Genomic DNA, 72089 nt, shown 5'->3' with positions numbered 1-72089 from the left:
CTGTGCTCCTACGCCTAGTGAGAATATAGTTCCCAGTATTTATACGATTAAAAATGGTCTCTGTTTCATATAGCCTTGTTATTTGTACACGCTGTGACTATACAGATCACAAAATGTAAATAGGAAAATGTTTGCATTATTTTGTCACTTATTGGGATTAGTATGCTACCTTATCTATTTACATCCAGTCTTTGTGCTAAGCTAGGCCAGCGGTGGGTGCGTCAAATAACACTTACAGAACGCACAGAAATGAAAAAGGTATGTATGGACTTATCTAACTCTGGGGGATACTGTGAATAAGTTAAAGTCCCAAAAAGTCGGAGTGTTCCTTTAAGCCTTGTCTGTGAAACTGGGGGTTAATTTAATAAATTTGTGTTCATGATGAATGAATTGTCAGTACCTGTGTGCATAGCCTTTGTCATGAATTGCTTTGAGGCCTTCACAGATGCCATGCAAGATGTGCAAGATGCGACTCTCGGTCATAGAGCTCCCCTTATCCCGCAGCTTCTCAAGAACGGACCACAGACTTCCCTTCTGCACAGGAACAATTCAGGAAGTGAAACGCTGCACACCTCAGAACTCACTGGAACGGAAAACAGAACACAGACTGGCCACTTACACTGATGTACGGGAGCAACAGCCAGGCCTCACACTTCCCACCGCGATCCATGAAGGTGTGTGAGGTCAGGCTGAGGATGTTGGGGTGGTTGAAGAGCCGGTGCATCTCCACCTCGGTCTGAGCCTCCTTACGGGCCTCGCGGTCATGGCAAAGGATCCGCTTCAGAGCATAGAAGCGTCCATCTTGTGCTCCCTCTACCAGGTCAACATAGCTGAAGCCTCTAGAAGGAGCGGAGAATTTGGTGAATGAATGAATATCATCATGCATAATCATCAAAGATAATTGGAGACATTGTTGGACTCACACAATTCAAGTACGTTTTCGAGCATTTTAGCCTTACCCTTCTTCTAGTTTCTGGATGAAGAAGTATCTCTTGTTGTCAATTGTGATGACACTGCGTGAGCAGATACACAAAGCTTGTCCCATGTTCTTTGGAGCATTGCTTAAGACCAACCATAGATGGAGGAGAGGCACTGAAAGAGATCATGACCTGATTACTTCTTACATTCATATTCTTTTCAGAGTTAACTTTATTCCATATTCATATTCTATTCAATATTCAGAATGGAGCAATGTGTAGGACTGACACTTAAGGCTATATAAAGTCAATCTAGAGTGCATTTATTCACAGTAAGATTCAGTATGTTTTGCAGCATTGTTGTTTTGGTCTACTGCTAATACATGAAACATGTGTTGATAACAAAATCTGCATGCATGTTTTACAATTAATACTGCATTATTTATATTTATATTCAACAGCTGTATGACCCTATGACAATTTTTCAATATCCACACATCTGTAACTGGGGTTATTTAAAGGGTTAGTTCAACACAAAATGAAAATGGTCAGTAAATTATAAATTATAGGAGTGTTATTATAGCATTTTTGGGCGAACTAGGCCTTTAAGAATATTGTCTTTCCTTGATTTCTGTAAAGTGACATAAGAAAAGACACTAAATCCTATAAATAAAAATATTTATTTTAAAAGCAAGACAATTTAGCCCAACTGATCAAAAGTCAATTGAATACTGCCTGTTCACATAAGCCACTGCCCAATTTTCCACTAAAATAAATTATTCACAGCTAGAACAGAGCTTTCTGATTGGCTCTTTATATCTTTTCTGTATGCCGTGCGCTGTTGACACATGCGACTTGATAGACACCAGTTGCTGGGAAAATACACGTTGAATTCGTTATTCATGACTACATTCTGATGTATAATTCTGATTCATGTTCTAAACATCGATCGAGATCCGCAGTAAACGTGGCATGACTCTTCAAGAATATCTGGTTTGTGTTTCACAGGCGGTGAATTGAGCGAGCGAGACCCATAATATTCAGATTTAGATTGTTATTAGCTATCATAGCTATATTAGAGTCATCCAGTATCTAGATCTAATCGAAGGATTAAAGTGAGACTCTGTTTACCTTACAGAGACGCTCTCCTTGTCCTCCTCCTCCGCTGAGTTCTCCGGTTTCTTTTCTTCCGTGTACAAAGAAAACGTAACCGTGACGTAAATTACGGCTGCCGGGTTAACCCATACAATGCTGGCATAAACTAGAATCCATAAAACATTTATTCTTTGAATGTGTATTTACACAATTGTTTTGGATTGATTTTGAATATGTAATATGTAAACTCACAAAATTAAAGATTCGGCTATCTGATAAAGATATATTTCTGTTGTATAAAAATAATAGTTTGGAGCAAAATTTGGTGATTGACTTATGTATATACACAAACAGAAATGGGCTAATAATAAACCTAACATTATATTATTTAACAAAACGGATGAATAGAATTGTTGTATCTTTTTTTTTGGAATTTATTGTAAGTTATCCCCTGTATTATATATATATATATATATATATATATATATATATATATATATATGAAGAGTTCAGATGCAAAAGAGTTCAGTAATTTCACTTAAATGACAATTAATAGGTAATCTTCATTGCAATTTAAGTGAAATTATTTAATTTAAATATACGAGCTTGATAAAAATGATCATTCTATAAGAAAATTTCAGATGGCATTTAGAGGCTTTTGCATCTGAACTCTTCATATATATATATATATATATATAGTTTTAATTTTTCCCTGTTGATTCCTTTGATGATATTATGAATGTAATAGATAATAGTTGAATACACCATGTCCATGATCCTCTTTATGTGTATGTTATTATACAATGCTGGAACATTCCAAAGACAGTTTAGCATGATGTACAGTCCAATACCCCATTTAAATTGGGGTAATAAATATATAAAATTAATTTAATTGTTAATATTATTATAAATGAAGATTTTGTTTATAATGCACACATTTATTATGCAAGTATAAATGTGTTGCTCTACAAAAAGTGACTAAGAGGTCTAGATATAAAAGCATTTATCTCAAAATAATTTTTAATTATTAGTATTTTACATATTAATGCTCTTTCCATAGATAAACATTTTGCATGGATTACATTTACACCATTATAATTGGGTAATTATTAAATTAATTTAAATAATTCATTATTAGCATAAAATCTTATGATTAAATAGTGTTGATAATATCCAATATCTTACAGAAGATTTAGATCATAATACTTATTAGCCTCTAAAGTATTATTAATCAAAATCTAAAATATTTTCTGTATTGGAAGGAATTGCATGTACTTTACACCGTCACAAAATTATTAAAAGAACCACCACAACAACATAAGTTGAGCTTCATTTTATTAGATTTTTCTGGTAGAAAAATAACAACAATTTTCCATTTTAATACTCTTCACCCTCCTCATCTTCCTCGAATGAATCAAGGCCCACTTCTTCGTAGTCCTTCTCCAGAGCTGCCATGTCTTCTCTGGCCTCAGAAAACTCTCCTTCTTCCATTCCCTCACCCACGTACCAGTGCACAAAGGCCCTCTTGGCATACATCAGGTCAAATTTGTGGTCGAGACGAGCCCAAGCCTCAGCAATGGCAGTGGTGTTGCTAAGCATGCACACCGCTCTTTGCACTTTGGCTAGATCTCCACCAGGAACCACAGTTGGGGGCTGGTAGTTGATGCCCACCTTGAAGCCAGTGGGACACCAGTCCACAAACTGGATGCTTCTCTTGGTCTTGATGGCAGCAATGGCCACGTTGACGTCTTTTGGAACCACGTCTCCCCTGTACAGCAAACAGCAGGCCATGTATTTTCCATGTCGTGGATCGCACTTCACCATCTGGTTGCAGGGCTCGAAACACGAGTTGGTGATCTCAGCCACAGAGAGCTGCTCGTGGTAGGCCTTCTCGGCGGAGATTACCGGAGCGTACGTGGCAAGAGGGAAGTGGATGCGAGGGTAGGGCACCAAGTTGGTCTGGAACTCTGTCAAATCGACGTTCAAGGCGCCGTCGAAGCGGAGCGAGGCGGTGATGGAGGAAACAATCTGACTGATGAGCCGGTTGAGGTTGGTGTAGGACGGACGCTCGATATCCAGGTTCCTCCTGCAGATATCATAGATGGCCTCGTTGTCCACCATGAATGCACAATCGGAGTGCTCGAGGGTGGTATGGGTGGTCAGGATGGAGTTGTATGGCTCCACCACAGCCGTAGACACCTGGGGAGCTGGGTAAATGGCAAACTCTAGCTTGGACTTCTTTCCAAAGTCAACTGAGAGACGCTCCATCAGAAGGGAGGTGAAACCTGAGCCTGTGCCTCCACCAAAACTGTGGAAGACCAGGAAACCTTGCAACCCCGTGCATTGGTCGGCCTGTGTGGAAGAGGGGACAGAACTTGCATTTTAGTCTCTGTTATTTTGATCTCGTTGGTAAGTACATGCAACACAATTTTTTCACATTACCAGTTTGCGTATGCGGTCCAGCACCGAGTCAATGATCTCCTTGCCAATGGTGTAGTGGCCACGGGCATAGTTATTCGCTGCATCCTCTTTGCCTGAGATGAGCTGCTCAGGATGAAACAGCTGGCGATAGGTGCCTGTGCGGACCTCATCTGGAAGAATAACATACCAGTGCCGTACAAAGTTAGTGCAAATCACCAAATCCTGGACAGTGTTGTTACCTAAACCTATTACAAAGTACCTTACAAGTACTAAAAGAGAATTAATATTAATTAATACTAGAATTGTCACAGTTTTGAGTGTTTTTCTGTCTTTGCTTTCTCCCTGCCTGTCAATTTGGTTATTAGTTTCTATGGTAGTTATTCTGTTCAGCTGTTGTCTAATTAGTTCCCTGTATACAAGTTCCCTTGATTAATTTGTGAGTTGTCCGGTCTCGTCAGTGTATACGTGCTGTGCTATGTTCCTGCCTTCCTCTGTATTTGTCTTATGGATTATCTAGAAAAAACTTGATTTGTGATTCACCTTCTCCGTCATGTGTTTATATACACAACCCAAAAGCGACAGAAGACCGGACCAAGACAATATTTTGTTGTGCGTGTTATTTTTCCCCATGGATCTGCCGGCAGTAAGACTGTTATGCCTGGAGCAGATGGACCGGTCGCTGGAGGATTATACCCAGGACTTTTTAGATCTGGCATGCCTTGTGCACTATTCGGACGACTCGCTCAGTGTTTTCTTCCACACCAGCCTGAGCGAGCAGACGAAGGCACGCCTGCCAGCGAACGGTCCCTGTGAGGACTTCTCCGCCTATGGGGAGTGGGTGCTGGTGAACAATGAATCGGAGTTCACGATCGGTCCCGAGGAGGACACCACCAGCCCCACTCCCAACTCAGAGCCCAGCCTGACACTACCCCGTGAGATGGACACGACGCCTGAGCCCACCGTAGACGGAGAGCCAGCGCAAGGAGCGACTGAGCCCGAGAACACGTCTGACCAGGTGTGTGAGCCGGCTTCATCGTGTGCCTCCGTGGGAGGTTCTAGTGCAGTTCGAGGGGATGAATTGGCGCCTACACAGCCACCGAGGGCGAGTCATGGGTTTCTGGACAATGGGTTTGGGAAGAGGATGATTCCATGCCCCCACTGATACTACCCGACTTTGAATGCCTACCTTCATCTGCGCTGGTCCCACCCGGCCTCCCACTCCCGCCTCTCTTCTGGAATCACCTGATTCCTCTGACCAGCGCCTTTTGTCAGCTCCTCCGCTTAAGCCTTAGGGGTGCTTGTGTCCCACTGCTCTCCGTCTGCACCTAAGGCTCTACCGCCATCTGTCGTCCCCATGGCCACGTCAAGGAAATCCCAGCCATGGCTCCTCCCTCCTTCGACACCGTCGCCACCTAGCTCCGAGCTTCTCCCTGGTTCGTCCCACCATCTGCACCACCCTGGTTTCACCTCTCCTGTCCTCGTTGGGACTGTTGGCGCGAGGTCGCGCCTTTCAGGGAGGGGCGTACTGTCACAGTTATGTTCAGTTTGACTTTGTTTTCTGGCTTTGCTTTCTCCCTACCTGTCAGTTTCTATGGCTACTCATTTGATTAGTTATTCTGTTCAGCTATTTGTTCCCTTTCTTGTTCCCTGTATATTAGTTCTGTGTTTGCCTTATGGATTATCTAGTCAAGACTTGATTTGTGATTCATCTTCGTAATGTGTTTATATACAACCTGAAAGTGACAATAATAGCATATACATACTAAAATAGCACTAATCCTGACCCCTACACCTCTGGACCCAAAATAACATTTAATTATCAGTGATGCATACCAGATTTGCTCATGGTTATATTATTATAATAATTTAGATCTAATTAAATAATTATTATAATAATATATTATGAACTATTATTTTTTAATGTTACATTTAAATGATTTAATACAAATTATCTTTTATAATAATCTATATATTTTCAATATAACAGACCGTTCTGCTCAGTTATCAAATTACTACAACTTAAACTAACATTAAAATGAAAATTGTAAGTATATTTTTTATTTCAAAATATTAATAATATAACCGTATACAAAGTATATTAAAATAAGGATCTTGAAAAAATTGGGTTTATTAATACGCAATCAGTTTGCTAAATATTTATTTGTGATAATAAATGTAATTACAGATTGAACACTGTCTTTTGTCCAGTTGCTTATAAATGCAATGTTTTTCACTGCCCGATGAAGACTAAAATGGTTGAAACACTGCATTTTAACAGTGTGCCGTCCCTTTTTCTTTCTATTATAAATGCAAAGAGCTTGGCGCTGCAATGATTTTAATGCATTTACAAATGCATGACCTCTAATGGCTTGTTGCCTTAAATGTAACACCATGATGATATTTACCAATGACCGTTGGCTCAAGGTCTACAAAGATGGCACGAGGTACGTATTTGCCAGACCCAGTATCACTGAAAAAGGTGGTGAACGAGTCATCATGGCAACCCACTGGTTTGTGGTCAGGCATCTGGCCATCGGGCTGGATACCGTGTTCCAGACAGTACAGCTCCCAGCAGGTGTTACCCATCTGGACGCCAGCCTGGCCAACGTGGACAGAGATACACTCACGCTGTGGAGAGGAAACAGATTATTAGTAACCAAGTAGTGCTGTGTGGCATTGCAAACATAACATATTTGGTGACAGTACTCTTTGTAGTGTTCCTCCTGAATTCAACTAACAACATTCATGGGACATTTGGCGGTCAATATGAAATCAATAAATTCCAAACCCAATATGAAAATTAGTCTATTTACTTGAATATACATACTCTTTTCTGACTATTCTGGTCAATGTCTATCCAATAAAGATGCATGTAAAAATATACTGATTTATACATTTAACAATAGCACAAACCATAAATAAAAAAAAATGACATGTTGCCGCCTTTATGTTTTGCCCACCAGGGGGCAGAAGCAAACAAAAAGGCTCTTAATGGTGGGAGGTAGGCTTATTACACAATGTCAGTCACAGATGACTGACATGTGCAGCTGACAGGACAGGACAGGACAAAAGTACTGTCTGGATCACTCAAAGCCCCAAAACACGTTTGTCGTCAGCCATGGGTTTGTGCTTATCTAGATGACAATCCTGAGATAAAGTCTAAGCCAGCCTTGAATTCGTATCATGGCATGTTAAACACTTCTGTTTGTTTGGAAAGGGAGTTTCCTGAAAGACTCGACCTGGGAACCAGTTACGATGTGACATTTATGGCACTAATGGCAGACAGGCCTACTAACCCTCATAGCCGTTATTTTCTCTTCGCACATACACACAAAACACCTTCCACAAACATTTCCTCGCTCCTCTCACACACCCTGGCAAGTCTGAAGAAGCATGAAAATGCTTGAGGTGTCGACATCAGCCCCAACAGGTTTATATCAGACAACAGAGCAAGCTGCACCCTAATGTGGAATTTTAGTATGTGTGCTATAAAGGGAGGTTGAAAGAAAATATAATAAAAAATAATTGACAATTGAAAATAGAAAGTTGTGTTCTGGTTTTCTGTGGCCATGTTACAATAAATGTATGAGACAGCGAAATGTGCTGAACTACTACTGTTCAAATGGGGGTCAGTATTTTTTTAGTGGCAGAAAATACATTTGTTACCTAAAAATCTATATTTAAATATAAATATTAATATAAATATAAAATATAAATAAATGTATTTTGAACTTTCTATTCATCAAGAAAAAGTGAGGTCTGCCAAAGGCATATATGTCAGTGTTGCCATTAAACATTCAAATTTTAAGACACCGGTGCAATGGGTCACATGATTGCAGTAAAAGTGCCCTGTAATGATTCAGCACCTAAATCTGTGCCTGCGCTCCAGAGAGATGGCCTACATCAGCCTGAGAAGAAATATCCAGACTCTGATTCTCCTCTATCGGCATGACTCTTCCTCTGAATTCATTCTCCTGGGGTTGGGGCACTATTTTTACCCCTCTGCCCCTGTCTGCCTATTGGTGAGTCAGTGGGGAGTGGGATGGTACATTACACAGGCACATGGGACTGCCTAGTTTGGGCATGGCAGCCAGGTTAGAAGTTATTTATGGGTTGTTACAGGTCATCTTTCTCCACTAACTCTTTTTCCCCAACCAAACCCTCCACCACCAACCCCACATTGAGTTGTCTTCCTGATTTTTTTTTTTTTTTTACAAATTCTGTTGCCTCATACATTTCTTGTTCTCTTAGTATATACTTTTGTTTAACCCCTTTCAAAATAGTTGCAAGACAAAAATATGTCATAAATGTGTTTGGCTGTTTCTCCAGTTTGGAGAAATCATTATTTTTCCAATTCCTTGACTTTCACTATTGGAGATTATGATTATATTGACCATTACAAAGCCATATATTAATATGAGTTTTCTAAACAACGCCCTAATAGCTGTTTGGCTATTTGTTAACATAATGGCCGACATGACCAAGGGGTTGTCAGCAGAAAAAGGGTGGAGCAGGTCATTTCATTTTTGACGAAAGATTACATAGAAAAAAATAAATTTTCTGTAGAATAATGATCAAAATTCACCCGATTTAGTTTTAATACTAACTTTCTAAATACTTTGTCAATTGCATGTTGACGATAAGAAATTGATTACCCTAAAGTATATATAATAAGCACAAATTTGATATTTGTCTTTACCTTCAACCTTATTCTGTGTAATGATTGCAAAAAGAGCAAATAATTGATTTATGGTTTCAAAGTGTAAGGTGAGATATGACAGAGACTAAAGTTAGTTAATTTTTAACTTCACTGGGTGGCAAACGTCCTCATCTCATGATTTGTAAAGGAAAGAATATAAATGCTTTTTTTATTAGAAATAAATGAGCAATTTTACATTGCAAACCTCATGTCCATGCTTTTAGGGAGCCAGCTTGCAAAATATTAAGGTTTCAGAGAACGATCACTAATAACTCTTGTGACATGTTTCTAAAGGTTCAGCTGGCATCCAAAAGACAAACAGAATGTCCTCATGAGTGTGACTGGGACTTTTAGAATGCGAGAACCATTTGTCCTTGGAATTCAGCATAAACAAACTCCTACACACTTGGTTCTAATATATTTTCCATGTAAAAACAGGCTTGGAGACTTACAACACTTATTTAGTTCTTAACAGGGGGCTTTGTTGGCACTAGTCCATTTTGCAATGCGTGTGGGTTTATTTCAAACAACGATTGGCACACAATATTTCACACAATTACCCAAAGCTTGAGATTCTAGAAGATTCACAAACTATGAATCACCTTACTGAATGATGCCGTCTTAGTCATATCAAAAAAATAATAAAAAATTATTATTATTTCACCATCAACTATTATTACGCAGTTTTCTTTCTGATTAAGATGTTCTTTTTTTCTGGATCATGGGACATACTGAGGCAGGGAGCCACAACAGTGTTCAGTAAAATCACAAACACACCCACAACCACACCCATAAGAGCTTAAGGCATAATAGTTTCCAAAGTACTGATCATATGAAGTGCTGGTAAAATATGGTCAAATCTAGCTATAAACATAATATGGCATATAAAACAGTCAAATTAACCATTAAGCATATATTTTAGGCTAGTCACTTTTAAAGAGACGGTTAGAGTCATATATAGTGCATTAGACTTATTTTTTATAGTCTTTTATTGTTATTTTTTTGCTAATGTGTTATTAAAATTCAAAATACGCATTAAAATGCATATCCTTAGCGCGCTAGGTTTCCATCCACCTGTTTTCATGCGCATTTTGGAATATCATAAAAAAACGCTGAATGGGAACGCCCAGATTCTCATAAATTCAAAAAATGCGCATTAAAAAAAAAAAAAAAAAAAAAAAAAAAAAGTGTGGCCTAAACTGACTCGGATGAATATTTTATGCGACAAGAGACCGTGCGCATTAACTACGATGGGAACAATTCCTCTACGCATCAAAAAAAGTCACGTGACTGTGCGTGTGTGTGCGATGAGACGGCATTAACAGGACCGACCTCGTTGCACAGCATCTAAAATGCAGCTTAGGTTGTTCTGAAATGTCTGGGCATAGTCTGTCGTCAAAGTGTTTCTGTATAATTCCCTCTTAAAACTGTGTTACTGCTTTCCCAAACAGCAGCATCCGCATCAGAAACATATATAACATGGCCGCGTTTCGTTTGCGCGCTCAATATTATAGGCCTATCCTATACACACAGTGGCTTATCCAACTGCGTCAGCTTGCATTTCTCAAAGTAATATTTATCGCCAGTGTAACGATTTAATTATCTTCGACTCGCTGGATGAAAACAGTGCTTTATTCGCACGTGTTAAAAGCGATATTCCGATTTTGAGCATATAAGTTAAATGCAATATGTGTTTACAGGCAAAGAGACTTTCACAGTAGATCTAACAATTAAAAATAATGTTGTACTCACCATTTTGCTTTAGATTAGGGTTTTATTTTTCGCCGGGAAAATAGTTGATGAACACTTGTCCTCTCACTGCGTACCTGCAATGTGGTATGAGTGAGTCAGTCTCAGTGGCGCACTGACAGCAGTTTGATTTTATACTACAGCAACTCAGAGGAGGGGCAACCTGACACTCATGTGAAGCTGTGCCTGTGATGCAGTATATTTAGACACTTTAAATACAGAAAATAACATGCAAACCAACGACACTATTTCATAAAAAAATCAGGGACAATAATTCAGCTCAATGTGATGTATTATGTCTATTAAGCTACAGGTATTTTTTTATATACATATTAATTAATAAATCAAACGACATCAAGGTATATACACTGTAATGTCTTAAGACAAACAAATGAGCTCTTTGTTGAAGCGTTAATGCCGAACGCACAATATCAACAAGCACGACAGCCTACGCAGCATATATATTTTCTCATACGACACTTCCTGTTCTCCCCGTATTAACCCCGTAAGTGCTGGTGCAATGTGGAGTCACATCCCTGCCACACATATTTGCAACACAGTAAAAGTATTACAAAAGAAAATAAAGTTTTGCAAAAGAAAAATAAGGTATTGAGCAAAAATAAATAAATTGAATTGCAAACTAAAAATAAAGGATCGAGAAAAAAATAATAATAAATTACTGCAAAAGAGAATAAAAAGTATAGAGTGAGAAAAAAATCATTTTTGCAAACAAAACTAAAAAATAGCTAAATAAAAAATAAAATAGAGCAAAAACAAAGATATGATTAATTGCAAAAATCATTGGCAGCTGATAAAGAAAAACATTGATCTTATCTCTGCAACAGATTTTTAGCAGCAATAATTTTGCAACATATTTTCCATGGCCATAACTACTAATTCATTTGCAGTGCACCTTTTATTCTGCGTTTCAGTCAAGTGTGAGCTCGCAATACCGTTTTCCCTTTCTGCTTCACTATTCTGAGCGGCTGCATCCGAAATAGCATACTTCCCTTTAGTAGGCTAAAAACAGTATGTGACAAAATAAGTAAGTCAGAACTCACAGTACTCATAAGAGTGTAGGCAAAAAGGACCCGGATGGCCTACTACTTCCAGCTAGATTCTGAAGTGTGTATGAAGTACACTAGTATGCCATTAAGAACACAGTGGCTGCGTCTGAAATCGCATACTTCCCTACTAAATAGTAGGTGAAAAACAGTATGTGACAAAAGAAGCCGAATTCACAGTACTCATAAAAGAGTAGGCAAAAAGTACCCGGATGGCCACGGGAGAGGATTTATGAATGACTGTGAAGTGACGTAACTGTCGCTGGCAGGTCACATGATAATGACAACATGGCGAATGTATTACATTCATACTAAACAGACTTATATATGGAACATTTTTTAGCAGTCGTGAAGTAATTACTTATTCAAAATAACTCAAGAGAGTATGTGATTTTGGACGCAGCCTGCGTTTCACTTTATGGCACTGTTTTGAAGTGGGGGTGGAGTCAAGGGAATGGGGCGTGTACAATGGGCCTGGCCACACCCCTCTCAAATATATGTCATCAGTGCGAGACGCAGACCACAACACATGGCTGAGCAGTGGCATGTGGTGGATCATTTATTCACTGGCATTAAAACGTGCATGGTTTCGTTTTGCTAACTAAATGTGTATTAACAGCATTTGCTCAAGTTAAAGAAGTAAATAACACAGTTAAAGTGGTGTTTATTATTAGCCGTAGGCTACTTGCTAACGTGAAGTGTCTGAAAAAAGCAGCATCTGCTGTTTATTTCTCTCAATGTGCACACTTTTATAATGTTGATAGATTATTTTGTTTAATTTGATGAATAATAGCCTACTTATTATTGTCCACACTTCCCCATTCACATCTCTCCGGATATGGCTCTAATTGTTCTTATCTTGTCTTTATTATATTTGCCTTTTCATTCACTGTTTTAATATCTAATTTATTTGGTCAGATTTCTCACTTCATTTTGACTTTGTATCAAATGCCCTTTCTTTTAAAAAAAAACAATCATTCCAATGTTCTTTACTTTTCAAAATTAGTCATAAAACATGATCACTCCTAGCAGGAACATAAGGGCTAGCTAGCATGTTAGCTTAGCACAGCAACAAGTACAGTATAAAACCATGTTTTTGCTCCAAACTCACTTTATAACACCAGTTGAGCGTTGGAAATAACCTTCTGTGATCCGATGTGGCTTCTTATCATAGTATGAGGCAAAAATATATATTTTATCGTGTTCTAACCAGTGATAAAGGATATTAAAAGAGATAGTTCACCAAAAAAGGAAAATGTTAATCACCCTCATGTCATTCCAAACCCGTAAGACTTTCGTTTATCTTTGGAGCAAAAATGAAAATCTTTTTGATGAAATCTGAGAGCTTTGTGTCCCTCCATAGACAGCTAACGTTACGCAACTACCACTTTGATGCTTCAAAAAGTTCATAAAGAGATCGTAAAACTAATCCATGTGAATTAAGTCGTTTAGTCCAAATTTTCTTAAGAGATTGGATTGCTTTAAACGATGAACAGAATTATTTTAGGCTTTTATTCACATTTAAACATTCATCAACTCACACATCAGTTGCTGCAAGCTCAAGCATGTTCACTTGAGGTGCGAGAACCAATGAGGTTCTGTTTATATTCACTGATTAATGTTTATATGTGAATAAAAGACTAAATTGAATCTGTTCATCATATAAAGAGATCGAGTCTCTTAAGAAAATTTGGACTGCATCGATCAAATCATATGGATTAGTTTTACGATCTCTTTATAAACATTTTGATGCTCAAAGTGGTAGTTGCGTAGCTGTCAACAGAGGGACAGAAAGCTCTTATTTGTTTTTCGAAGATGAACGAAAGTCTTACGGGTTTGGAACAATATACCCAGCAAACACAATTACGTTGTGGTAACGTCTGTTGCACGTTGCATTTCTGCACTTGCGAACTTCCCTAAGCACTTCCCCTCGGGGGAATCCCCGCCGCCATTTTGAAGTGCGTTCCACTTCATGAAGTGGACGAGGGAAGTTTATATGGACAGACCCTCGCTCCCTCGATTTTGACCGAGGGAGCGAGTCTACTTCATATGTACACTTCAGGCACCTATATGTCCCACAATGCAGTACGATTGTGACGTCACCACATATCTCGTCTAATCACCACCACAACAAACAACTCTATGATATATTAATTCAAATTTTTTTAATTGAAAACAACCCAAACACCATACATACATTTGGATGCTGCATTAAACAAATTCTTAAAGGGAAAGCAAATGTAAATAATAAATCAACTACACAGCTGATTCCAAGTGATCAAGGGCTTAGGACGTTCCAATTCAGCCCATTGCATTTTCCGCCAGTAGTGGGCACTCGCAATGACGTACATCCGAGTGAACGAGACGGAGGGAAGTTAGCAAGTGAAGGGCATGACATTTTTGGACTGGAACGCAGCAATTGTAACAACCACTGATCTATATAGAATGACATTATGTATAGTCATTATATAGATCAGTGGTAACAACGTAGAATTGTACGCGATAGGGCTGTAGCAACGTTGTTGTGCGACATTCAGCAACTAAGAGACGACGTTCTGACATTTTTTTATTTATTTGTATGCTAGATAGACCTATAGATATCCCCCATTTAGTATTTTATATTTTGAGGTTAATTTTTAATTAGTCAGATGTTAGATAATAATATATTGTTTATCCTTATTATTATTTAATGGGGCTATCAGTAAATTAGCCCAATTACATCAACACCTGCAAGTGTAAACTTTGAAGAGTAAAAATGACAGAAGGTTACGTTAATTCAACTTTACTAAAACTGCATTATGGTAATCAAATTGCACTTCCAAAAGTCATACATTTGTGGAAAAAAAAAAGAAAAAAACTAAAATGCTTTTAATGTTTTAGTAAAATGTTTTTTTTTAACATGACAAACAGTCTTCAATGAATTATGTAATATTTTAAAATATGTGATAGCCTATGTGGATTTTTAACTGAATCAACACACTAACTTTTATTATTGAAAAAAAAAAAAAAAACCTTTAAAATTGTTTGGTTTATTCCTTCCTGCCGTGTTATACACTCACTGAAATAACTATATTTGGCTCGAGAGCATCGGTTCCTGAGCAGACTGTGGAATACCTAGACTAAATAGCAGACAACAAATCAAATGAAAAACTAATCAGTGCGAGCGAAGCGACATTAGAGTAATTTGAATAATTACGTATCTTATTTAGCTGAGGTAGCCTAATTCTCACGTATCCTTGCTCTATGTAGAATGAGACAATACACAATGAGCCCAACGGTTACGGGCGGTTGAAATTTAAAAGGCTGTTTTTCGAGCTTCAGGGCAATTCGGAAGTGTGAAAAAGGCTTATATGGCCCTGAATGGTGGTTTAATGTCAACATCGTGTCAACGCCCTGAATGGTGGTTTAATCTCAACATTGTGTCAACGCTGTAAAAACCGTCACCACACAATGTAGTTCTAGCAACCTTTTGGCCATGTTGTTAAAAAAAACGTTGTGTAGCCTACATTGTGCCAACGTTCAGTGTTTGACAGAATTGACATTTTTGGATGAACTAACGCATTATTCTTATGAAAATATCCAAGATGCCTTGAAGAAAATAGATAAACCATATCATTGCAAACGTGTTCATCTGTAAAAACTTTCATGAGTCATGTTATTCAGCTACAGCGATCTCTGGATGCCTTTGCCCATATAAGAGATTTCCTGGAACGTCATAAGATATGTGACTCTATCCCCTGGGCAGGGCCGGATCTAGACATTTGGAGGCCCTAGGCAAAATTCATGTTGGAGGCCCCCCACCCCCAATAAAACACACTTGAAACAAATATGATTCCTAACCTTTTTATTTATACAACATTTAATTTTAAATTTAGTATATTTTTACTTACACAGTACATAAGTTTGGACAAATTACTATTTGTAATGTTTTTGAAAGAAGTCTCTTATGCTCATCAAGCCTGGATTTATTTGATCAAAAATACAGAAAAATAATATAGTGAAATATTATTACAATTTAAAATAATGGTTTTCTATTTTACTAGGCTATACTTTAAAATATATTTCTGTGATGCAAAGCTGAATTTAGTGTCACGTGATCCTTCAGAAAACTTTATAATATTCTGATTTATTATCAAATGTTAGAAATGGTGCTTAATATTTATTTTATAACATGTGATACTTTTTTCATGATTCTTTGATTATTAAAAAGTTGTTTTAAAAAAGTCTTCAATATCACTTTTATAAATTTAACACATCCTTGCTGAATATTCCTGTTTTTTTTCTGTATTTTTGATCAAATAAATGCAGGCTTGTAGCATAATAATAAACTTCTTTCAAAAACATTAAAAATAGTAATGGGTCCAGACTTTTTACTGGTAGCCTATCAAACTTTATCTAAGCTAATCTCTTTTTTTGTTTAATGAAGATGTTATTGTTATTGTTGTTATTTTGCTGTTTTATTCAGTTTATTCACAGTTCCAGAATACCACTTCAGTAGATGAACATCATGAACGTGCTTTTATCATTTTTCTGCGTTATGGGCAGGATTTTTCCCTCCCATTTAATCAATATTGACTGCAGATATTGTCATATTATTAATATCAGTAATATGTTATTATGTATTGCATTGCTACCTTAAATATGCTATACACAAATCAAGTGGAAGAGAAAGACACGATCGCTACTGAGCAGGAAAAAAAATCTAAACTAATATTCCTATAGGCTATGATGTCAGGGTATTATCTAATCATCAGCATCAGAATATAGAAGATAGACCCATAGATATGAGATCCTTTATTTGAAACATTTAAAAATGTTGCAGTGTGTTGGTTTTTTAACTTTGAATACAAACGTCTTGTCTTTTACTTTTGTAGCTTTTTTACTAGTCAGCTCTGGACGCGATGTTATTCATTGATTGTACGCGCAAATTCAAAGCGTCGCGTCTGGGCACGTTAATGACGCTCGCGCGCTCTTTTAAACTCATAAAGCGGTGAATGGTTTTTCCAGAAATGACGCTGATCTACAGTAGCCCACAAGTTTATATTTAAAATACATTGCAATCACACCAAAATCGATGACCTGCATTACGAGCTGTGCTTCTTTGCGTGCCTATTTCTGCTTTTGCTTCGCACTCAGCACCTGATGGATGCGTTCGTTGACCGCCTCTGATCGCCTCTGACGTCCCCTCGGACTAAACTGGCTGGCGCCTCTACAGTCATGGGCTGGCGTTAATGTGACGTAATGTAACAGTCTATGGTTAAGATAAACATCGTCACTATTTTTAGTTGATTAATAGGCGACATTTTGAAATAAATTGTAGATAGGACATTTAATTTTTTTTTTTTTTTTTTTTTTTTTTTTTTGTCCCTCTGTCTGGGCCCCATCCCGCCAATCGGGCCCTAGGCACGTGCCTAGTTTGCCTTTGCGTTAATCCGGCTCTGCCCCTGGGCCCAGTTTTTCAAAAGTAATCCAGTGGGATTTTGGATCACAGATTGGATCAAATCTTGGAAATGGGTTTTTCAAAAGCAAAAGAGGGATTCTGAACTAAGATCAGATCATGTAATCCGATCTTAAATTTGATCTGGATCAAACCTGCCCTTTGGGTTTTTCAGAACTTTGAACTCGGTTTGGGATCTATTTGATCCAAAAAAACAGGATTATCCTGATCCCATCAGAAGGGTGGATTCAGTTGTGATTTTTCGAACCAAATAAAACCAGAGAGGTTTTTTTTTAAGTGAATGATCACAAAATCTATGTTTACTGATGATATATACATTTCTTCATATTTGAAGCATATATGAAGCATGTCACATCTAATGAGATATGGTAAAACAACAAAATCTGCAATTTAACATTATAACAAAATAACGAAAGTAAAATGTTTCTGTTTATTACAGTGTTTCTGTTTCTTAAAATTAAAATAAACAATGGTTATTTGTGGCCACCGGTATTTTGCCAACTGTTGTCTTTGCTAAGCCAGTAGGCTACACTGTTGGTTCCATTTAAGGCTCTAGTAAACAGGATTTGGTGATCCTGAAAAGTTCCTATCCGGATCAGATTGATCCAATCCGATGTTGCTTTGAAAAACTGGCTCAAAAGTAAGCTGGATTACGTGATCATGGATCGCAAAAAAAAGGATTACTAAATCCGGATCAATTTTATCCGGATTAAACCTTTTGAAAAACCGGGCCCTGGGTCCAGTTTAAAAAAAAAAAAATTTAATCTGGATCAAATTGATCCAGATTTGTAAATACCATGTTTTGCTATCCAGGATCACCTGATCCATATTATGCCAGTTTTTTTAAAGGAACATTGGATTGGATCACTGTGATCCAAATACCAAATTTCAAGGATTACCAAATCCTGTTTACCAGAGCTTTAAATGGAACCAACAGTGTAGCCTACTGGCTTAGCAAAGAACAACAGGTAGGCAAAATACAGATGGCCACAAATAGCCATTGTTTCTTTTAATTTTAAGAAACAGAAACACTGTAATAAACAGAAACATTTTACATTCCTTATTTTGTTATAATGTTAAAAAACAAAACAAAAACAATACTACCCAATAGTCAAAAATCAATTACAGGACAGATACCATCTCTGCCTTTAGGAGATGTATCTCCATCTGCACCTTTGTCAGCAAGATTTGTTCTTTACCTAATTCAATTTGTGTTTCTGCTCTTTCGGTTTCCCATTTGAGAAGCAACTCATAGCTGTCACCATCCTGGTTTGTAGCTGAGGAACGTTTGCGCTTTCTTGTAGGAACGTCTTGGAGTGTCTTCATTACATCCACTGGGGATCTATCTTCCTCCTTAATCACTGTGGTCAAGTCCAGGACAAACATTTCCTCTGCAGGAGAAGTTTGCTTGCATTCTTCTGAAGTCCTCTGTAATTTTGCCCTCTCCATCTGCTTATATTCCTTCAATGCCATGCAGAGCCTCTGATTTTTCTCCTCCTATGATTTTAAGGACCATATCAGTGTAATCACCCCTCTTATATGGCTTGTTACCTGTTTGGGGGCTTTTGGCTTCAGTAAGGTCTTTCGTTGCCTTGGCCCTAAGGTTCTTCCATCGCAGCATTGTTTTATGATCCTCTTTTGGCCAGACCACATGGCATTGACATGATTGGTTATGTCCTCCCAAATGTTGTGTTTTCCTTTTTTGGTAATTTCTCCACCATTTGCAGAGCTGAAACCTCCTACTATCGAGGCAAAATTGGCCGAACACCCTCCATAAATGCACAGGTTTCTGCCACAGTCAAATTAGGCCCTTTTGGTTCCAACTCTTTGGTATAGCCAACACTGATCTTAAAAGCCTTGAGCATGATTGCTTTGGCTTGTGCTCAATTAGGCTTATACCAATCAGCTCATTGCTGGTTAATGGGTGACACCATTTAAGCACATCATGTCTTTGCACCCATTTCTCTTAGCCTACAGAGGCATCCACATGGCGGGTATTGTTCATCATTACCGTAGGAGAAGGTACCGTCAAAGGGTGCATGCTGAGCATGCCAAACCACTCGAGCAATACAGATAAGAAGAACTGTATGCACGTTTCTGCTTTGGTAGAGATGACATTGAGTATATTGCAGATCTTGTCAGGCCAACACTCCAACACCAAACCCAAAGGAGTCATGCTTTATCCGTGGAGGAACAGTGCTTAATCGCTCTGCGCTTTTACGCATGTGGGACTTTCTACCAAGTAATGGGTGACAATATGGGAGTAATGTGGTGAAGGCTATGTCAGTAGTACTGATCTGATCAATTGGTTTCCTTTCCCAAGGATGACCAGACAGCTCAGGCTAAGCATAAGTTTTTTTCAAATTTACATGCCTAGCACTATTGGTGTTGTTGATTGTACTCATGTGCATATCCAAGCACCTTGTGAAAGGGAGTGGGAGTATGTCAGTCGAAAGGGGAGGCACAGCATCAGCATCCAACTTGTGGGCAACGCCAACTTCATAATAACCAACTGTGTTGTGAAATGGCCAGGGTCTGTTCATGATGCACGTATTCTAGTGCACTATACAGAGAGCTTCAATCCCACCGACCAAATGGCATAGTATTGGGAGACAGCGTGTATACACTCCTACCATGGCTAATGACCCCTTTTCCAGTTGCAAACACACGCTTCAACTCCTCACACTGCAAAACAAGATGTGCCATTGAACGCTTAAATGGAGCTCTGAAGGGACGGTTGTCTTAACTACTTGCGAGTACAACCCAAGGTGGCATGGAACATAATCCTTGCCTGTGTTGTTTTGCATAACATCGCCACCAGGCGTCATGTCCCTCTTGATGACAATTTTGATGGACATGAGCCTGATGTAGAACCAGAACAGCCGCCAATGCTCTTACCTAATGAAGGACACACTGGACATGCAATTAGAGATGCAATTGTGAGAAATTTCTAGGCTACTGAATGACTGAGTATATTTGTTGTTGTCATTGCCATTAATATACTGTGGAATTATAGAGCTGTGAGCAACAGTGACATTTATTTGACAGCTGATAGCTTTGAGATTTTGTTTGTTTGTTTTGTTTACCATATATCATTAGATGTGACATGCTTCATATATGCTTCAAATATGAAGAAGTGTATATATCATCAGTAAACATGATTTTGTGATCATTCACTTAAAAAAAAAAAAAAAAAAACTCTCTGATTTGATTTAATCACAACTGAATCCACCCTTGTGATGGGATCAGGATAATCCTGTTTTTTTGTTTGTTTTGTTTTTATCAAATCGATCCCAAACCGAGTTCAAAGTTTTGAAAAACCCAAAGGGCAGGTTTGATCCAGATCAAATGTAAGATCGGATTACATGCTCTGATCTTAGTTCGGAATCCCTCTTTTGCTTTTGAAAAACCCATTTCCAAGATTTGATCCAATCCGTGATCCGAAATCCCACTGGATTACTTTTTAAAAACTGGGCCCTGGTTTCACAAGAACAGGCTTAAGACTAGTCCCAGTCTAAAATGCATGTTTGAGGTGTTTTTAGATACACACCAGTAATGTTTATGAAAGCTGCTCCTGGATTAATCTAAACCCTGTGAAACCGGACCTAAGAGTCTCACTTGTGGACTTTCTGTGCTAGGGCTCCCTCTGGCTTCCAGTGTGAATGAAACAGACATTATATGAGAGTGTTTAGGGCTTCATAAATCTCACATAGCCTCAATTAGGGTAAAATTGTTATAAATATTACTCCTCTTTAAAGACGATGAAGTAGCCTAAACCTATAAGAATTAATCAATATTTCTCCAAATCTGCATGCTTTTGAACTAAAAGCCCAGATGGACGTAGTCAATCGCTTTCATGATGACTGTACAGCCTGTAAGGCACAGGATTTTTTTTCTCCCAATGGATGCGGTTGATGCACATATTTCATAAAAGGTATCGACTCCTCACACAATTTAAGCAATTACTGTCATTATAAGATATTAAGAGTAAAACAGAATTCAAAGCTTGAGTCTTAGACCTTTTTAATGATGTATAGTTTGTCAAGTCGTTTACATTGAAACTAGCAGTAATTTGGATCTTAAAAATATATAAAAAATGCAATATATGCTCTCAATGACACATGCAGAAAAGTTAATGATCTCAAGGCTAGATTATTGAAATGCTTTGGGTGGTTGCCTTGAATGCTTAATAAACAAACTCCAGCAGGTCCAAAAAAACAACAACATCTCTTTAACCTGGCATGACACATTATCAATTAATAAGAAGAGTGGCATCTACACTAATATTACTCTCTCTGTTTATCTCAAGGTTACCGTAGTCCGCCGGATCCGGTCCAGATCAGATGGTAGACCTTCACCTAGACACGACCAAAACGCAGCTCTGAATGTCAGCAGAGACTGTGTCTACTAGGCCTCGTCTACCTGACATCCATCAGCACAGATCCTCAGCAGAGATCACAGGAATCAGACAGGTCCTCTGCACAGACCCATATGGACAGCTGACTGTACAGACACTGTTGTATGAGAACTGAACTGACCTGGACGATGACATTTTTTGCAGAACTTCCTTATAGATGAAATGAACTCATTTAATAATTGATGATCTTTACAGAACAGAACTGAATCAACACTAGGGGTGTAACAATATATATTCACAATATATCGCAATACAAAAATGCATCAATATGTATCGTGGATAGTGACAATATGTATTGTGGATGTAGTTCACCTAAAATGAAAATTACTGTGTGAGAAAATATTCAAGTTTTCAGAGTTTTAGTGTCATTACATTACTATATATAATGTTGAATATAATGTATAATAATGCAATATTTGGGGAATATTTGTGGGCCCTGCCCCTGATAATGCCAAATGTCTCACAAATGTCTTAAAAAGTGGCCTACATTATTTTAAATATATATAGTCAGTGACATTCATCTAAAATAATTCTGTATTTTCAGCTTCAGAATCATGAATATGTTTATTCTGGTGACACCATTGTCCTGTGCATTGGGTTACCAACACTAAGTCCAGGCCTACTCATTTACACCCACAATGTAATATCAAATTTAGCATTTTAATTAACAGTAAATGTTTGTTAACCTTTTACCATATGTCTTGGAGTATCGCAATAATATCGTATCGTGAGTTCAGTATCGTGATATGTATCGAATCGTGACACAAGGGTATCGTTACACCCCTAATCAACACTGAACTGACTTCAGCTGAACAATAGCCGAAATGCATCATTTTCCTGTTATCACTGTTAAAACATTTTAATGCTTTGAGAGAAATAACAGCAGATTCTGGTTATTTCAGACAGTTCATATTAGCAAGTAGCCTATGCTTAATAATAAATAGGGCTTGGTATCGATACAGATGTCATGATTCGATTCCGATTCACAAGATATCAATTCGATTCAATTCAATGAATTCAATGATTACATTTTCATTGGCCACACCACAAAAAAGTATTCAATTAATAAAATAGTTATTGTTTTTAACCCATGTATCCTTGTATTGTAATATGACACCAACATTTTAGATACCACATCTAAAACTATCAATTTCAAATACAAGTAAACAGTCATTAATAAAAAAGGACATAATCAAACTACAAGTACTAGCACAAATAAATAAATACAATAAAACAAAGATACACATGAAATAATCAGTGCTTTTAATGTTTTTCAGGTTGGTCTAACAGTTTTCAGGTTCAGAAATTGAATAAAATAATTAAATGTAAAATAGCACTGCATAGCTCCAGTGAGTGAGACAAATGAAAAGGAAAATGCTGGTGAGAATAAAAAACATTTCCCCTTTGTTATTAATGAGTTTTATTAATGAAACAAATAAACAATATATGTAACTTCTCAACTATCACAAATGGACTTGTTTGCCCAATTTGTAGCAACTTTATCTGGAGCAGCCTATAGGCCCCTGAAGCTGGTATGGAGAACTTGCAGAGTTTTGAATGTCCTAATCTGTTGTTTTTGTGAAAATGCAATGCAGTAATGTTGCCTGTTAAGAAATGTTGCTGATGCTACTATGTGTGTATGTGTGTGTGTTTTTGTGCATGTGTGTGCGTATGTGCTTGTGTCTGTTGTTCTTTTAAAGGACCCAGTCATCATCTTTTGACCTCACCACAACACACCCACCATCACACATGGGACAAGTTGCCAGCAGCTCGCTGAACCAGTAAGAGTTCTATGTAGTAAAAACCTATTTAGGTAATCAAAAATCATATCATATCCATTTCCTTATAGCCATGCAGTCAGTAGTCCTCAAGTTGTAGCTGTCCCCCCAGGCCAAGGCCAAGTTAGCCTGGCCAACGGATTTCCTCACTTCCTCACCGTACAAAAGGCTGCAAAAAAAGGAACAAGTATTTCTCGACAGAAATACAAGCAGAAAACAGATGACGATGCTGAATGCATCTATTGTGAATTACATGTGAAGGCTGCCGGGAATGGGCTCATGTTGAATGTTCAAATGAAAATCAAGGGGAGTTCATCTGTGAGATAGGCATGGATAAGAAAAACAATTCAAATAAATTAAATGTCCTATTTGAAATACATGTATTTAATGCTAAGTATACTACAAATACGTTTACATTTATGTACTTAATATAAATACCCTGCTATTGTACTTGTGGTATCCTAAATTGATATATGGCTACTGCTAAATTGGAACTACTAATTTTATACTTAATGCACTTTAGTTATCCGTAAATAGTGCTGAGGTCCAACTAAAGGTCTCTTAAGTTTATTTGATTGTGCTAAAGTTAAACTATTGCAAGTATACTTCTGGTACACTTTAAATATCTTGCATTTAAAGACTGATATTATACAGTGATCATACTATCCTTAAAAATTGTGATATTAAGACACATTTTAGGCTTAATATCAGGAAATGTGCATTGTGCAATAAAGTACTCCAAACAAAGTTAAATTATAATATTTATATCAGTAGGTCTCAAGAGATATGTCAGTAAATATGTTAATAGATTTGTAGTATATTTAGTATGAAATAAATGTACTCTAAATACATTTTGTTATAGTACTTTCCCCCACTAGGGTCTATTTAGCCTATATATATATATACTGTATATATATTTGTTTGATTGATTGTCTGACTGACTTTCAGCAGGTTCATTAATAAATATTCCTATTTATCTACTGTTATTTTGGCTTGTCTTTTTTATTTTAAGCTAAAATGGTTTGTAGCCTACTCTGATTTTGCTGTAAATGTATAAAGCAAATTGCTTTGTTGACCTATTGTCCTATTGTCACTGAAAACTAGGATAATGATTCTAGACACATTTAACTTTTGTTTCACTTAAGAAATTACAGTAATTTCCCCCCACTGTACACAAATCTTCACTGTGTAAATTAAAAAGGTTAATCCTTATTAAAGTTACAAAAGTTATTTAGTGAGTGATTTCTTTGTCTTTTTGTAGTTCGATCACCACAAATTGATCTCAGGCTTTTGTCACTTCAAGACATAACACACTGATCCATTATCGCCTACTGATTCACATGCCTTGTCTTTGTTTACGTTCACTTAAGCCATAACTGACTGTGTTTACTAGGATACACGGTAAGGCGGGCATTTTGAGATAAATTTGTGTGAATTTTTTGTAAATATTTTTTCTCACTTTATTGCATGACAACAAACAGTCATGTTTATGGCCCTGCCTAAGGTGGCCCTCTAGTGCCTGTTAAAGCAATCACATCAACAATGTGCTAAATGCAATGAGCTAAGCGGCTTATAAATCTTCAGACTATAGATGTCACTTTTCATTTTAGAACATATCCATTTTTTTTAATTACTTGTGTCATATACTACTACATCACTGAATATTGTCTGATCTTATTGTTTTTAGACTTGATGCGATGATGGTACATTATATATTATTATAATTATTATCATTTTTTTTGTAAAGTAGCCTATGTAAGTATTTGGCTGCTTTTGAAAAATATTAAGATAAATTACATATTTATATTCATCTATGGCTCTTGTAATATTGTAATTGCGTTATATTATTATGTTCTGTTGTTCATTAGACCTTGCTTTTTTATATAAAACACAGATTTGAGATTTCAGATGATTTGAGCCCAAAGTCAATAATCACACTTCATACTCAAACCAATTTAAAGAACTTAAAGAGATTTACTATTATTATTATTTTTGTTTATTGTGTCTTTACGTTTTGTTCAGCTTTTCCCAAATAAACTCCAAACATTTTTGTATGACAGCTGATTTTTAAAGATTTTGTTTGAACTTTAAATAATAAATAAATAATTATATTGCATATATTTAGCCTATACCTGTCATATTTAACTTAGTAAGCTACATAATCTTCGCATTATCTGTCCAGTAGATGGAGATATGCATGCTTGATTTCAGAACTGCAATCTGGTATAGTTGTTGACACCACAGGATCACTGTCTGCACTGCTCTTTGACCTTTCAAATATAATTTCACTGATAAGAAATAAATACACAGAGATTGGTCATTGCAACGGTGTCGTCAACATTATGGAATTAATTTAGGACAGTGTTTACATAACGTTTTAGGCAGGTCACCTTGAAGGACACGCACATTACAAGGACAGATATTAGAGAGGAAAAAGGTGTAAACATCTGCCAGCTTTTCCAAAAACACACAGAGCTCGAATTACATAAACATCTAGCTAGCCTATACCCTACAACAGAGTTCCAAAGTTCATTTTTCCTAAACTCCCTTTATTAACTGGTGAGAAAATAGGCTATAGCACTAGTAATTATTTTGCAAATATCTCTGTATATCAATAAATAAAACAGTTAGACGTTCACAGAGCGGCGTCACGGTTGCGTCATGGGCATCTCCTCCCACTCGCTTTGTTTCTTCACTGTAGGACTCGACCGCATCTCATGACCGACCGCGTTAAATCATGTCTATCGAGTAAATGGGGAGAAAAAACTACGGTCTCCGTGTATGACTGATCCGTGCCATATGATCACAAGTAAGATCGGGAACTGCCTTTAATTTGAATTAATCAAGGATTTACTGGTTCTATTCGCCGCTGGCTGGGCTGGTCGTATATGAAAATGGACCAGGCGGCGAGCCGCTACCAAGTGGTAAGTCTAAATCACGCATCGTTATATAAGTCGATCAAATATGCCATGTTATACAATAGACGGACATGTCCGAGCTGCTGATGATTACTGTCATTTTATCCGTGTACCTTTATTCGTAGCCTACGTGACTTCCGCATCATCACATCTTCACCGCGACAAAGTGCTCGGCAGTTCACAGAGGACCGGACGCGTTTTTAAGTTGAACTACTTTAATAATCTCGCCCGAAATTAACGCTGGCTCAAGAACGCGTCCTGTTTGAACGGCTCCTAACACAGCTGGATATATGATACAGTGGCTAGTAACCGTAGTTACTAGTAGAAAAAACACAAAATAGGCTATACCATTGTTTCACTTTGTAATTAAACCATGGAAATAAAAATGAAAAATCATTTTAAAAGGCATTTTGAAACGAGTCCACTGGTTTGTTGCGTTTATGCTGTTGTTTATGTTTACGAATGTTCGGACATCATCTATATTCATACCTGTCAACATTTGGGTACCAAAAATACTGGAGACCTGTGTGTGTGTGTGTGTGTGTGTCAAGTCAAGTCAAGTCAAGTCAAGTTTATTTATATAGCGCTTTTCACAACACAGGTTGTATCAAAGCAGCTTCACAGTAATAAATTAGAACAATACATCAATGTTTGTTTCTAGTGGAACGTCTACGTTCGGTAATGCTGATCAATAGTATCGTTGATTGATTAATTCAATTAAATATCCCCAAATATCCCCAACTGAGCAAGCCAAAGGCAACAGTGGCAAGGAACCGAAACCGTGGGGGGGGGGGGGCAGGCTAAGTTTATTTTACTGGTGATTAATCATGATTAATCAGAAAAAATTGTGATTAATCTAGTTAATTTTTGCTATTGATAAAAATAAATAAAAAAGAAACATGAATAGGCCTAAGTCTTATTCATGTTTATTTTTATTACATATTATGTATTAATAAATATATAATATTCAATAAAAATAAACATGAATTAGACAATCCTGTTCATGTTTCTTTTTTATTTATTTTTATCGATTGCATAAATTAACTAGATTAATCACACTTTTTTTCTGATTAATCACGATTAATCGGCATTAAAAAACTTACGTTTTTAATAATAGTTTATAATGTAATAATTTCACAGTTAATCTCCAAATTAATGTAGAAACAACATAAAGATTGTATATTTTAAATATATATATTTTTTAAATAATTGGCTGCTGTCCCTTTAAAACCAGCCGCTGCTGACAGAGACGTGATCTCACGCGCATCTCATTCTCTCACAACTCTTTGCCTTAATTTAAGACTTTATTTAACTAATTTAAGACTGCTCAGGCTGCTCTTATAAGGATACTCGACTAAACGGTCATTTTGGCATTTGTGTGTGTTAGTGTTCGTTCAACTTCAAGCCAAAAGAGAACGCGATCAATTTGTCTTGAAGGGTTTAAAATCATTTGTATGAATAAAAGCGCATCATATAATGTAACGCCAGCCAAAGGATGACAGAAAAAAACGGATGGATTTGCAACATTTTTTTTATGTGATATCCCAAAATTTGAAGAAGAGGCTATAGGTCTCTGCAGGACAGTAATAGGAGTTACCAGATCAGTGGACGAGGCCATAAACAGAGGGACGTTTTTGACCGCATTACCTGATTTGCACACGTCAAAGTAAGGTTTAGGGGTGGGGTCGGGGGAAGGGCATCATTTTCATTGGATGATTTATAAACACCCACAAATTTAGAAACGCCCACTTTTGTTCCGCAGAGAACCCATACTCCAAAATTCGCATAAGAGTAGGTAGATTTAAAGAAACACAACTAGTGTGTTCCAAGTGAGTCGTCACAGGTGCTCTTGGAGCTGTTAAGTCGACATAAGCGCATTTGGAATGTTCAAATACATTCTTACTTAGCTGTTGTATGTTTTTGAAGTGGCACTTTTAATCATTCAAACACATTTTGAGGTGTTACAGGTGCATTCAAAATGCAATTTGAGTTGTCACAGGTTAACTTGCAACATTTAAAGCCACGTAGGCACATTTTTGTCATTATAGGCATGTTTTGGGGCCCTCAAATGCATGTTGAGTCATCTTTTGCACGTTTAAATTGTACGCATTTTGAGGCGTCACAGGTAAGACATTTCAGAACATAGTGAGACAGCTTGATTTGTCCCTCTAAAAAGGTTAAAAGTAATTATATGGCATCATAGGTGCGTTGGGGAATGTTCAAGTACACACTGAGCCATAATAGATGATTTTTGGGCATTCATTCAAATGCAGTTTGAAGCTCACAGACATGTTGAGCGCATTTGACATTCAATTTTGAAGCATCACGGCTGCGTTCCAACTCAATGTGAGTTGTCACGGGTACACTCTGAACCTTTTAAGCTTTTGGGGCGTTCAAACGCATTTTGAAACGCCACAGACATGCATGGGTGCATTTTGACATTAGTTTTCATGCTTTGCATTCCAATGCAATTCCAATTCCAATGTGTTCCAATGCAGTTTGAGTTGTCACAGTTGCACTTTAAGGTGATATAAGTGCATTTGGAACGTTAAAATGTGTTAAAATAATTGAAGAGAAAAAATAGTCACTTTCATTGAATTTGGCGCAAAATATTTGTAATGAAAATGGGCATTGCTGCAATTGGCGAGGCCACTCTTATTTCATACATCATAACTGATGGACCGCAATAAATGTTGTCATGTTATCTTGCGTTTGGAGGCGGATGCCTGGTGTTCGCGAACGCAATCATGTGAGACCATTCTGGGAGGTCATTATACCCAACCATTTTGATGACTTTGGCTCATTCATCTCACTCAGAATAACTATACCAACATTTGAGATGCTGTTCAATGAAATTAATCCACTGGTTAGTCCAGTAATGCTGCTGTTTATGGTTAAGAATGTTTGGACCTAAATTATTCAATCATACAGTTTGAGTTGTCACAGGTTAACTTGCAATTTAAAGCCACATAAGCACTTTTTAGTCTATATTGGTAATTAGGTTTTGTTTTGGGGCCCTCAAATTCATGCTGAGGCATCGTAGGCAAATTTAAATTGTTCTTACAAATTGAGGCATCACAGGCCCACTTGGAAAATTTAAATGACTCAGAATGTTTTATATGCACTTTGAGCCGTAAGATTATTCTAATGCCCTTTGAGGCGTTTGAACTTTGAACGCATCATAGGTGTGTTTGGGGTGTTCAACAAAGTTTTAAAGCATTTTAATCATGTTTATGTGTTGTCATAGGTGTGCTTGGGTGTGTTCAAAGGCATTTTGACACATCATACAATCTCAGAAAAAAAGGTACAAAAGCTGTCACTGTACAAAAACACCCTTCAAAAGGGTTCTAATATGTACCATTTAGGTACTAATATGTACACTTTTGGTACCAATATGTACCTTTGAGGGACTCTTTAGGTACAAAGGTGTACCTTTTGAAAAGGTACCGCCACAGTGACAGCTTTTGTACCGTTTTTTCTGAGAGTTGTAGGTGTGTTTGGGATATCTAAACGCATTTTGGTGCATTCCAATGCATTTTGAAGGGGTCATGGCTGTGTTTGGGACGTTGAAATGCATTTTGAGGCATTGGGTGCAAACGTAATGTCCTTTTGGTTGACAGTTTACTTGGTTTTCAAAGAATTACAACCTTCTACTCTATCATAAAGAGCACCAAGTGCATTATAATCACAAGTTTGTGTGTGTTTTCCACTCTGAACAATAGAGAACTGACCCTGTAATCTGGATCCAGAGCCTATTGTTTATTATGGAAATCTGGTGACTCACTGCTCAGCTGGAAAGGGTTATGAGAAGTGTCCCAGAAAATAATATCTTTTATAAACCTACAATACAAACATTTGGAAGATATGCACCTTGCAAAAAAATTACCTTGGTAATAATAAAATGTTTTTTTGGATTATAGTACTTTGTGTATCACAAAAAAACAAGGACAGCTTCTAGTTAAACATGTACAGAGTTGTGTGTACAGACCACACAGATTGTAGACTTTGGATTTGATAATTGAGAGTAAAAATCTGGTTGTTGGTTTACGCTTATTTAACAGGGACTAAGGCTAAAATATTGTAGTCTTCACTTAATGTTATTTTATGCTTCATTAAAAACCCTGTTATTTTCTGTTCTCAGAGTCTTGGTTTATAACAAGGAGAGCTTTCTGATATATTTTCATTTTCAGAGAAGAGAAGAGCACACCACAGCAAATGAAACTCAATTCCTGGAGTCTTGAGCAATTCATCCAGCAGGCCTCTGTATGTTTTCAAAGTCTTTTCATCATTTCTAGGAAAGGGAAAAAAGCACACAAACTTTTTTTTGATCTTGCTGCATGTTAGAATGTTGCTATAGCAACCAAATGTTGTAATATCACTTCTTAGATGTGTCAAGAAATAGGCGTTGCTGGTCTTTCCATTTTAAGGTACATCGATATTTAGGTGGTTGTGGTTGGTTGTACCACACGAACCATTCTCAGAAGTCGCTTCCTGCAATGTTTCATAGCTGAGCCTTTGCTGCATTAATTCTTCTTAATTCTTATCCGTTTTATTATACTTGTACTATGATATCACTTTCTCCCACTTTATCTTTGATCTCGTCATTAGTCCGACTCAGCATACTGCAGAATTGTAATTATGCAACTGTGCAATTTTTAATTAGGCTTAATCTTTGTTCAACAGTTATGCAAAATGCTTATGCATATTGCTAATGAAAAATGCTTAATGCATCAGTTATGTTTTTTTGCATTTTTGCTGCACCTCTCTTCCCAGTCTGTCTGTCAGTAACATTCTCTTTAGTTCCTGTCTCTATGAACCCCCTCTTTCCGAAACGTGCAAAGCGCTCTGATTGGTCGGCTTGATCAGTGTGTTATGATTGGTCAACCGCTTCATGCGTGTGTCAGAAATGTTTGCCCCCTTGTCATAACCACACGTTTCTACACACTAGCCTATAAGGGTGTCACGATTCTCCAAATCCTCGATTCGATTACATTTTCGATTCTAAAGTCACGGTTCGATTCGATTCTCGATTTAAAAAAAAAAAAAAAAAAAAAAAAATGAAAGCACAAGCTATGCCATTTTTATACTTTTATGCAAGATAATAATATCTGACCTTTGTTCGCAATGTACCACACACTACATTGTCAAATTTAAAACGTTTATTAACAACATAATGTAACAATAACTCATATCTTCAGTCAATTGGAAACTTAAACAATATAACCTATTACCTATTATAGTCACGGGGCTCCCTGGACTCCTCAGAGCAGTCACAGGCGAATAGCACGGCGTTTTAAATTGGGTTCCCACAGCGTTTGCAACGCAGTACGAGAGAACGTTCTCGTAAGGGAACGTACTTGGTTACTTGCGTAACCTCGGTTCCCTTGGAGATAAGGGAACGAGTACTGCGTTGCCTTGCCGTGCTATTTCGCTCGTATCTGGTACTTCGCTTCAGTCGATTTAAACCTAAAGTCCTTTGGCGAGTTTTCTCTGAATTTATACACTTCAGCCGCGTCCAAATTGGCGCGCTCGAGGTTAGCAGGGCGCCAAGCGCTCTCATTGAACCGCACGCCACAGCTAACTCGCCATAGGTTCGTGCAGTTGCCGCAGCACAGACAATCAGCTCGCTCAGACGAGCTATGATGCTCTCGCTGTGCAGCTGCAATGCGTTTTAGAATAAAGGCTTCAATATTCTCGAGAAAAGGAGTTTTACCTATTACAGGCAAGCCGAGGTGACGTGACATATGGGGCGTGGCAGCATCGACGATTCCATTTTTTTATTCGATAATCGAGATTGAGCATTAAGGTGACACCCTTAGCCTACTAAAACAACTCAACCAGGCATCACCCCTTTTTTTGCATATGCCTTGGGTGGGAATTATTTAAATGAGGAATAGCGTGCTGCGTGACGTGTTCCTAGAAGAAAACTCGAGACTACAATGGAGGCGTTTCAGGAGTTCAGAAACAGTGACACTGATATAGAGAATAACTCCCTTTAGAGGGACTTTGTGTTTGCAACTTTGCAGACTTTTTTCACGCTCAAACAGCAACATTACACGCTAAAGAAAGCATGAGTCATCTTTAAATTATTGCCATTTATTGCACAAGGATAGGCCCTTTAATTTTTGTATGTTACTTGCTTCTTTATTCCATGTAAAGAAAAGTGACAAAGTGATCAACGCTTTTAAGAGTTTTTCGCGAATTGTGAATTCACATAGATAATTCACTGATTCTGTGCAGTCTTAGTCATAACACAGATAAGATGTAGGCTACTATTTATCTCCAGTCTGATAGTTCTTTACAGCCCATTGCAAACCACTTGAGATGCTTTCTTTTGTCCCTGGCCAGTTGTTGTGTTTATGTAATGGCAGTTCAGTTTGTCTTTTGGTTGTCCTCATTGTAGAGTGAGGAAGCCTGATTCCCCATTGGTCCGCTCTGTCCTTGATGTGGCTTCATGGTGTAATCATTCTCATGTGAACTTGGTGCACAACAGATCCTGAGCGTCATTGACAGTATATCTTATCTTGTAAAATGTGTGGTCAGTACCGCCTCTCCCTATACTCGCAAATTTTAAAATCTAAAACAATTGTGCATTCAAAAGCGATTTCAATACCCTGCATATGAATAGCGGCTCCCTGAAAATGTGTACAATTTAACAGTTTAGCCACATTGAGATCCCAATATCTCTGGGATTGAACCATATTGGGCCTTAAAAACAAGGTACCTAAATAAAAGATTGTTAAAAACATGAGGGGGAGGGGGGGAACTGTCACCATTGGTATATTTTTGCAACAAGGATTGCTAAAGAGAACATAATTTACTAAAGAGACCTACCAATCTGTGAGTAAAAATAAAATAATGATGCTGCCATCTTTCTAAAGTAATTTTCACTCTGTAATTTGGTTTTACATTTTATGTGAAACTGTCATTTTGACCCCCCACTTCTACAAAATAGTGGATTACTCCGTAAATATTTACCCATGGCATTTCATATTTTGGCTTTCATTTCCTATTCATGTTTGTCTTTCTTCAGAAAAAAATCTTATCAAAATTAAACATTTGAGCCGATGCCTCCGGTTGAGTTGACAGGGAGTTACCCTATTGTGACAACCCTACTAAGAGGATTGTCAATGTAAGTCACTGAATAACTGCCACGTATGCGAAACAGACTAATTTCACCAGGTCGAATCCCCTCGTGTCTGTTTGGACGGTTACTTCTCAACGACGCTTCAAACAGGTGCAGTTGAAGGAACAACCTTGTGCCTCAGTCTCGTGGTTTGCATTACCGTCGCTCTCCTGTTACTGTGTGAATCTCGCTGTTTGCTAACTTTGTTGGCAGGCAACTGTGCATCCTGCTGCACTCTGATGTGCCAAATACGTCCCCTGCAATCTTGAACTGTCGAATTACCATTAGTCCTCAATACCTGGAAGACATTTTCAGGTTACTTCATGCATATTAAGAAGTAAGGCTCCTTTTGGACACTAAATGTTTAATTTGTTTCAACACCTTTTTCTTGGAGTTTAGCTTTACAGATTGTTTTGTTGATTGTAGGGCGAGGGCAGGAAGGTTATGCGTCCCTAGAGTCCAAGTTGTTGACGTGATCCTTGCAGTGTTAGATGATATACTCCCTTGGTTGAGTACATCATGGTGTCAATTCACCTAACGCACCTAACAAGACCTTGTCAGATCTGTCTTAAAGTCGGTATGAAACAGAAGTTGCGATAGTCTTTTCTTGTGACTTATATCTGAGTGAAACGGCTTCTCGAACGAGAAAAATGTATGGTGGGGATTGATTGGATGGTTGTGGTTTGCTATTGGTCGAGCTCATGTGAGTGACAGGATGTCCCGCCGTCACGCTAGTAAACAGGTAATTTTTTTCAAAGAAAGGCACATGAATACAATTTTTTTATTGAGTTGAACCTTATTGTCCATTCTGTTTGTCACAGAGTGAAAATTTGTCTTTGACAACACATTAACAACACAAACACAGAAATAACAAAATTATACAATTAAACACTGTTCCAGTCATTCCAATAATTAAAAAAATAAAAAAACACGCTATAATGCCAGCCAATCTGTTGTATCACTTTAGAAAATTGTACGATTTAAGATAATCACTGCCATTGGGACAAACGATTTTTTATACACGTTTCTTCTGGCCAAAGGAATTTTGTAATAATGATGTACAATGATGTATAAATCATTTAAAATAAACACTGCAAAGTTCTATTAAACAAATAGAATTGTCAATTTTGATTTCATGGTGTGAGGGCGGGACAACCTGTCAGTCACATGAGCTCGACCAATAGCAAACCACAACCATCCAACCAATTCCAATCAATAAATTTTGAACTTAACACTTAAGTGACGTTTCTTCAGTCTGAACATTTGTTTCTGTCCTTCCCCAGTTGCACAATGAGGACGACTCCTCTGAAGGGGCTGCCGGGGGCGAGCCGTCCACATCGTCCCAGGCCGCTGCCGCTGAGTTAGGCATCAGCAACCCCGCGGTGGATACGGATGCTCCGCCCCCTCCGTATACTAGTGTGGCGCTCGGAGCAACGGCTGCACCAGGTACAGACACATTATCATTTCCAGAGCGAGGAAGAGAAGCAGGAATCTACTTGTTTAGCAATTCTAGACAAGATTCATAGTGTATGCATGACGACAATAGAATAGAAATGTTTTCAATATGCATTAATGAAATGATACATCAATTGCCATTGTTATGACACTGCGAATGAAAACTAAACACATTGTGGATTCTGGGCACCTTTGCAGTGTAAACATTGAAATAGAAGACCAATCACAGTGTCATTGTTGTTGGTTACAGTTTAGACACATTTTAAGGTATACTAATGTTCAAAAAATTTGGGGTCAGTAAGATATTTTTTTTTTTTATGAATACTTTTTTGGATGCGTTCAAGTAAAGACATTTATAATGTTTCAAAAGATTTCCATTTTAAACAAATGCTGTTCTCTTGAACTTTCTATTGTTAGGGGGTAACAGTTTAGGACCCAAGGACCAGATGTTTGAAAGAAGACCCGGAGTCAGAATTATAATAAATTGAAGAAAAGTTTTACTGAAGATAGTTTGCAGTTTCATCAGCAGAATTTTGTAGGCCGCCCCACTTACAGTTACAAAGATCACAGCAGTTATACCCTACACCAAGGTCTAAGCTACGTCCTTGCTTCAGGTTGAATGATTCTCATTGGCTAAGAAATACATAAACATAGTAATTTTCCACACATATACAGATAGACTGAAGCATATCTCCAACGATTATGCAGCTGACACTCGGACCCTGAAGTCAGGCACGTCGTGACCTTCCAGGTCGCAGATTTGGGTTGCTGCAGCCTGTCCCGAACAACAACTCAGTCAATCTCCAATAATGCCAGTGGTTCCAAAACCTGTAACCAAAAAGACTAACACACACACCGACACACATCTTCCTCAAGGTTGGATTTGTCCAGGCTCTTACTATAAACAGGAGAGTCGTCTCAAAACATCAAGATAATGCATTCTCTCACTTAGCCCCTTTCACACAGATATTCCGGAAAATACACGGATAAAGTGACCCGGGATTTGACCCGGGTTCGTTTGATTTTGGTTCATTCACACTGCCAGTGATTTTCCGGAATCAGAGAGTGCGTTCACACACAACCCGTAAAAATCCCGTAAAGACACGTGACATCGATGTGACTTGTAATGTCTCCGCAGCGTCTTAAGTTTGCTTATGAGCTGCAATTTCTCTCTCTAGAAACCACGCTTGTGCATTTTTTCTCTGATTCGATCATAAACTTGCGCATTACATAGGCCTACCGTTTCACAGCTGGCGAACGATCGCGGCTTCAGCGTCATCACTACGACACGGCATTGTTATGGCTTTTGTTCACACAGTGCTCGTTCCGGGACTGAACACGGCAATGGTTCTAGGTCCCCAACCCGGCATCGATCCCGGCATCAATCCCGGGTCGTGTTTGCGTTCATACAGAAGGTGTTCTGGCAATTTGCCGGGTTCAAAGCGCTGTGTGAAAGGGGCTCTTAGGAGAGCTACACTAAGTCTAACTGGAAAGTAAGGCTTTAACAAAGAAATGGTGTGACCATTGCTGTCAGAGTACCCCAGAGAAACAGATGTATGTATTGACACATGTTGAAGACCTTTCTCAAACAAAACATCTTTCCATATTTCATTTCTGGAAGCCGGGCTAAATGAGCAAGCACTGTTACTGCATTCAGATATCAAATACTGACATTAGAGAATACATGAAGAGAACATTTCAGTGATCACACTGGTAACTTCTATAACAAAGTAAAATCTCACAAGCTTAGACAAGTCATTCAACTTTTGATATTTAGAAGGAAAAATACTGATTAATACCTTGATTATAATCACTCATTACATATGCATTGAAGCAGCAGTGGATTCCAGTCCTCCCCCTTCACTATTGATCAAATAGTCCTGAAAATGTAGTCTAAATCCAAATCTAATAAATGTATCTAAGTTTACACAAAAATCAGCGTATTAGAATGATTTCTGAAGGATCATGTGACACTGAAAAACTAAACTAACTCAACTTTGCATCACAGGAATAAATTACATTTGACATATTCAAATAATAAAAAAATGGTTATTTTAAATTGTAATAATACTTCTCAGGATTGCTGTTTTTACTGTGTTTTTGAGCAAATAAATGCAGCCTTGGTGAGATTAAGACACTTCTTTCAAAAACATTTAAAAAAAAACTCTCCCAGTGGGAGATTTTTAAACGTTACCACACTGTGCGGTTGCTAAGGTTTCCTTGATGGTTGCTAGGTGACTACTGATTTTCCTAAGTATAAAGAGCCTCCAGGTTTTTAAGATATTCTGATGAAATTCTCAGCAGAAGCCTCTTTTGCTTGTTTTATCATCCACAAGGAGAAACTTCTAAGTCTGATCACTGCAGAGCTCGTTATGCATCTCTGTGCGCTATGGGTTTCTAAGTATGAGCAATAGTAATAGTGATTTTTGACTAAGCAATATCAAGACAGTGCTCCCTTGAAATACTGCTCCCTCGGAATACTCATACCTAGAAATGTGTGACGGATGACCTGACCTGTGTTTTTTTCTTGTTTTCCAGAGAGCACATATCCAGGGGAATTTCCCGTTCCTCCACCATACAGCATTGCCACGTCTCTGCCCACTTACGATGAGGCAGAGAAGGCTAAAGCAGCAGCCATGGCTGCCTCGGCGGTGGAGGTCATTCCACGAGTGAGTATCTCATCCGTCGCGCCCACATGTTCTGCAGAAAGAAACTCCCAAGTCCTCGACTCGCACTTTCCACTGCGTCTTCGGTAAAGTCCAAAACAGCCCCTCAAAGGAAGGATGATTGCTGTAGTAAATGCGGGTATGATTTGATGATGACCAAAATGAAATGGGGCATCTCTTGATTTTTATTTTAAAATGGTGTCTGATTTGCTTTTAGCTGTAACATAAGGAGAACCTTTTTGAGGATGTGGTGTGCCATATTTTAAACCATGACCTAAATAGAGAATCCCTCAGATACTCTGATTTCTCTGAGCTCAGATCAAGAAGTGTTATGTAATGTGGCCCCAAAAAGTATTATTTGGGCAGTCTTAAGAATGTCTGAATGTCATTGCATTAGATAACTGAGCGTCAAACCAACTGACATCTGCAAATAAATTATGCTTTTCTCAGAACCAACTTCCTTTTTTTTTTTTTTTTTTAGTGACCTCCACACAGCGTTTGTTTAAATGAAGTGCTAATTTACTACTTGCTATATAAAATAATAAAACAGTTATGCAGCACTAAACATTTAAAATGTATACATGCACTACCATTCAAAAGTTTGGACTCACAGTAAGATCTTTTTTGAAAGAAAGTAATACTTTTATTTGGCAAAGATGCATCGAATTGATCAAAATTGACAGTATAAAGACATTTGTAATGTTATGATTCTCAAGAAATCATTCTAATATCCTGACTTGGTGCTCAAGGAACATTCATTATTATTATTTTGTAATTGCAAAATGAGGACATGAGAGAGAAAGCGCGCACCCATGAAATCACTAGAGAAACAAAGAATGAATTAGAGCATTATTCAAGACTTTCTGCTTGTTGCACAACCGCTACAGTTTTGAGCTGCGGTCGCAATGTGGAGCTGGGCTGGCCGCTACCAGAGGCGTAGGCTGGATCATAAAGGAGTAATTCACACAAAAATTAACATTTTGCCAATTTACTCACCCTAATTTCATTCCAAACCCCTGTGGAACACAAATAGAAACGTTGTGAAGAATGTCAATGCTGTACAAGAGTGATTCATACAATGAAAGTCCAGTTCCAAAAAAGTATCATAAAAACACCAAGTAGTCCTGCAGTCAGATACGTCTTTAGTGCTGTGTTTCGAAGCAATGCAATGGCGAATGACTGTCATTTGCTGAAATTTTTTTTTTTAGATGCCTCACTTATTTTGACGTCAGCCTCAAATGATGTTATCGATGTTGAACCTGCTGCAACGCGTCTAAAGGCACCATAAGTGTGGCACCATTCATGATGTTTATGGTTCTTGAGAGCTGAGACATTATACAAAACAACAACCTCTTTTTGTGGTCATATGGGTTTGGAACAACATGAAGTTGAGTAGAAGACATATTTTTTTATTTTCTGTTGAACTACTTCTCTAAAAAGCAAAAAAAAAAAAAAAAGATTTCCCAGAAAATGCGTAACCTTAAAGTTGCACTGAAGGGCCTGTCCCTGCTGCTAGTGCACTTGAAGCGTTTTTGGATGAAAGTGTTTGCTGAAAGGAAAGTAATCAAGCTTTGAAAAAGCTACGGAATTAGGGATTATGTCACCATGTTGTTGTCCATGTTGTTTATTAAAATGAGTTATTTAGTTATTTAGTCCTTCATAAGTATTTTCCACTTTCTCCCTGACCCTTACTTAAACACTGTATTTGCTTCTATATGTAAATGTACTCTGATGTGATTGGCTAACATCTACATTTAATGTTTTGTTCATCAAGGTTGGTCCAGTTATGTAAACATTGTTGTCACATTTCATCCATGGTGATTTCTGAACCAGTTTTGCCTTCTAATATGCTTCTAAAACACTCGTGAATGTTTCTCTTTATCCATCTACTTAAAAAAGGATGAGGATTTTCCGGTTCGGGATGACTTCAGTGACGCTGATCAGCTGAGGGTGGGAAATGATGGAATCTTTATGCTGGCCTTCTTTAGTAAGTCAAGTCATGCAGACTGTTTACGGTACACACACGGCACACGTTCATGTTTGAATAGCATTAATCATTCGTGCAGAAAAAACGTATTTATTTGCAACATGAGGACTGGACTGAATCAAACATGCAATTTAGTAAGGTTTTGTCAACCTTTTAGCATATGACAGGTTTAAAGCGTTTACCATTTTATAATGCATACTGTTTCACATACTTTTTTTTGTTGTTAAAAATATACAGATATGATATATTAGATAAGCATAATTAAGAACACAGTGGCTGCATCCAAAATTACACAGGTCACTACTATACAGTATGTAAAATAAAAAGCCGAATTCACAGTAGGCTACTCAGTAAAAAGTAGGCAAAAAGCACCGGGATGACCTACTACTTCCGGTGAGATTCTGAAGTGTGCATATGATGGACACTTTACTATCCCATGAGGCCACGGGAGAGGATTTGTGAATGACAGTGAAGTGACTTAACTGATGCTGGTAGGTCACATGACAGTGACAACATGGTGGATTTAGTACATCCAGATTACATTAACACTACATACTATACAGAACATACTTTGTTAGAGCTCGCAAAGTAATAACTTCAAAACAATGACTTTCTCAGGAGATTTCAGACGTGTTTGCGTGTTGACCTCCTCCATTAGTGCTCTCTGTGCGCCACCTGGTGGAGTTGTGATGTATTGCACGTCACGTTATTCCAACCGCAGTAAAGCATGATGATCAGCAGTGCAGTGGAGCACAGTCCAGTCATGTTTAATGAATGATTAGTCACTCTTTCATTAGTGGTAGTAGTAGTAGTAGTAGTACTTTATTGATCCCAGCTGGGAAATTAAAGTGCATTAGCAGCAATACATGAAGTAAAGTACTCACAGTACACACAAAACATACTACACACATATAATATATAGACAAACTGGCATCATCTTGTTTGAAGTTTAAGAAGGGCAAAATGGAGTAAAATTTAAATAAAAACCGGTCAAGCAATAAAAGCAGTAATGAATATTTTATGTCTGATAATGACCTGCATTAAGCTATACGATGGGTGTAGTGACCTAATTCCTAGATTGAACGGTTAATGAGACCTCGGCAAGGGATAGATGAGTTGTAAAGTCTCACAGGCATAAATGACCTCTTGTTTCACCGTGGCTGGATCAATCGGTTGCTGAATGTACTTCTCATTCCAGTAGGCATGTCATGGAGGGGGTGTGAGCTATTGTTTGTGACGGTCAACAGCTTGGACATTATTCTCCTCTCTGTAACAACCTCAAACATGTCCAGATCCACTCCAATGACAAAGCCCGCCGCCTTAATAAGCTTATTCAGCCTTTTGGTATCCAGCTTTAATGGCGTAAAACAGGGCACTAGCGACGACAGACTGATAGAACATGTGAAGCATCTTCTTGGGTAACACTTTATTTTACAGTGTCCTTGTTACATATGTTACATGTACTTAAATTATGCATAATTACATGCAACTAACCCTTAACCAAATCCTAACCTAACCCTATAGTAAGTACATGTAGTTAATTATTATTACTCAGTACTTAAATATATAATTACACTGTAACAATGACACCTTAAAATAAAGTGTAACCACATCTTGCTACACATGTTGAGACCTTTTTATAGATCGTTTCGGGGTTTTTTTTTTTTTTTTTTTTTTTCTTTTATCCAGTCAAGTCTGTCATATGTGGATCCTCAAATACCGATAGGAGTCCACTATCGCAACGTCTCTGCCGTGAATAATTAGAAATAGGTGAGGGATGGTCTTCAAAATTCAATTACCAATGATTTTGTTTTAGTTATATTTATTTGTAGATGGTTCATTCCACACCACTTCACAAAAGTTGTTGACCAGAGCTCTATATCCCGTCTCTTGCCCGCCCTCAATGCAACCAACCACAGCTGAATCACCTGTAAACTTCTGGAGGTCGCATGACTTCGAGTTGTAATTGAAGTCTGAGGTATAGAGGGTGAATAGAAACGGAGACAGAACCGTTCCCTGAGGAGCACACATGCTGCTCAACACCCGCTCAGACACACAGTTCTGCAGTCTCACACACTGAGGTCTGCCTGTAAGATAGTCCGTGACCCAGGAGATTATGGAGGAGTCCGCCTGCATTACAATGCATCAGCATCTTTGTAATGTATGTAAGCAGTTTTCAAGTTGTAATTGTCAGCACATCAAAACAGAATAATCACTGTATTTGTGCACAAAGGGTTTTTCAAGGTACTTTAGGATATTTGTGTGTGTGTGTGTGTGTGTGTGTGTGTGTGTGTGTGTGTGTGTGTATATATATATATATATGTATATGTATATTAGGGCTGTGAAACGATTAATCGCGATTAATCGCATCCAAAATAAAAGTTTGTGTTTACATAATATGTGTGTGTGTACTGTGCAAAATTATTTTTTATATATAAATATACACACATGCATATATATATATATATATTTAAGAAAAATGTATATACAAATTTACATATATATATATTTATATATATATATATACACACACAGTATATATAAGCAACTATTTCTTAAATATATATGCATGTGTGTATATTTATATATACAAAATAATTATGCACAGTACACACATATATTATGTAAACACAAACTTTTATTTTGGATGCGATTAATCGCGATTAATTGTTTCACAGCCCTATATATATATATATATATATATATATTTATATATTTGATGTCATTCTTCATTAATGCAACACTCTCTCTCCGTTTCTGTATCTAGTGGCTTTTCTATTCAACTGGATTGGGTTTTGCTTGTCTTTCTGTTTGACCAACACCATTGCTGGCCGATATGGTGCCATCTGCGGCTTTGGACTCTCTCTTATCAAATGGATCCTCATTGTGAGAGTGAGTCTCTTAATTATTCCTCTAAATTAGTTTAGTGGGAAACTTGAAGTGAAAATGACTGTGAATCAAAGATGTCGTATTATGAGTGTGAATTCAATCAGCGTGAAACTCAATGGTATTCTTCTTCTTTTCAGTTTTCAGATTACTTCACTGGATACTTCAATGGGCAGTACTGGCTCTGGTGGATTTTCCTCGTTCTTGGTAAGACCTTAAACAGTAACTTATAAACACTGATATAAAAGTCCTGAGGAGTTTTGTTTGGATTCATTCGTCAGCCATGTTTCCTATGATACTCTAGCGCCATCTGCTGGTTCACTGACTACAAGACAACATGACTTTAAATTCAAAGTGGAACTCAAAATACATCGTTTTTTAGTTTTAAATGCATTATGACTTCAATGCATTTTGTTTGTCAGAGTAATAATAATATTAACAAACAATAATCTTTGCATTAGTGAACTTGCTGCTGTGATTAGGCTTTAATTGATTCCTGTATTGTGTGAATTAAGATGCTTGCAGTGCCCTCGTATATTATTTTTGTGGATATGTAAGTAGTGGTGTTTGCCAAGACCAGATAGGCATGCCATTTCGAACATCTAGTTATTGACCTGTCTTGCATCCACTCCAGGACTCCTGCTGTTCTTCAGAGGGTTCGTGAACTACCTGAAAGTGCGTAACATGTCAGAAAGCATGGTGTCTTCACTCCGAACCCGCTTCTTCCTCTTGTACTAGAGGTGAGGATGTCATTAAACGAACACACGCACACGTTGGGTTTCCATGTTTTCTGGGGACTTTCCATAGATTTAATGATTTTTATACTGTACAAACTGTATATTCTATCCCCTTACACTAACCCTACCCCTAAACCTACTCATCATAGCAAACTTTCTGCAGTTTTACATTTTCAAAAATATGTAACATTACTTGGTTTGATTTTAAGCCATTTTCCTCATGGGAACCTACATTTTTTCTTCCACAAGGACAAATCACAGAAAATTGGATAAGAAATGACAGTGTAATTGATTAGGTTTTATTATAATCATTTTAATCAATTAAAGCAAAAATAACTACTTTCTAATAAAGACAGTTTCTCAAACTCTTATAAATGACTTGCAGATTCTATCACTTCAATGCAAGAGTTTTCTACTACTTGATATCAATCTAAAGATTGGTTTAGTTGTGGTGTAAAGGGATGAACCATCATGCAATCCTGTGTTTCTACTGTTGAAGTGGTATCTGACTTTTTTTTTAATGTGGTTAAATATTTGGCTGCTGTTACTCAAGACTTTAATTCGACACTTGAAACTGATGCTGACTGCATTTTTTTTTTTTTTTGTGGTGAGCCTAATTACTGTGGCTGTCATGTTATTTGTTGAATGTTGCCTTGAAGGAACACTTCCCATTTGGTCAGGTATTGCCTAATATGCATAATAACCGAGCATGGAAATGGCAGCCAGAATTTGTATTTAAAACATCCTGGGACATTGCATGTGAACAGAACTGGACGATACAGACAAAAAATAATATCATTTGATGTTTGAGAAATCTCACATACATCTGTGTATGTATGTATATGTACTTGGTCTCGACTAACTTTATAAAAATAAAAACAACATATATTTCCCTTCTTATTTAGTCTGTCTTTGTGAAATGTGCCTTTACTGAGGCTGATTTATGCATTAACAAATTGGCTTGGCTTCATTGAATTTGACACAACACAAGAACTGATTAAGTGACAGGCCTAAAATTACACTAGTCGTGTAATTATTCCTGAATTTATATTTCTCATAAGTGTAACAAAAATTATTTGTTTGATCATTTTTATAATAACTAGCTTGGCGTATACAGTCAAAACTACAATTTATGTCAAATTTGATAAGATTTATTATGGTAAATTATGATTACCATAAATGTTGGCACAATGTTGCAGATTTACGAAATGTTTCATTTTGTTCAACGGGGCAAAATTGTTCAGGAGTTGACATGTTTTTTAATTATTTAAAATGAGTTAATAGTTACAAAATATTTCAAAAATATGTAATAATGTCATGGTTGTATGGTGTTAAGTCGAGAATGTGAAAGTGATCATTTTTACGAGAGGATACATTTGTTTAAAATGCTAGAGAAAGAATTTGATCTAATATGTCTTATAGGTCTCACAGCAAAATAACATGATTTGTATCTTTTCATAAAAGTGTAAATACACTTCTTACCCTACTGTGGAAGTGCCTTTTATTAACACGATTTCCTGGCTTGAATTTGTGCCAAAACAACACAAGAACTGATTATGCCTTTGTTAACTTGGACATGCAAGCCGGATGTAATTTGCTTCATTGATAATGGCTCTCATAACCTTGCTTATATGCAGTTTGCACAATGAAGGCCATCATGGCAAACCTCCAAAAAACAAGCTTCACTCTCATTCACTCTGTCTCTTTCAAGGTCGCCTCACCAAAACATTCCTCCCTAATGTGAAATTCCTTGATGATTTGCAACCCGTCAAATGAACTGGACTGGATCCCACTGAGGGGAAGAGGAAGAAGAGAAAAAAAAAATAAAGCGAGTATCTCTGCCAAACGCTCTGAACTGAACTCGGTAAAAATGGAAGGTTTTTCTGAACTTTGAATGAGTGCAAATCGACTCTTAATATTCAGTTTCACATCATTACTTCCCAGTTGGCCTCAGTCCATAAACCTCTGGTTTATTACTAGATTACATCGAGAAGACGAAAAAAAAAAAAAAGTTCTTTAATGGTTAATATTCCCACACATTGCATGCAGAGTATTGGATTTTGTGTGGGTCGAACAAACTGCAAAAGATCCCTAGAAATATGCAGCCAAGACATCGTATGCAATGTCTTCTACCAAAATGGGTTAGCAGTCTTAGATGATGATGATGATGATGATGATGGAATGATGACTAGTTTAATTCTCTTTACTTTGTTGCATCCAAGGCCTTGGCAAATTTAATTGCATTGCAGTATTACTATATACCAAGTTTAGATAGGATTTGCTAGTAATAGCTTAATGGTCAAGCTGGTAATGTAAAGTACAACTGCACCTTTTCTCTCCTTCTTAAGTTTTGTCTCGCTTAACTTTATAGTAAATGATTAAGTAACTTCATTGATGTGTTTCAGACTGGAAATGGAATTTGTACTTATCCTAAAATATATATTTGCCTTTTGCACCTTCATTTTCCCTCTCCACTTTTTTTTTATTGTTATTGTTTGTTTTAAGTTGTGACTTTGCTCAAGCTGTGACCTGCCTAGATGACTTTAGTTACTTGAATGCCTGAATGCTCCTGTCATTTGTTTCTATTAATCACAAGCCTCTTCAGCAATATCGGATATTAAAAGAAATGCATGGTTAACTCGGTTACAAAAGACTAATCCAGTAAACAAAAAACCTGAAAAAAAAAAAAAAACTCTACTTACATTTATTAAATGTATGTAAAACAACCAAACTATTTTTGTTGGAATAATGATTTTGGATATTCTCTGATTGGCAGAGATGATTGTGTGCTATGTTTATTCTCTTGTCTTGCATAATGCCAATAAAATTCAAAAATCCCGGGTACATGTATTTGGGCCTGTTGTTTAAAGTCAACATGAAATCTTAGCCCGCATCTACACTGAAGGTCTTGCAAATTTTGATTTGTTGACTATATCCGATTTTTTTGATGACCAAGAGAAGCTTAGGCTGAAAAGGAAGTAAAAACGGCACAATTTGCATTGGATGAAATGATAATAAAAACGTTTGCGATCTGCACCAACTTTAAAGGTCAGCAAACATTATGTGGAGCCTTCGTCCTACATTGAGTCATGTGATCATGGTTGGTGTCCACCTGAATTGACGTCATTCGCCACTGCCGCTTTTTCAATTACGTACGACTCGCATTGACGGGAATATCCGATCTGTCCGCTTACATGGCATACGCAAATGCATATCCAAATGATAATGCTTATCCGATTCATATCAGATTTATTTCCACGTGTGAATTAGGCCTGAAACCGATCTGAAAATTCGCTTTTTTCCTGCTTACACGTTCATAGGTTATATCCGATCTGTGCCACATGGGAGAAAAATAATCAGAATTGGGTCACTTGTACCATGTAATGTAAATGCGTCCAAAATGGACCCTGTTTGCTTTGTTTTTAATCTCAAAATCATTAAAACGCACTTGCTCTGCCTCTGAAACGATCTTTCTTTTCAGCTGATGTCATCTAGGTCATGTGGGTGGGGAAAACATGGTTAACTCGTAGCCAAGTTGTGCTTCACATCCGGCTCCAAAAGCCTATAGTCATCTTTTTTTCCCCCACATTAAAAGTTCCATTTCACTCCAAAATGTCATGTTACAGAAGTAACATGGGCTGCAAATGCCATTTCATGTTAACTGTACCAGTTATTACACCAGTTATTACACTTCAGCAATGATAATGGCTGTTAAAATCACTGTCCGATATCCTTCTGAAATGCAGCATTTACAGAGAAGATGAGTAAATGGTTTAATTGCTCGTATTGTGATTGCACATTACTTTATTTTTAAGACAAATGAAACTGCAAACTGCACCCTCACAATGTTTTACCATGCTTGGCGTAGCTTCTGCTAAAATGATTTTGTTAATACTGTAAAACAATAATAGTTTATTGTCCTTCAAATCATGTAAGAAGCTTAAGAAACATTTTATTCGATTTTTAGAATAAAAATCCCCCTGCACACCCCCCCCCCCCCCCCACACACACACACAAACTCTTAATAAACTTTTAATGAGTGACCCATTTGCATAAAGCCTTTCCGGTCGGCACATGGTACTACTGTTGAAGACTGCCTTTTCCGGTCCTTTCTTCTGGATGGATGGCTTACTGCTCACAATCATTCACACACACACACACACACACACACACACACACACACACACACACGGTACCGAAAAATTGCTATATTCATATGCCATTGGTATATTTGCAATACTCCAAGGCAGAGTCAGAAATATATTTTTATTTATTTAAATTTTTTTTTATTTGATTCATTATTTAGTTGTTCTTGCATAAAATATGCAAAATATTACCTATTGCATAAAATAAGTTGATTTTATAGGCAACAAACTATATAATTATGCAGATTGAGACTTCATTTCAATTAAATAAAAGCAAAACGTACAGAGTTTATTTGGAAATATTGCCCCTTAATGAAATGTTTCTTTCTTTCTTTCTTTCTTTCTTTCTTTCTTTCTTTCTTTCTTTCTTTCTTTCTTTCTTTCTTTCTTTCTTTCTTTCTTTCTTTCTTTCTTTCTTTCTTTCTTTCTTTCTTTCTTTCTTTCTTTCTTTTTTTTTTTAAACTGATATCTTTGTTTATTTCTAGCAGGAGCAATACAAAGCAAATCCTGTCACATGTATCCATTAAAAAGAGAGAATGAATGCATGTGTGAACTTCAGTGTGTGTTTGTGTCAGAGCTTTCGTGAGGCCTACGCTGACAATTGCTGTCGGCAGCATTTTCAGAGCCTTTTTTTTGTTCCTGGCCACGTCTAAACCGAGTAATGCACCCACTGGCCTCTCCTCTCCTCCTCCTTCCTCCTCCTTCCTCCTCCTCCTCCTCCTCCTCCTCCTCCTCCTCCTCCTCCTCCTCCTCCTCCTCCTCCTCCTCCTCGAGGCTTTCCGGCCCAGCGGGTAAATAGTGGCTCTCTTAAGCTCCGGCACACCTCCAGTCACTCCGCAGCATGCACAGGTACAGATAGGAATGTCAGGGGCTGGGTCTCAACCTGCACTCACAGCCTGCCTGTTTTTTTTTTTCTCCCATTCACTCTGAATTGCTGGGCTTTCACACTGTTGCACGATGCAACTGAATGAAATCAACAAATCAAGTTGGGTCATATCGCACTCTTCATTTGCAGTTTAGATGCATTATAAGGAATGAAACCCAGTCTATATTGCAAACTAGCATTGCAACTAAAATAGGTCGCTGCATCGATCCAGTTTTGTCGCACTGAATGTAAAGGAACGGTCTCTCCTGCTATTGCAATGCAGACTGATGCATTGATTATTAAGGACTGATCTCATTGCATCGAATAAAAAAAAGGAAAAACAAAACAAAAACTAAAACTAAACTATAGCACATCTTTTTTTTTTTGGTCTGGTTCTTTTTTTCTCAGAATTGCAAGATAAAAACTCGCAATTGCGAGTTATTAAGTCAGATTTGCGAGATACAAATTTGCACATGACTTTTTTTAAGAACTGTGAGTACCTCGCAATTGCGAGTTATGAAGTCCAGTTCTGAGGAAAAAATACTTTTTTTCACGCAATTCTGAGAAAAAAGTCGCAATTACCTTTTTTATTTTTTATTCTGTAGCGGAAACAAGCTTTCATATTATACTGTTGGTTGCCAGTAGGTGTAACCACTAACTGGTAGTTGCTGCATCTTGTGCTGCTCATTTGTTGTATTGCTAACATGTCACCTCAAACTCTCTTTGAAAAGCAAAAGGCTTTTGGTTTCACAGACATCTTTACACGACGAGCAGCACAACAGTGACTCTAATCTGACTCTTCAGATTATAATCGACGATTATTAGCGATATAGCTTTGCGTTGTTGCCCTGTTCTTACTGTGATGCAATGCAACAAATCTAGATTATTACCTTTGTTGCAGTATAAATAACAGCAATTGATTATAAGTGGTGCGTTCAGGTTTTGTCGCATCATGTCACTCATCATGTCATGTCACGTTTTGTACTTCCTTTTCATATGTGAATTGTAAAATTATAATTTTATTTTAAATCGTGTTTACTATGGAAGCTTGTTTCCGCCACGGAATAAAACAATTTAAAAGATGATTGCGACTTTTTATCTCACAACTCGAGAAAAATTCTGACTTTATAACACAATTGTGAGTTTATATCTCGCAGTTCTGACTATATAACAATTGCGTTTTTATATCTCGCAATTCTGACTATAACTTGCAATTGCAAGTTTATATCTCACAATTCTGACTTCATAACACGCAATTGCGACTTTATATCACGCAATTCTGACTTTAAAACACACAATTGCGAATTGTATATCTCACAATTCTGACTTTTTAACATGCAAATGTGAGTTTATATCATGCAATTCTGACTTTATTTCAAGCAATTGCGAATTTATATCACGAAATTCTGACTTTTTAACGCGCAAGTGTGAGTTTATATCAAGCAGTTGCGAATTTATATCAAGCAATTCTGACTTTATAACACGCAATTGCAATTTTATATCTCACAATACTGACTTTTTAACACGCAAATGTGAGTTTATATCTTGCAATTCTGACTTCATAACACACAATTGCGACTTTATATCATGCAATTCTGAATTTATATCAAGTAATCCAGACTAACTTGCAATTGCGACTTTATAACACACAATTCTGACTTTAATTGGCAATTGCGACTTTATATCACGCAATTCTGACTTTAAAACACGCAATTGCGATTTTTATATCTCACAATTCTGACTTTTTAACATGCAAATGTGAGTTTATATCATGCAATTCTGACTTTATTTCAAGCAATTGCGAATTTATATCAAGAAATTGACTTTTTAACACGCAAATGTGAGTTTATATCTCGCAATTCTGATTTCATAACACGCAATTGCGACTTTATATCATGCAATTCTGACTTTATATCATGCAATTCTGACTTTATATCAAGCAATTCTGACTAACTTGCAATTGCGACTTTATAACACACAATTCTGACTTTAATTGGCAATTGCGACTTTATATCACGCAATTCTGACTTTAAAACACGCAATTGCGACTTTATATCATGCAGTTCTGACTTTATAACACGCAATTCTGACTTTATAACACGCAACTGCAATTTTATTTCTTACAATTCTAACTTTATAACACGCAAATGTGACTTTAACACGCAATTGCGAGTGTATATCACTCAATTCTGAGAAAAAAAGTCAGAATTGTGAGATAAAAAGTTGCAATTACCTTTTTTTTTTTATTCTTTGGCGGAAACAAGCTTCCATAGATAACTGTAATTTTCACAAAGACATTTTTTTCTTTAAAGGGATAGTTCACCCAAAAACTTGCAAAGCATTTACATTTGTGAGTGAACTATCCCTTTAACACAAGACACTCTCTCTCTCTCTCTCTCTCTCTCTCTCTCTCTCTCTCTCTCTCTCTCTCTCTCTCTGTGTTGATTAGAGCGTGAGGCGTTTACCCACAGTTGATGGGTTGAGGGTAAGTGCCGCCCGAGGCCAGCCTGGCACGGTCCCACACCTCTCTTGTACGTTGTCAACGGCCTGTCAGACGCTTCGAAAAACTTCCACCTGTGTTTTTCAACACTATTCTCGCAAGAGGCTTTCGTTGAGTCTCATTCACCAGCACGTTCGATGAAAAACAGACTGAAAACAAAACCTATCATCTTGACGAATAACACAACGTATAGGCTTAAGAACAAATGTAATAGTGAAGCTTCTTGCAACTAAACCCTGACACCTTCATGCCTTTTTGGACCTTCAGGAAACACCGGGGTGGGAACGAAGAGCACATCCACTGCCTTTAAAGTGGGCAAGAAAAGCACCACAGTGGCTTGGCTTTCACTTGTTTTTCTGGCAAGGACGACCGTGCCTTTTCTAGATCATTGACACAAAACCGCAAACTGTTTGGCTGTATTCCTGCTTTCAGTACGGAGAGGAGATCAGCAAAGTTCAATTTTACTCCAAGGATCTCCTGAGATCTGTGAAGGGAGGTTTTTTTTTTAACTCTGAAAACCCAAATTTCCATTTTTACAAGTGTACAAGGAGTTTTGGACCCAGCCGCTTATTATGAATCATATTTCCCACCAAATTTGTTATACTTGTGCCTCAAAGTCCATGTTTACAATAGTGTCATAATGTGCTCTGTCCGACATATGTCTAAAAAAAAAAATACGCTGGCCATATGTTTTACCAGTGCTATTTTCAAAGCTATCGAGAAACTTGCTATATCGCAAACAAATAAAAAATTATTGTTTTACGATTTTTGGACACATCTGACGAGGCCGACATCACAGGCAATGCAGCTGTTGGATTTAATAAATCACCTCAGCTTTGCTAACGATAAAGATTTGTCTTGTTGCTATGCAAAGCTGTGCTTATGTGCGTTTCTAAGCTTTGAATGCTTGACAAGGGACTGTAGAGGTCACTTCGCAGCGCCAAAGCTTTTACAACTCTGACCTGAGGGTCGTCCTGTCACTTCAGTAAGATTTCTGCAGTTCGCTGTGAAATGTCATCAAAGATGAAAGGGTTTCTGGTAGTTTGTCTGTTTATGATAGCATATTAGGATAGTACACTCTATAACGTTCAAGAGATTGGGGACAGATTTGTATATATATATATATATATATATATATATATATATATATAGAAGGATGTATTAAATTGAACAAAGTGACGTTTTCTAGTTCAAATATATGGTGTTTAAAAAAAAAAAAAAACATTTCTATCCTGAAAAAAAGTATTCTTTGCTACAAAAATATTAAGCATCACAACTGTTTACAGCTTTAATAATAAGAAGAAATTGGTTTTGTCGATGCATTGCTGGCTGTGCTATAGGCACTGTGCTCCAAAAACATCAACAACTTCGGAAATATGGGCCCCAGAATCTTTATATTGTACTCTAAAATCTGTATATACAGACAAAACTAAATTAAACTGAGCAATACTGAGCTGTTGATGCATGACTTGCAACTTTAGGAAATTTACTCGATAACATCAGAGCAACAAAAACGGAACAAAATATTACGTTACGAGAGCAGTGTGAAAATAAAGACGGGCAGAATGAGAGACGGATGTAATGCTCGCATGTTTTTCTGGGAGGATATGCGTGTGTAATGGCACAGGAGAGAGGCTGTAAAAGGAGACGCGTGTTTGCACTCCCTCAGGAGTGAGGAAAGGCCTCAGTGGTGTTGAGTTAGCAGTGGAGCCAGCTTGCCTGCCTGCCAGCCATTCTCTCTCTCTCTCTCTCTCTCTCTCTCTCTCTCTCTCTCTCTCTCTCTCTCCTTCGCTTCCTGGTACACCCCCGCTTGACAAGGTTAATCTGTCCTGATGATGAGCAGTTGCGCTTGGCTCCGCTTTTTTCGTAGATTCCTTCCGATAACCGTAACCTGACCCCTGCGCGCGAGATTGGAGCAGACGGATCTGCGGTGAGGAACTCGCGCACCTCCTCAAATGTATTTATTACTTGGACTCTTTTCAGCTAGGGAATGAAGCTAGGAGTATCTGGTGAAGGTGTATGTGGTTAGTTCCGATGTAACAGTTCAGTGTTGAATGGATGAAAGTTGTGCATTTGCAACTATTGTGTCTATTTGCAACTTTAGGCTGATTTTTTATTTTATTTTTTATTTTTGTGTGTCTAAGATCTTGTAAATCAGAGCTAGTTGTCAGTTGACCCTTTTTACAGTAAAAAAAAAAAAAAAATGTAAATCAATGAATTATTCAAATGAAAATAAATGAATAATCCCTCTGTTACAAATGGATAGGCTATTCATTGTACACTTGTAGTAGAGGGGCATGTTGTCTCAAATGCCTGCAATTAAACAAACTATTATTGGCTTTTCAGCTAAATGTGAGCATTAAAAATGTGGATCATGTATATAGACGTAGTTCAATAAGTATTATGTGTATATTTTATTATACACCCACACACACGTGTATATGTGTGTGTGTGTGTGTATGTATATATATATATATATAGCCTATATATATATATATATATATATATAAAACATACATAGGCTACATACATACATACATACATACATATACACATATGTCTGTATATTATGTATGTACAGTACACTCTCAGAAAATAAAGTACATAATTGTACCTTTAGGGGTACAATGGCTTGTCACTGGGGCTGTACCCTCAAGGGTACAATATTGTATCTTAACCTTTAAAAGAAACGGTACATATATGTACCTTTTAATGCTTTTTGTCCAATAATAAGCCCTATGAGGTACGTTAGTGTAGATTGTACCTTGGGGGACAGAAATGAACTCCTACTGTTTTTCTACCCTATTTCTGACAGTGTACAGTGATTATAATATAGTTTATTAACTAATATATGCATTTTATTTCATGCGCACACACACACACACACACACACACACACACACACACACACACACACACACACACACACACACACACACACACGTCTATATATATATATATATATATACAGTATATATACATAATATGCATTTATATATATATATATATATGAGAGAGAAAGAGAGAGAGAGATTAGCAGGAGGCATCTAGAGACAGTGTACGAGAAAAACATGGGGGAAAAAATGGAAAGGCAGAACAAATATTCCGTGGAATCTCCTATTCAGTGGTAAGAAGCTCCAGCTCGGAGCGCCTGGAGTCACGCCAACAGGAACAGGTTCTAGGTGAACTGAATCCCGCCAGCTGTTGCCTGGTCGTGACCATGGCAACTGCTGCACAATATTTGTATTAGGATGTGTGGGGGGACATCTGATACAGACAGTGCAGACCAGCTCGCTGCAGCTGTCCCAAGAAAAACAACTTTCCCTGTCTCTCTTCAATTACTTCTTTCTTACTTCTAGGGATACAAACGCGCTTGGGTCGAGCTGGGTCATCTTTAGGACGAAATAGTAACATAAAATTGTGAAATAATCCGATAATGGAATAATATTTCAGCCGTGTGTTGTTAAGCGTACATGCCCTAATAATGCCAAGCGAACAGACCGTAACGTCTGTAAACATTTACACGGTTTAGAAGACGCCACCTGGTTAACCTTTGCCACAAACCTCCCACTCGCCAGGCATTGTGGTATTGACAAAGAGGACAAATGAATATTGTTTGACCTCATTGTGTGATGTGTCTAGGGCTGTATAACAACTTAGCGGTGTGGTATATGTTAGCAGAAACAATGAATCATCGGTGGAGGCCAAATCCACAGTAGAAACCACAATCCTGTAGCTCATTCAACATGGTTTCTTTGTTTGTAAGCAGTGTAATGGCTACAGTTTGGTTGGTTCAGCAGATGCGGTATATGCAAAAAGAGTTAATATACGTTTATGCTCTTTTGGTTTTTACCCATTGCACTTTATACGTAAAGTTTACTGTTATTCATCAAAGGAAAAGGTCCCAAATTGAATGGGAATAGTACCGACTGCACTTTTTGGGGGGAATACAATGAGACCTAACACACTTTCAGGGCATGCCCCTTCATATACTTAAATTAATTGAGTAGTTCACTTTGGAGTAAAAACACTAGTCTGTAACAATGCATTAAATGGCTTCATTAATAATTCTACACACAATTATTATACATTATAATATTTAACACATGAAACCTGTTACTATTTAAATGTAAGGCATAATCATGTAATTATTGTAATGCATTAGATAACATACGCATTAAAAATGTCAAATGTATTAGAAGTCATGATGAATTTGTTATAAGCTTTTATATATAATAATAATACACTTATGAGTCATTATAAATATGTAAGCCATTATATGAGTCACATGAAATATGAATTACAAAGAATGCAAGTATTAATTCTTGATGATTTTCAATGCAGATATCTATAGAGAACATGGTAGCTTATAGTCAGTGATGTGAATGATGAATCAGAAACATTCATTATTTCTTTATTTAATAGCTGCTATGTTGTGTTTCAGTGTATGGACCCCTCTTTCTGAGACAGTGCTCCAGTGGTCAACTTTGTAATGGCCAACATCCACTTTCATTTCCCAGAAAGTTTATGAATTGCTTTTTTATCGGGTGTGATATTTCACAAACACACATGAAAACCCTTCCGTTTACCCCATTTATTGACTCACACTTCACCACAACTCAGTTTGGGACTTTATAGAGAGACAAAAAAGACTGTGTGAGTAGTGTGAAAGTAAATACTGACCAATGGCGGCTTTTTGTGTAGTTATTCTCTTATACTGTCTCAGAAAACCAGGAAATGTTTTCATGTTCATTCGGTGTTACAGCACTTGCATCAGTTTTCTTATTTTTAATACTCGCTCTATCTTAGATTGCATGGTGATAATGATCATGCAACTTTAGATGTATAGCGTTATTTCAAATGAAGACTTGATATATGTGTTAAAAAATGTCCAGTTTTAATAAAAGTCTTGAACATAAAGTGCCAACATAAAGTAGCAGTGTTGGGGGTAACGCATTACAAGTAACACAAGTAACTTAATCAGATCACTTTTTCAAGTAACTAGTGAAGTAAGCGTTATTTCAAATGAAGACTTGATATCTGTTTAAAAACGTCCAGAGTTTTAATAATAGTCTTGGGGTAAAAACGTTACAAGTTACGTAATCAGATAACTTTTTCAAGTAACTAGTGAAGTAACTCATTCCTTTTAAATTTACAACAAAATATCTGAGTTACCTTTTCATATAAGTAACGCAAGGGCCTTTATATTTGCCAAAAATAGATCTATCTATCTATCTATCTATCTATCTATCTATCTATCTATCTATCTATCTATCTATCTATCTATCTATCTATCTATCTATCTATCTATCTATCTATCTATCTATCTATCTATCTATCTATCTATCTATCTATCTATCTATCTATCTATCTATCTATGTTATAATAATTAAAATATTGTCTATAGCCCTAGTGGTTTTTTTTTTTTTATCACATCACATCAATCAGTTTTACACTCTCCTGAATTTAACTTATTTTTTAAGGTTTGAAATAACACAGGAAACTTAAAAGTTGAATGCTGATCATTGGCTTGTAACAATATTTATGAGGCAGAACATAACACGAGGCAAAGACTCGCTTGTACCGCCGGTGGTGTTGGTGGCTAGACCCTTCACAACCCACCTCTGTGTTTTCTTAATAAACACGGTCTGAACAGGGGAACTTTTATCTTCACACTTATAGGACCATTAATAATTTGACAAGTAAGGCTATTTTTGTCCTTTCCTGAGCATAATTATGGTACCAAATGAACACCAATTATACAGTGGTGCTAAACTACCCAAAATCAACTTGGGCTTCATTTCCTCAACTCAATTTTCCACTTATCAGAGGGTTAAGGTGAAAGAGTGAGACACATTTGGACCAACATTAGAGTCTCCAATCCATACAGTGTGATGTTTAACAGAAGTGTGGCGATGATATGATATGAAGAATGCATAATACTTCCAGGAGAAAACAAGCTGCTTAACATCTCAACACTTTGAGATGCTAGAGATTAGTTAGCATATCTGAGTGGGAAGTATCTACAAAGGCAGATAGACAGATATAGTAAATATATATTATATATATATATATATAATAAAGTTGACTGTGATTCAAGAAGAATCAAGAGAACCGAATTACAAAGGTGAAGACACCCTAGAGCTCTGCTGACAACCTTATGGGACCATAAGGAATGGTCCTAAAATATAAGTTTTTATTTGTGCTAAAATTCGCTTTTGACATTTAATGGAAACAGAAATATATTAAGGTAAGATATCCTTGCAGGTTAACTAATATCATGGCGAAACAACAGTTTGAAGATAATCTTGCAAGCAAGTTAAAGTCGACATGCTTCTAATTAGCTATATGAAGACATCCTTTTTAATAGCACACACATTTGAAGTAAAATGATGCATAAATCACCGATATTTGCAGATAATGAAATGTGATGTGACCAGTATTTCTTTCATATGTTTCGCCTGCAGATATACTGGATGTTATACTCCATTGAATCTGTGAGTGACAGTTTATATTTACATGTGCTAATAACAGTTATACCACAAATCTGTTCCGTGTCGTAATAAAATAGCTGCCCTGTGCTGGTAATACAAAGAACATGTAGTATCATAGAGGAATTATATGCAAATTATGTAATTATGCAAAGGTGTGCAAACACAGTTGATGATGCTTCCAAACCTGTGAACCATGTGTGCGAGACACGAATGCAAAAGACAGTTACTTGGGGCCAAGTAATCAAATTTAGTAAAATAAATTAAACATAAATAAATTAATTTATAAATGTAAATGCAACATGTAAGTAAATAAATACATACATAAAAAAAAAAAAAAATAAATAAAATAAAATAATAAGACTGGGCTGATTCCAATCAATGATACATGACTTTTGTTATTGTTCATTTTGTCCAGTTACAGTTCAGCTGAAACACAACTGCATGCTCCAAAACATTTTTGTGCAACTTCCCCTTAGGTCTACTCCACCGCCACATGTTTGAGCCGGGGGGCCAGCGATCCCACAGGTGCTGCTTAAAAACTTGGCGGAGCACAATGTGGCGAGTGTCCCAGTCAAACTGGAAAGACGATGATAAGAACCACCTGCTCTCCAGGCTGACTGGTCATAGAGGGGTCTCTGTGACCCTTCGTACACTGAGACACGCACAGCCTGTTGTCATTGAGCTATATACACCCCAGCTTCCTCAAAAAAAAAAAAAAAAAATGCATTGTTTGGTAAGAGAGTTGAGCTGGGGCCTGTACCATGATGGTGGTTGAACAAACTCAGGGTTACAGGATTAGTTTTGAGTTGACAAAACCAAACCTATCTAACCAGGCTTTGCTGGTACCATGATGCTGATAATCAACTTTCTCTGTCAACTCAGGCTTTGATCCTGAGTTTAGGAGTTTAGGTGTGACATCAGTAGCGAAGAGCCAATCACATGCTGAGAAAGAGTGACACTGCGATTCATGTGATTTACTTCTCTCTTCTGCAGAATATTACGAGACTGAAGGACAACTAAAAGTTCGGCTCGCGTTATTCGCCAGCGTTTTTCAACGGGTTTTTTGTGTTCACACCCAAGCGATTTTCGCTGACGATGAGCCGAGTGAACATGCAAATTCATTCCCTGACATTAGATGGCGCTTAATGTAAAACAGAAATACCCCGGTACACAAAGTGCAATACCAATCCATAACGGTTCTCTTTTATCAAGATTTTTGTTGTTGCTGTCGCGTTTGTCATATAGTTCTTTATGTTCCGACACCAACGATACCAGCAGCTCTACATTCATATTGCCTTGCATCTTCCTCGTCTTATTTCTTCCCGGCAATGTAGATGCTACATGGCGCATATCTTCTTCGCCGTTACGTATGTGTGCTCGGCAAGACCGTTTTGTGTTTGAGCGCCCTCAAGTTGTGTTTTACTGTAACTTCAGAAGCTCCAGACACGTGAGCAAAAGCGCCAATCTCATTGGTTGGATAGTTTTTGACGTGGCGCGTCAAACCAAAAAAACGAAGCCGAGGCGTTTTTACCGTGGCGTTTTTCGCGTCGGTGTGCACACTCACATTGGCGCCCTTTGTTTAGTCACGAGACGAGACGTTAAACGTCGCCTCCCGGTGTGAACAGGCCTTAAAGCATATTTATATGACCTTTATATATGTATTCATTTAAACTGTGCGTAATAATAATTGATAAACTAAAATTGTACATGTGTGATCGATTAAAGGTGTAATAATAACATAAATAATATCTATACCAAACAAAATTATTATTCTAAAGAAGCATTACTATAAGCCAGATGATTTTGTCTTTAAAAATCAATTGCTATGTAGTGACCTTTAATTTGGAGTAGAAACAGCTGGAGTGACTTTATCGCATCAGACATGTGTCACTTTGCTCACAGCTGATTGGTCCAAGTTCGGTTTGCAACCTCTAACCTGGAACATAACCTATATATATATATATATATATATATATATATATATATATATATACACAGTATATGTCCTTTTTCTTTCACTGTATAAATTGCATGTTTGTTGAAGCTCCAGGTTCAACCCTACACCCGAGGAATTCCATTCTCAACTTCCTCCCTCTGCCTTCCCGCGGTTGCTGGCCCGTCTTCCTCCCCCATCTACAGCTGCTGTCTGTACTTAAGGCGCATTTGAGATTTTTAAACCTTTTTGATAAAAAAAAATAATAAAAAAGTAATTTTGTGAAATATTATTACAATTTAAAATAACTGTTTCTATTTTAATATATTTTAAAATATAATTTATTCCAGTGATGCAAAGCTGAATTTTCAGTATCATTACTCCAGTCTACAGTGTCACATGATCTTTCAGAAATCATTCTAATATGCTGATTATTATCAATGTTGAAAACAGTTGTGCCGCTTGTTATTTTTGTGGAAACAATAATAGATTTTCTTTCTTTCAGGATTATTTGATGAATAGAAAGTTCAAAAGAACAGAATTTATTTGGAATCTATGTTTTGTAACATTATAATTAATTTAATACCAAATAATGCTGAATAAAAGTATTAATTTCTTAAAAAACAAACAAACCTTTAAATGTTACCATGTACCTTATTTATTCAATAAAAAACCCATATAGATCAACTATTCTTGCCTATATTAGTGATTCCCACATTCAGTCACTTGTAAGTCTTTGTGGACCACGAGTTTACAAACCCTCTAGTTTTGTTGTTTCTTGAGAAACCCAAAGCATTTTAACAATGAGCTCTGGTACAACATATGCTTTTGGTGAGAAAGGCTTCAGCATATGTAGTGCCGAGGTCAAAAGGTCAACGGCCCTTAATGAAGAAAAGCTTGTAGTGTCTAATTTGAAAACACAACCACATACTTATCAGATGATCAATGGAAGTTATTTCACCACGTCAAAGACTTGGGTCAAGCAAGACATCGGTCACAAGTTGTTTCTGATCAAATCTGCCTGTTTAGCTCAAAGGTTAGTTACACACCAGCGATGACCTTAGAGTGCTCATCACACTGGGGTTGGAATAAGGTTAACAGCAGGATTTTTCTTTGTTGTATTCACCTGAACAATGGCATTCCCTTGGGCTACACAAGCCTAGGACAATAGACAAGGGAAATGCCCTAAAAAAAGGGCTAAAGGGTTATCAGTTTTATAACAGCATCTCCACCAAAGTCAAGATAAAAGAAGCATATTGTTCAGATTAATTACTTCCAAAGAGATTGATGGCAGGGAAATAGGCTATAAAGTTGAAATAACTTTAAGAGTCTGTAATAACCATTAGATTTAGCAGTTTATTGCATTTATTTATTTTGCTTTTTTGATTCATCACAGTTATTTTCTTTTTTTTTTCTTTTTCCTTAAAAAAAAAACCAAACTCCTTTTAGAAACACAGAATTCCCACTATAATGCTTATTAAAGTGTGATTTTCTCATTCGGAAGTTTCAATTGTAGATTTTCTATAATAATAGCGGTAACTGCATGTGCCGTATATTCACGCATGTTAAGCACATGTGAATGAGTTCAGTGCAAAAATATGCCAACGGCTGGTTGCAATAAATAATGTGTGAACTGTGATTTGCGTTCAGACTTGCATCTGTCACGTGCTACGCAGAGGGCCTCATCTGTGCAGCAAATGAACATGGAACATATGTGCTAACCAGATGTGCATTTCAGAAAAAAAAAAAAAAGTTGTTTGGAATATTACTTGTCAAGACTCCATTTGTACATTGTTCAATTTTACGAAATTTGGAGTTCATAATCCTGCAGATATACAACAAAATAAATGATTTGCACTAATTTGTAACGTAAGAACTGCGTGCATAATAATCTCCCAAACTTTTGTTTGCTTTATCTCCATGATTACTGCATCTCTGAACAGGGAAAGCCATGGAACAATATTTCATAAAAGTTGGCCATCTTTGGTGCACATTTGGATAGAAATATCATTCCAGCTTTTAAACTCTCTAATTTGGATCTCCACTCCCTGAATAACAATCCCAAGTAAATGATATTGACTCCACGTGGTGAAGCCATTTGCCCCGAACCTAGACACAGCATGTCTTCCGTGTCCAAGGACACAATGTGTTTATACAGAAGGGGTAGCGTAATGTACACACACATACTACAGCCTTGAAGTGACATTTGTTTTTTAGAGCCTGACTCCGCCGAGTTATTTTCCATAATGCAAATGAATTGGTGTGATAAAGGTACTCTTCTTAGGTTGAGAAAGCAACGTGCAAACATGCGTGCCGCAACAGTTGGTGTGCATTTTGCATAGGATATGCAAAAACAGCTGGGGTGGTGATAATAATCAACCTGGAAAGATGGAAAAGATGACAGCATACAATAACGGGTTGTAGTTTGCTATCATTTTCAGTCGTCAGAAACCAAAACTGCCGTCTCCATGCATATACCATGCAAATCAAATTATATATAAACAAGACACATCACTGCATAGTATTTATAGACATAGCACTTGCTTTTTATATATATTTTATGTATTTCCAAGTGCAAAACTCACAAAAATGCAATTCTGGGTAGTTGCCAGGGTGTTGCTCAGTGGTTTCTGGGTGTTCAGAGTGATTGCAATAGCATTATTCTAAGTAGTTGTGATATTGTTCTAATTAGTTGTCAGGGTGTTGCAATGTCATTTCTAAGGTGTACTAAGTTGTTTTTAGAGTGTTTTGTTATTATAGCTTTAAAAATATTGTCATGAATTGGTAACTGTGATACTGCCTTAAATGCCACTAACCAGAAATGTACTTTTGATGATACCAAACCATTGCATGTTTTTTTTTTCCCCTATTTGACTTCTCTCTCTTCTCTGTTAAGCTGGTTCTATAATGCTGCAATGCAGCAACAGACAGCGGGATCCCAAAGTGGATTCATCCAGAGAGAAATCAGGGGGAAAAGAGAGAGGTTGCCTTCTGCCAGTACCGGACACAAAGCTAGGATTGTTTGTCCGCTGTCTGTCTGTTGGAGCTAACAATGTACCATTCTGTACCATGGTAGAACTTAATGTATTCCAACTCTTTGCCCTGACCTGTAATCTCCCCTCCTTCTCGTCAAACCCGGTTCCTCTCTCAACCCATCTGACCCATCCATGCCTCATTTGCTCACTCTTCAGCATCCTCGAAAAGGTCCCCCAACACACCCTCCCCTGATTGAGGCCCCTGGCTCGATCCCTGGCGGACAGACCCTGGCTCTATTCCCTCTCCGTGCACCGCATCCATTCCCTCCTGAAAAAAACATTGAGAGAAAACAACCATCAAGTGTGTGTGTGTGTGTGTGTGTATGTGCATTCAGGGGGAGGGGGTTGCAGTGCAGAGGGAGGAAACAGAGCCGGCTTTGTCAACGCCAACGGCAAAAGTTCTGGAAGCACTTTCAATCATTTACACCATACCCAGCACTCCAATGCATTAATGCGATCAACATCAAGTCTGTTGTGGGCATTTTGTCCTCCCTCGCTCTGTCTTTCTCCCACTCTCTCTTGCTTTTTTCCATTCGTTTTCTTTTTTGCTCTACAACACTCCCCTAGAGTGAATAGGACGCTTGCTAACATTCCAAGCATGCACTCCCCCCCTCAACCGCCCCTCCTAACCCAAAAAAACACAAGGCAACGACAGTGGGTATTGAAACGGGAAAAGAAGCCAAAGCAGCAGAGGAGAAAAAAGGAGCTTGGCACTGCATGCTGACGCTGGTTCTTAATAAGTAACTTCCTAAGCATGGAGAGGTTTGAACGGCTGCTGGGGAGGGGGGTAGGGCAGGGTGGAAGAGAACAGGGCCTCCGTTTGCATAAGTCCCACTGTACCGCAGGTCTGGGCTTACGCCTTTCAGAACCACTCAGAGGATTTAGATGAGGAATTAGCCTTCGTGTTATGCACCATCGCTGTAATGTACTGTATGAAGGCAGAGTTCTTTAACGTTTGAACCTGATGTTTCTGTTCGGCTTGTTATCTTGCAACTATTTTTTTGCAGCCATATGTATATCTTTAAATCAAAAGTGGTTCTTACAAAAATGTATTATAGTATGCATAGTTGCCGTAGTTAATGCAATTATATTTATTACAAATGAACAACCAAAAAACGCAACAAAAAACAGTAGATTTAAATTAAGCTGACCCCCCCCCCCCCCCAAAAAAAAAAAAAACAAACAAACATTATATGGCAAACCATTTAGAAAGTTTCATTCATTTGTCAAGGCATTTAATTTTTAAGTCAATTTAAAACTTGCAGCTATGATGCTAAGGTGGTTGCTGACATGCAGCTAATTAGTTGCTATAGGGTGCTGGATGCTAGGGTGTTCTGGAATATTGCTAAGAAGTTGCTTATTGACAGTCAAAAGAGCTCACCCTTAAGTTCAATACTTAGGGTTAGGAGTTTATTGAAATCCCAGATTCTAATGAATGAGCAATAGAGTGCAACAGTGTCCACCCACTTTTTTATTGGTGTTGCTTCCAGAAGCATTTTTTTTCCATTCATTTCTCTCATAGGGATTTAAAAAAAAAGTCTTCGTCAAAGCGCTGTAAGTCATTAACCAAACCAACCAGCTACGACATGAATCATGACATTACAAACTTTGAAAAGTATTTGAAAATCGGACAAAAATACAAAGGTACAAGACTGTGTACTCAACGGCTTTAGTGAGGGAAGGAACTACAATCCCATGAAGCACTGCAAACAGCATAATCGAGTTAAAAATGATGGAGAAATATAAAACTATGCATTTAAAAATGTTGAGATATAATACATATAAACAATGTATTTCAAGTTTATTGCAAAATGTTTATGTATTGAAATATTTTGAGAGCGTAGGGAGACCAACTCAATTATGTCATTCGCAGTGCTTCATGGGAGTGGGAGGGTGAGATCTTTTGGCTTGTTGTGTCTCTCTGATATTTGGAATGTTCTGTACTGAATCATGGGTAATGTAGTTTTTCACCATAAATTACGCTGTTATACAATTATTTTCAAACGAATTTGAAATGACGTGGGCTGACGGCTTACTATCGGGGTTGACGGCTAACAGAAGCAAATCCTATCAATTGGCAACCTCATAGCTCACAGTAATATTATCTTTAAAGGTTTATAATTCATCATTAAAAATCAATTTTAGTTTTTATTTAGTTTTTACTTCCGGAACCTGACTGTTGCACTATTACTATAGTAATAGGGGATGCTTGCATTAGCAAACACCACTAATTATTTCTATTAGTAACAAATTTCTAATAGCAATGTTGTGGACATTATTATAAGATGCTCCCAAATGCCACCAATGAACTCTACAGTCCTTCTAAAAATCAGCTTTATTCTCCACATTGCAACATGTCCCCCGCCCACCTTTTGTGACAAGCTCCGCCCATCGCCAGACCAACACTTGGCAGCATTGCCACTTGGCAGAATCTCATCTCTGCCACCCATCGCTCCCCTCTCCCTATCCCTTTCCTCCTCCTCTGAAGCAATGGGCACCAACAATCTGTGGCATTGTGAGAATGAAGCGGCCGGTTTGTTCCAGCATCTGGTGTCCCCGTTTTAGGGCAGCCGCTTCAGAACGTCCAAAAAAGTGCAGGGAGTTGAAGAGGAGAGAAAAGGTTTGCTCTGGTCCGGTTTCTTAACAATTCTGAATGCCTTTTGTCCTGTAAAGATGGTTCAGCAGACGTTCTGCTTTCTAAGGACCTTGTGTGGCCTCACAGCATCGAGAAATATCAAGTTAACTGCACTGACAGCAATAAACATTTGTCACAAAGAGGTGATTCTCAATAGTCCCCCAGCATTATGTTTTTTTATTTATTTTATTTTTTAACCTGATGACAGAGTGATTGGAAACCTTTAAATCAGTTAATTATCTAGGCAAGAATCAATATTATTGTTCATACTACTGGAAAAAAAAAACAAGACAATCCAACGTTTTTTTATACGTTTTTGACAAACTTGGCTTTTCTTGAATGGATTTCTTTTGTAAATTTGTCATTGTAATATTGCTTTCTTGCTGTCTAAATTTTTAATTCTGTTTGTTCCATCAATTCAAATTCAATTTAAATTCAGGATTTGACCTGGAACTTTAAAGGCCCTCTCAATTAAATTCTGAATGGCTCATAACCCTGCAAGCAACTGCATGGCAATGCACCAAAAAACCCCACAGATCATATTAGCAACCATCTAGCAATGTTCTGGCAACCACAACACCCTTGGAACTGCATAGCAAATGCTAAAAACACCTTAGCAACCACCAAGTATGCCTTAGTAACCACTTAGCAAGCCCTGGCAACCACCCCCAACTCTGTTGCATTGACTTTTGCACGGGTAAGCACTGCTTGCAATTTCTCAATTTAAAAAGATAAAAATCTTGTTTTCTTTCAAATATGCAACATAGCAATAATGCCTGCAGAGATTGCTGACTATCACAAATAAAGTTTGCACTGTAACAAGTGAAACAGCAAAACATGGAACCTCTCACACAGAGTAATGTTTCCACCCTGCATAGAAAAACCACAATGAGGTTGGACTTCTGCAAATCGGCAGCCCACTATAGTTTCCTATGTGCCGTATTCATTTTACTTTCATAAAGGCCAATAAGAGCTCAGCCAACAGTCTCTGAGGTGCACATTGCCATGAATAGGCTATTAGTGTGGACAGGAAGGGGAAGCTTTAAACCATGGGGGGCCAACACATGGTTTCCACCCAAGTCTGAATGGGCTTGGATTGTAAATAATTGCATACAGTTTCCATATGAATGCCTGTCCCTCACGGGGCCTGCAAGCATGCGCAGATGATGAAAATGTTGTTCTTTAAGTTTAATCATAGACATTCACTTGCTTTGTGGCAATGCTAAACAGACAGGACCACCAGGCGTTATGATTTCATTCCCAGAGACTGTAAGATGTTGTCTTGGTTGAATCACGCTTTACCCAGCAATACACCATGTCAGTCAACATTCTGCAAACGAAGTTAAAAAAAAGAGAGAAAAAAGGGTTTGTAATGACATGAGGGTGAGTAGATGAGTTTAAATTTTTGGGTGAGCAATTCCTTGAAAATTAATCCTCAACGGGCTCTATATCTTCATTTGGCCAGCTTGTTATTCTAATCTCCACTTGACATACAGTAGTGTGTTTTTTTTTTCTTTCTGGGAGCTATCCGGCAGTAACACGAGAACTCTTAATATGTTCAAAAACACCTGAAACGGAGAGATAATCACTCCTGGAACAGCTCTTCATTATTTGTCTCTCTACCCCTGTAACTAAAGAAATATTTATCCTCTGAGAAGTAATTAAGTACCAGAGTACCTGGGAGGTTTTCTCTCTCTATCTCTCCATCTCTGACTCTCTCTCTTTGTTCCGCTCTCTCTTCCTTCTCTTTAATTTTCTGTTAAGTCTTCATTCATCCCCCTCACATCCCAGACAGGTGACAACCCAAGGCTGCCTGTGATCCAATTCTTCCCCTTCAGCCGTTTCAGGGAGGAGCGCACTCCAAAGCATGCAGGCTCTGGGATTCCAGGGATGTTATTTACAAAGCCTTCCTCCTTTTCCACGCACCAAATGTCATGTCTTCTCCTCCTTAGGAGCCCTCAGGCAGGCCTCCACTGCTAGGGCCGCTTTCTAAGGAGTCCTTTCTTCTGGGTCATAGTGTCCAGGTGACCACAGGATGTTGTTGAGAGGTTTTCCAGCCTGAGCACATGGGGCTGTCTCGCCACAGGGACTTCCTATTTTGGCTGCAGCTGCCCGTTAGCAGCAGCCACATCATGGAACTCCAGACCATGTGTGTCAATGAGGAGAAACACTGAACACTTACCACTTGTTGGCTGAATTAGCTGCAAGTCTATTGATTGTAGCATAGTGTAAAAACAACAGCAATCAAAGAGAGTCCTGTTAAAAGCCCAAAACTAATGCTGACAGGCACCATTTGTCGGGGAAAGAACCACACTTATGCACTTGAAATAATGTCTTGCCATTTGTGTAACTATATTTGCGCAGTAAACCTTACCGTCTGACCCTACCTTCCATATTAATCAAGCTGGAATGCCAAGCGAAAGGAATTCTGTTTGGATTGGCCTCTCTCCAGAAATGTCCATGCTTCTGTTCCCGATGTGCAGATGATATTGTAAGCCGGGACTTATTTCTTAACAACCAGTGTTAATTGTAGTCTATCACTACCGAGATAATGTAACCATGCTTTTCAAACGAACCATGTTTGTTCTCTAAGATATTACATTTTCTTTCCCAAATTGAAACCCAGTCACAAAACATGATCATGGCTACTCACAAAGAGTCCTTTGTTGTGCGAAACCTTGCACCTGTGCTAATTTCGCAGACGATACCTTTGGCAGGAGAGGGTCCTTTTTTTCCCTTCTTCATGTATACCAGATTTAGAGAAATCCAAGGCATGTTGGCCATCTTTCATACTATTTGCAAGTTTCTTTTTGCAGAGCCAACCCAATGGGAATTCTCTGCACAGACATTATTACGTGGATTCTGCACCAGTTGAGGTAAGGTTTAAGGGGTTTGGCCAGGTTTTAGGACACTTTGCGAGGAATGTTAACCAGGACAGTCACGCTTCCTCACCTCACTTGCCATTCGTGGCCCCAGTGGTGGGTTTGCACCTGCCTCCGGTAACCTGACTCTTGAGCCCCTGGCCCCTTCATAGTTGTGTGACAGACTTGAGAGATCAATTTCCTCTAGTCGGAGGCATGAGTGCTGTTCTGACACGGCTTTGCCTCCAAGTCTGGGAGGCTGACAAGGTGAGCCTGGGGGGACAAAGGACATAGGGTACCTGCGGTCATATTTAGCACCTCTGACTGCAAAGTATTATTAATGGTGCTTCCTTAAACTTATTTCAACAAACCCACTAGCCCCAAGGACTAAATTTGGGTGTGTAAATTGTTGTGCACCATATGAGCCATTGGGTGTGAATGATACCTCAAATCGTGTGGCTTGTCGAGGATTTTTATTATGATTTGATAATGTGGTGGATAATAAAACAAGCGAAAAGTCTAGCTTTTCTTTGAAGCAGGGACCCCAGGCGTATCTAGGATTAGAATATCACAGTGACCTGAAGGTGGGCTCTTTAGACTTGGACCAGTAAGGAACCACTAAGAGACCACCCAGAACATCCTAGAACTGTGGCGGTGCATTTTGCACAAGCACAAACCACTCTATAAAATGTAGTTATTGTGTCTAAAGAAATTTACTGTTCAGTGCGTTAAACAATCCAACACAAGGCTGTGAAAGGATATTTCATGGGGACGTGGGAATAATAAAGTACTTTACACATTCCAACACGCCAATCCTCTTTTCCCAGTGTCACAAACAAATCTTTCGCTTACTTGTCCTGTAAACTACAGCTTTTTCTAGCTTAGCTGGCTTACTACCAAACGAGTGGAAAGTGACAGAATTCAAATCCCAGAAGAAAAACAGAATAACATTCATTTTCAGAGGGGCCATGCTTCCACGGATTGGGCGCAACCTCTCTCGGTCCCAGCCGACTTGCTCAACGTGGAAATCTGTTTGAGATTAGGTCTAAAAATAAATCAACGGAGGAATGTTTTCATGTGTGCAGATATTGGGACCAGCTTTCCCCGCAGACCATCTTGGCAGGATGGGTTGGACCTCCCTGGTGCCTGAGGACCCAGAGAAGCAGCCCCAAATCCTCTCGGAAATTGCTGGTGTGATATAATAACATCACAGGAAACCACTCGAAACGTCACTTTTTTTGTGCTGCATATGAATGTGTGCCTCCATCACAAATTGCACCACTGATGATTATAGAAATTACATTTTATTTATTTATATAATTATATATGACACCTGTAAACAAATCTCTATTCTTGCATTGACTTTTGATCAACTGGTGTTCTTTGTGATTGTTAATAAATACACAATTGTCCTAGCAGTGTAATCACAGGTGTAGTTATCTCCTACTAATGTTTGACTACCCCAAAGTGTACAAATACTTTGTTAAATTTTAAATGATTTGCTTGAATATGCTAGTGTTATTTTAAATATAAATGCTAATTATGCAGTGAAATGTAATACAATTGTTTGACACTATCACTTGAAAAGACAATGCCATACACTTAAGCATGTGCAGTTTTACCATGCGTGGGTTGTAAGTTTCCTGTGATGAGTTGATGAGGTTTAGCAGATCTACACAGCATCAACATTAAGGGGTTTTTATTACTTGGTTGATTTGTAGACCCATTAACATACAGTAAATATGCAATATTTTTATTTTATTAAGACTAGATTTCTTCTAGAAGTGTGGACACATTTGAGCATAAACTACTAAGGGTATATCAGAGAACTTGATGCAGGTTAAATTCAGGTCAAAACAGGTCAGAAATGCAGGTAGGAACCTCATTATGTTTTATTTTATTTTATTGTAATATTAATGTCAATTGGTGACTACTCAATTTAGCAAAATGAGGAAATATGTCATGCATTAAAATTTAAAATTTAATTAAATGAAAAAGAATTACCATTTCTTCCCTTGACTGTTTCTTTCTCTTTGTCACAGTGTTTACATCTATAGTTTAAGCTGTACTTTTAATAATCTTTTTGAACATTCAAGTTAACCTACTTAGAAATTGCATGCGCATTAAAGGTGACATGACAAAATGGTAAAGTTGTAAACAATCTCAGTTGGGAAAAAGGCATTTTCATTCAATATCTAAAATTGTTAATCACAATAATCAGTTGTATTAAAATGTACTTTTTATCCACTTTTTGTGTGTGCCGTGTTTTTTTTTAAGGGCATACATTTTTATTTAGAATACCTAACAGTGTAGGCACTAATAGAGCCACATAAGTGAGTTCATAATAAAAAAAAAAGACTTTGTTATTATCATTAAGTGTTTTAACTTTTATTTTGAATATAGGGCCTGGTTTAAACTGTCTATTAACCCCCAACCTATCCGTCTCCACCCTGTACCCTCCACCTATTCAATGAGGACAAGTTTCCTATCCACTAACAGGTTCTCTCTTGCAGCGAAGGTGAATAGTGTGACACTCGCAAATCCATTATCCCAGACTGCTGCATCTGTTTTTTGTTACACCCTCCTTATAGACTAGAGAAGCTACGGTGGACGGTGCAAAAAGGAGTTTAACTTATTTTACAATGATATTTCTTTTTTTCCTGATGATTTATTTTGTATCCACTTTAGGGTGAAATGCTAACACAAATGAGACTCTTAAAGGAATAGTTCACCCATAAATGAAAACGATCCCATAATTTACTCACCCTCAAGCCATCCTATGTGTCTATGACTTTCTTCTTTCAGCCGAACACAATCAGAGTTATTTTAAATAATATTCTGTCTCTTCCAAGCTTTGTAATGGGATTGGATAGACTCCAGTGGGTTAATAAATGCCTTCTGAAGTGAAGCAATGGGTTTATGTAAGACAAATATAAATATTTAAAACTTTATATTTTTCTAACAAAAACCCATCGCTTCGCTTCAGAAGGCATTTATTAACCCATTGGAGTCATATGGATTACTGTTATGATGGATGTGCTTTTTGGAGCTTACAAAATTTGGGCACCATTCAGTGCCGTTATAAAAGGGTGGGAAGAGCCAATTATTTAATATAACTCTGATTGTGTTTGGTTGAAAGAAGAAAGGCATAAACACCTAGGATGGCTTGAGGGTGAGTAAATTATGGGATGATTTTAATCTTTTGGGTGAACTATTCATTTAAAGGACTGTATTGGATCTTTAAAAAAAAGCATTAAATTAAAAAGATCATTTTATAGTACACTGCTATGCAGTTGCTGGGGTGTTCTGGGAGGTTGCTAGGGTGTTGCAAGGTGATTGCTCTGGTGTTCTAATTGTTTTCAGAACATTGCTATGCAGTTGCTAGGGTGTTACCAAGGTGTTCTGACTGATTATTAGTGCAGTGCTATGCAGTTGCTGGCACGACCTGAGAATTAGGGGGTTGCCAGGGTGTTGCTATGCGTTTGATAAAGGTTGATAAAGTGGTTTAAGCATGTTGCTAAAATGATTGTTTGGGTGTTTTGATTGGAACCCACCATCAGATATGAATATTTTTCATTTTTCTGCCAGGTGAAGTTCTGATTGTTTATAGAAGTAATAGCACACCTCCTCAAAAAAGATTTGCAATATATCATATGCATCATTCATATATTTATCATTCATATCCATTGCATACAAAACGAGTTACAGGTTAAAGTTTAATACGTAGGATTACATAATACTTAGTGGTTTGTTCAAATCCCTGACCCTATGAGCAATAGTAATAGTGATGCTTGCCTTAGCAAACACAATTATTAAACTTTGGCTGACAGAGGGATCCACAGCTGTACGGAGAAACCACTAATAAAACAGGTCCATTAATCATGTGCTTGAGTTTAATCCCAGTTTCCGAGATTTATGGAGCTTTAATTGAATTTAGTTGCAGATCATGGGAAATCCGTTTAAGAAACAAGCGTAGTGCAATACTTTATGGAAAGTAACTTTGTATGGGGAAACATTTGGAAGAAAGTCTCAGAGTATTACTTGCTGAATGACTGGGTGGCTGTCCGTCTCAGTGTTTGTCAAAGAAATGTGGCCTGACCCATTTTTATTGCCCTTGTGACGAAGGATATTTTCATTATCGCAGCTGCCCAATTCATATTTAACACAACCTGTTTTATACTAAACATACTCCTCCTCTTAGTTTGAGCAACTCACTCACTCAGCATTGCTTTAAAAAGGTAATTTTTT

The 72089-nt window shown here is 37.6% G+C and overlaps 3 protein-coding genes and 1 pseudogene across 5 annotated transcripts in view; 2 read left to right on the top strand and 2 right to left on the bottom strand.

Moving 5' to 3' along the window:
• Positions 1-2114, bottom strand: part of stk16 (serine/threonine kinase 16) — an 11273-nt gene extending 9159 nt beyond the window's left edge. Inside the window, exons 1-4 of the mRNA XM_081360422.1 lie at positions 2049-2114; positions 960-1092; positions 620-839; positions 401-534 (exon numbers count right to left, since the gene is read on the bottom strand). Coding sequence (XP_081216548.1) covers positions 401-534; positions 620-839; positions 960-1045 — 440 coding nt within the window. The 5' untranslated portion in view covers positions 1046-1092; positions 2049-2114. The remainder of the gene's footprint in view (positions 1-400; positions 535-619; positions 840-959; positions 1093-2048) is intronic.
• Positions 2115-3330: 1216 nt separating this feature from the next.
• tuba8l2 (tubulin, alpha 8 like 2) lies at positions 3331-11373 on the bottom strand. The gene is made up of 4 exons (XM_081361459.1): positions 10885-11373; positions 6839-7061; positions 4455-4603; positions 3331-4364 (listed from the first exon to the last, which is right to left on the bottom strand). Exons 1-4 carry the CDS (start codon positions 10885-10887, stop codon positions 3390-3392), a joined length of 1350 nt encoding a protein of 449 aa, XP_081217585.1. The 5' UTR covers positions 10888-11373; the 3' UTR covers positions 3331-3389.
• An 8017-nt stretch (positions 11374-19390) lies between these two features.
• On the top strand, positions 19391-20357 carry LOC308688906 (putative nuclease HARBI1; annotated as a pseudogene). The gene has a single exon. The product of its transcript is annotated as a putative nuclease HARBI1 (transcript).
• Positions 20358-26174: 5817 nt separating this feature from the next.
• Positions 26175-46830, top strand: ndfip2 (Nedd4 family interacting protein 2). 2 transcript variants are annotated; one of them, XM_081360990.1, is made up of 8 exons: positions 26175-26522; positions 34926-35088; positions 37636-37766; positions 39663-39750; positions 42518-42642; positions 42777-42843; positions 43271-43376; positions 45085-46830. In XM_081360990.1, the coding sequence occupies exons 1-7, from the start codon at positions 26487-26489 to the stop codon at positions 43372-43374; spliced, it is 714 nt and encodes a 237-aa protein (XP_081217116.1). In that variant the 5' UTR covers positions 26175-26486; the 3' UTR covers positions 43375-43376; positions 45085-46830. The 2 variants fall into 2 exon arrangements, with proteins under 2 accessions (XP_081217116.1, XP_081217117.1); XM_081360991.1 differs by lacking the exon at positions 26175-26522 and adding an exon at positions 34223-34384.
• Positions 46831-72089: the final 25259 nt, after the last annotated feature.

Source organism: Scardinius erythrophthalmus (genome assembly GCF_964197995.2).
Source record: "Scardinius erythrophthalmus genome assembly, chromosome: 3".
NCBI classification, from domain to species: Eukaryota; Metazoa; Chordata; class Actinopteri; order Cypriniformes; family Leuciscidae; genus Scardinius; species Scardinius erythrophthalmus.
Note: the sequence above shows the minus strand (reverse complement) of the source record. Positions and strands in the feature narration are given on the sequence as shown.

Bases quoted from the DNA above. Each gene is read 5' to 3' on its own strand.
- ndfip2 (XM_081360990.1), top strand. From the start codon at position 26,487: ATGAAAATGGACCAGGCGGCGAGCCGCTACCAAGTG. The intron at 42,643-42,776 runs GTGAGTCTCTTA...TCTTCTTTTCAG, and splicing joins AATGGATCCTCATTGTGAGA to TTTTCAGATTACTTCACTGG. The intron at 42,844-43,270 runs GTAAGACCTTAA...CATCCACTCCAG, and splicing joins GTGGATTTTCCTCGTTCTTG to GACTCCTGCTGTTCTTCAGA.
- tuba8l2 (XM_081361459.1), bottom strand. The intron at 4,604-6,838 runs GTAAATATCATC...TTATTCTTCCAG, and splicing joins CCTTGAGCCAACGGTCATTG to ATGAGGTCCGCACAGGCACC. The intron at 4,365-4,454 runs GTAATGTGAAAA...TCTTCCACACAG, and splicing joins TGGACCGCATACGCAAACTG to GCCGACCAATGCACGGGGTT.